Raw genomic sequence first — 71,136 nt, 5'->3', positions numbered from 1 at the left:
CCATAAACCAGGACAAAATTTGGTGCCCAACGCATGGGGCTTGAGAGAGAGTGGAAAAACCCCTGGTCTGACTGCATTTTGGTTGCCATTACTCTGTGTTGGTATAAAGCAGTTAATGGCCATGTTTTCTGAATTCATAATGTCTCTTGGGGTGGAGGCTTGCATGCATTTCTGGTCCCCAGGTGCGGAGGATCATTAACAGGACATCACACAATGATCAATATGATCAAGTGAAGCCAATTTATTACAAAAAGCAAGCCATTTTTATACTGTTCTCTATTGTTCACACCTCAAGCTAATACGTGATTGGTTAAATCCTTTTTACACATGCATTTTGACATTTCAGTTAATTTTAGTTAGTCTTTCTTCTTCGTGCATCTTGCTGCAGGTTTTCTTGTGTGCCTTTGCATCTTGAACCGTCTGCTGCTGAGCATGTTCTTCTCCTTTTGTGTCCTTCAAGGGCATGGTGACCTTACTCAGTTTCTATGAAGGCTGGATTGTGCACATGTTGCATATGTCCATTGTCCTGCAAAAAACCCTCAGCACTCCTCCCAATGCTTTCTGGTCATTCAAGTGCCCTTCAGCTGACTGGTTTCATGCTTCAAGCTTCAGGGAATTGCCTAATATTTCTGAAGCTCAAATAAATATCATCTTAGTCAACATCTTAATTGTGTTTATATCTCACAGAATTACCTTTTCTTTTGTCTTTGTGTGAAACTGTTGCTGTACGGAAATCTCTGGGGGATGGTGGACATATGGTTTTGGGACATCCCAGAGCACTTGGACCTTGGCTCTGCACAGGAGAGCTCTTCATCCCCTTTCTCTCTTTTCCTCCCTCTGGGCATGGAGGGAGCTCCTGACTTCAGCATGTGACTCGTGTGTGCAAAGAGCAAATCTGGGCAGAATTGGGGCAGGGAGGGTTTGGGGAGACCTTGGGATCTGTGCTGGGCACAGAAGGTGTTTTCCATTGCTCTGAGGCTGTCTGCAGTGGAAAGTGGATTTAATATCCAGCAGAGGAATGACTTTTGCATTTGATGGAGCTGTGCCTTCCCTTGGCTTTGTTGGCTGACAAGAAATGAACATCCCTCTTTTTCTTGGGCAGCTCCTTCTCCAAGGAAAGCAGGTGGGAGTTGGAGCCAAGGAGCTGAAAGCTGCAGGTGCAGCCTGGGCTGGAGGGAGCTCAGATTTGCACAAGGCTGCTCTGAGTGCCAGGGCTTGGATGGGGGAAATGGTGGGGTGGGGGTAGGGACAGAGTCTGATTGGTTGTCAGCCATGAAGGGTCTTGATTTTCATATCTATTCAAACTGCATGAGGATGTACTTGGATTCAGTGTCAATTGAAGATTGCACATATCAATTTATTAACAGGGAATAAAACCTAAACGGGACCTAAGAAATCTTTTCTCACTGTTTTTTAAAATAGAATATATTCAGTTTGAATACACTTCTGAAATCTGCCTAATTAACCACAGAAGATTTGAAAACTGAAATCAAATTATCCCCAGAGGCTTGGCTTGTTTAAGTGTTCTGAATGTTATTGAGCCCTGGGACACTGAATTCCTGCTCTGAAGAGCTGAAGGCTTAACAAGCCTCTGGAGCAGGAAAATTCAGCAGCAGCCTCGAAGGTGCTGAGGATGTCAGCAGCCCCCACTGAGGCCATCCCTGCCCAGAGACCATGGGGGAATGGGCAGACAAGGAGAGCATCCCTGGGGCTGGGGCAGCACAACTCAGAGGCACCAGCGGCTCCAGGTGGAAAATGGAGTGTGGAATGTGGCTGGGAGCTCAAAAGAACAAAACAGCCTTTACTGGGAACTTTAGAAAAATCAGAGAAACTTTGGCAAAAGGTTTAGTATGACATTCAATCAAAAAAAACCAATTCTCAAAGCACTGACTTAGCCCATTCACCTTCACAAACTCTTAGCTTGATCAATTTTAAGTTACTCAAATTTTACAAGAAGTGTGAATTAAAAAGAGAGAAAGACAAAAAAGATACAGAGAAGCACACACATAGCTACCAACTCCTGGATTCCAGCAGTGTTCAGATAGAAATTCCAAGAGGAGGTAGGGTCAAGATGTGTGCTTGCCTTGTGGTCAGCCTTAAATAGCCCTTGGTCTGCCTGGGCCCTTCCCACAGATGGGACTTGGGCTCATTTGGTCCCTCAGGAGCTGGGCTGGGGCTGCAGAGGTGGCCGTGGAGCATTGCCTGTGCTGCGCCAGGGACTGGCAGCCACTGCTGGGCTGGGATAGAGGCTCTGGGGGGATTGGGGTTCCAGGGCAGGGCAGGGCTGGGCTTACAGGGCAGGACAAGGCTGGACCTGCCCCTTCCTCCCCCTCACACTAAATGTTTCAAGCCAACAATCTCCTCCAGTCTGTCACTACAGGGAATGCTGGAAGTGAAATCCCATTTGTGGCCATGGGCACCTGGTTCAGAAGGACAGTTCTTTTCCATAGGAAGGAAAGCACAGAGCTCCAAGGTTTGGAAGGCAGGTGAGAACCTCGGTAGGCCAAGGCCAGCCAGACGTGTCAGGAATGGCAGGTTTTTTTTTTGGGAGCAGTCTTTGAATTTAGGGAATTTTGGGGGTGGAAACCAAATCTTGGCCATGGGCACCTGGAGAGGCAGGACAGTTCTTTCCCATGGGAAGGAGAGCATGGACCCTCCCTCAGTGTTTTGGGGACAGATGAGAAGTGACTATTGTGAAACCACTGCCAGCCAGACTTGTCCTGGCAATATTCTTATGGAAACAATCTCGGGATATAAGGAAATTTGGAGGTGAAATCCCAATTCTGGCAATGGGTGCCTGGAGCAGGACAGTTCTTTTGCATTGGGAAGGAAAGCACAGAGCCCCAGTGTTTCAGCAGCAGATGAGAAGTAACCCTCAACATACACAGTTCAGCTGGACCAGTCAGGCAGTCCATGGGAGGCCAAACCAGCCAGAGCTGTTCTGTGTTCCCTTGGTTTTATGGGGCTCCATAATGTCACAATGGTGCCTTGGATCCATGGGGCCCCACAGTGTCATCATGGTGACTTGATTCCATGGTTTCCAGCAGTGTCACAATGGCCCCCTGATTACAAGAAGACCTGCAGTGCCACAATGGCCCCTAGGTTCCGTGGGGTCCCACAATGTCACAGTGGCCCTAGGTTCCATAAGGCCCCACAGTGTCACAATGGTCCCAAGGATTCCATGAGCCCTTGCAGTGTCACAATGGTCCCAAGGATTCCATGAGCCCTTGCAGTGTCACAATGGTCTCCATGGTTCCACAGGCCCCAAATGTCATGAGACTCCTCTGTTCCATGAGGTCTGCAATGTCACAATGGACCTTTGTACCCTGAGGCTTTGCTGTGTCATAATGGTCTCCTCTGGTATTACCGTGCCTGAGTGGGTCGCAGCTGGTGAGAGAGAGAGATGGTGAATCTTGTTTCTTGAATCAGAAGGCTTGATTTATTAATATAAGATATTATATATAATACATTATTACTATACTAATAGAATAAGGAGAGAGGTTTGCAGAGCAGCTAGGCTAGGCTAAGAATAGAAAGAAAGAATCTAAAACAAAGTTGTGTCCAAGGACTCAGTCCCTAGCTTGTTCCTTGTGATTGGCCCTTAATTATAAACATGGGAAAATGAACCAATCACCAATCAAAATAGGTGCCCCTGTTGCATTCCCCAGCAGCTGATAATAATTGTTTACCTTGTCTTCTTGTTGCCCGATTGATAAATGACACAAAACTCGGATAAGTTTTGTGGGTGCTTTATTAAGGGCCCGGGGAACTGGGGGACTCACGTCCCAAAGTCCGAGCCCCCAAATTCGCGTATGGGTGCTTCCCTCTTATACATGCGATTCACAACAAAGTTTCCAAGAAACAGTTCCCTGTTCCCCTTGCCTAGTCTCTGAAAAAACAGTCCTCCGTTCCCCTTGCCTGGTCACAGACCCCTTGTGATACATTCCTTGGTTCACAAACAAGGTCATCAATCCTCTGCTTATCTTATTCTAAGAGCATTGTATGCTGCCTCTAGACAGGTTAGCATTCTTACCTTCTTGCACTAGTTTAATTATTTATTAAATCTCTAAGACTACCTGCTAGGTAGTAACACACAAAACCCAACACACTTTCAACGGCTACAAAACTACTTTTTAACAAACCAGTTCACACACAACTCACTATAATTAAATATTTTGCTAAATTTCATTTCTTTTCCAACATTTCCTCCCTTTTGAGCATCCTTCAGTCCCGCTGCAAGGATGCTCAATCAACAGTAACATCTTCATAACGAGGTGGGGAGTGTTCTTCATTCTGCCGCCCACGGGTCATCGCCTTCAGCAACCGGAGAGATCGCCTCTTTTCCTTTTCGATCGCACCTAAGAGGCATCTATATACAATCCATATAGTCACTAAAAATACTAAAAACATTAGTACATACTGTATAGCAGACGTAATCCAGCCAGACAGGTGAAGCCCCAAAGAATCAAATACTGCTCCTATCCAATTATGCTGTGCTTCTCTTTCAATTTCCTTGGTTTTTGTTTCCACTTCTGCCAGTTGAGAAATATCTTTCTCAACTTCAAGTGCAACATTTGGAATGTGTACACAGCAATGATCTATTCTCCTACTCAGGTAACCACAAACTCCATGTTCCTTTAACAGTAGCAAATCCAATGCCATTCTGTTTTGTAGGGTCATTCTTGATGTAGCTTGCAATTGCAAATTTAGATCTTTAAATCCCTTCTTAGTAGCTGCTGCCAACCTTTCTGTCTGTCCTAACAAATTGTTGAGCATTTCCCTGTTTCGATATGTCGCTACCGGAGGGAATAATGACTCCAATATCCATCCAAATTGCACTCCTGAGCCAGGTTCATGCCACTGCTCCTCTAGGGATTCTTCCCTCTTTCTGAGTCCTTTCCTTTGGATCAATCTATTCTGTTTCCAGTATGGACACAATATGGGAACCCCTAGGGTGATTTGTGTTACTGATCCATCTAGAGGTAAATGTGTGGTCCACTGTCCGTGTCCCAACACCCAGACTAGATTTCCAGGGCTATGCACAGTAGTATATCTGCAATCTATAGGCCCATCCATGGACTCTCTGCTAACCGTGTGATCATACCCCCTACACTCGCATCCCCACTTTAATGCCATTTTCACCGGTACCAATCCGATTCGGTCTTCTGGTGTATCACATGTAAAAACCTCAGTACAATTCCAATCCTCTTTCTGCGGTCTGAACTCTCGGGAAGATATAGACGTGATAAGGGCCCTATAATGTGACTGATTCTTTACTCCTGACCATTGGATGCACCATTGTACTTCCCCAAGGTAATCATAGTGTTCCAAAACACTAGGTCCCCATAATGTCTTCCAACTATTCCAGGTGTCAAAATTCTGTGTGACATTCTGACAACTCATCTCGTTTTGTTGGGATTTCGTTCTTATTCGTACTGTATTGCATGGCTCATCTATTGGGGTTGCAATTAAACACCTCCTGGTATTTTGAATCCAACCATAATGATTGGATTTCTTTTCACATTCCTCTTTAGTCATAGCCCGAGTGGTCATACACAAATCCCTCCATACATCTACTGGTTTGGGAACTGACTGGCAGGACCATGAAACATTCTTGAATGTTTCAGGCATTTTGGTTACTGGTATTATTCCCCAGGGAATTGGTTCACCTGCAGCCTGTGGTAACGGCAGGCAAGCTGTTATTTTAGTCACATTCTGCATGATCCCAAAATCTCTGATTAATCCTACCACTAAATTTTCCTGCTCAGTATTTCGTTCTATTGTATCATTAACCTCCCGTCTACTCCTACCGTGTCTCTGTAAGGATAACATCATTCTGTCATGCCTCCACCATGCATTTCCTATTCTAGGATTAGTGACACTCGACCACCCACAACCTTTGCCTTCCTTCCCCCACCAATTGGTCCCGTCCTCTATTCTGTCCCAGGTCAGTTCCCTATTTTGCTTCCACCATTTGACCCAAAGGTTCCTTTGATATCTTGATCTTACTAGGAAGGAACAATTTATTCTGAGAGGTGGCCCATCCCACATGTCCACTGCCATTGATACTGGATTAACCTTTATGTTTTCAGCACGATCCCCTGTCCATGGCAAAACCCTCATACTCACTCTTTTGTAATCAAAACTATCCCATATTTTGACCAAGCATATATATTCTTCCGTATCGTTTGTGGTTACCTTGGTAAGATTCAGTACCGTGTTTCCTTGTTGTTTATCCTGATCCCAACCGACTCCTATCTTGCCTCGGCTTCTTTCAGCCCCCCGTTGCCATATTGCAATAACTTCACCGGCCTCAACTTTCTGGCTGTCAAAGATAACACAAGTTAATTGAACATCCATCCCTTCCATGACTGTAACCTTTGTTTCTTCAACCTGTACTAGAGTAGACCCTTGAACGGGTAATAGTCTCATGATTACTAGCAGTAATATAATTAAGAAGGCGGCTTTGTGCGGAAGATCATCCAGGTTGGAGACACTATCTGGGTTTCCCACTGGAACGGTGCCTTCTTTACCCTGGTGTAATGGATCCAAGCATCCATCCCCTGGACCTTCACCGCCGTGTAGGTCGTCATCATCACCTGGTGAGGTCCGCTCCATGATTCCCGTAGCGGATCCGTGATCCACTTCTTGACGTACACCTGGTCCCCAGGCTGGATGTCGTGGACAGAATTCTCCAGCGTGAGCGGTCTATTCCACTGTAACGTATTTCTTAAAGAATTCAAGATCTTATTAAGTGACATAACATACTCTGCAATCGCCTGGTCCCCACTCACATGTACCTCCCCTTTTAATACAGTTGCATGATATGGTTTGCCATATAATATCTCATATGGACTTACGCCTACCTTTTCCCTTGGTTTAATTCGAATCCTGAGTAGGGCCAAAGGCAAAGCTTGAGGCCAGTGCAGTTTAGCTTCCTGGCAAATCTTTTTGATTTGTCCTTTCAGGGTTTGATTCATCCTTTCCACCTGCCCACTAGACTGAGGTCTCCAGGGGGTATGCAAATTCCAGGTTATATCTAACATTCGTGCTAATTCCTGCACTACCCCGGCTATAAAATGCGGACCCCTATCTGATGACAATCCTAAAGGTACTCCAAATCTTGGTATTATTTCTTTTAACAAGGTTTTTACCACCTCCTTAGCCTGATTAGTTCTACATAGAAAAGCTTCCGGCCACCCTGAGAATGTACATACGTACACTAACAAGTATCTGTATCCCTGTGCCCTAGGCAATTCGGAAAAATCAACTTGCCAGTAATCTCCTGGTTGTGGCCCGACTTGCAACTTTCCCATTTGTATTTGTCTCCTAACTACTGGATTATTTTTCAAACATACTGGGCACATTGCATTAACTCTTTTTGCCATTGTTAACATCCGACTAGAGATTATCTCATTCTTCAAAAATTTTACCAATACTTCTGCCCCCCAATGACATTTATTATGTTCTGATTCCAAAATAAATGTCATTCTGCGGGTAGGTACCACTATTTGTCCCATTGGTGTAACGTACCACCCAAGTTGATTCTTCTGTGCCCCTAGCAAGTTTATTCGTTTTCCATCTTCTATTGAATATTTGGGCTCCTGATTCAGGTATGGGGTAGCCGGATTTGTTCTTACCGGTACCAATGCCATTTGAGTCCATACTTCCCGTGCCACTTGCCGAGCTGTAACATCAGCAAATCGATTTCCTCTGTAAACATCTCCTTCCGCAGTCTGATGTCCTCTAACATGCATTACTGCAACTGCTTTGGGACTGTGTACCGCATCCAGTAGCTGTAGCACTTCTTCCCGGTGCTTGATGTTGGTTCCCTGTAAATTCAAAAGCCCCCTTTCCTTCCATAACGCCCCATGTACATGAACCACACCAAAGGCATATTTAGAATCTGTCCAGATATTAACCCTTTTGTCCTTGCTCAAATACAGGGCTCTGGTGAGTCCAATCACTTCTGCCTTCTGGGCCAAAGTTCCAGGTAACAAAGCCTTTGCCTCTATTACCTGATCCAATGTTACCACTGCATACCCGGCATAGCGAGTCCCATTCTCGACAAAACTGGATCCATCAGTGTATAGTTCCCATTCAGGTTCTTCCAATGGTTCATCCTTTAGGTTGGGTCTGCTGGCATATACTTGTTCAATTACCTCTACGCAATCGTGCACCAGTCCCCCAGCCTCCTGGTCACTGCGTAAAAACTCTGCTGGATTAACATGATTAGTAGTCCTTATTTCAATATCATCCTGTTCTCTCAGGATGGCCTGGTATTGCAACATTCGACTGGATGATAGCCAGTGACCCCCCTTTTGCTCCAAAACGGCCATGATCATATGGGGAACAAACACTTTCATTTTTGCCCCCAAAGTCAATTTCCAGGCCTCTTGAATAAGAATTATTGTTGCCGCCACGCTCGTAAACACGAGGGCCACCCGGAACTTACCGAATCCAGTTGTTTAGAGAAGTATCCCACTGGCCTCTTCCAGGATCCCACCTTCTGGGTGAGGACCCCCAATGCCAGTTTTTGCCTCTCATTCACGTACAACTGGAATTCCTTGGTCACGTCAGGGAGTCCTAGGGCTGGGGCCTCCTTTAGTGCCTGCTTCAATTCCTGGAAGGCCTTCTTTTGCTGTGTCGTCCACTCCAACCGATGCTGCTTCAAGGCCTCATATAGTGGCTTGGCTAGGAGACCGAAATTCATGATCCACAGTCGACACCATCCCACCATTCCTAGAAAAGATCTCAATTCCTGATGGTTACGAGGCAAAGGAATAGCACATATTGCCTCTATTCGGTTTACTCCCAAACGTCTCTGCCCTTGTGTGATCTCACAACCGAGGTAAATAACGCTATTTTTGACCAATTGAGCTTTTTCCTTAGAAACCCGATACCCTGCTTGGCCAAGCATGTTGAGTAATTTAATTGTTAATTCCACGCACATTTCCCTTTCCTTAGTAGCCAGAAAAATGTCGTCCACGTACTGCAGGACTACATACAAGGATGGGGATATTGTTACCTGGGTTATCTTCCATTCCTCCAGCTCCTTGGCCAGTTGGTTTCCAAAAATAGTAGGGGAGCATTTAAATCCCTGTGGGAGTCTCGTCCACATAAGCTGCTTCTTTCTCCCAAAATCAGGACTCTCCCACTCGAAAGCAAAATATTTCCTACTCTCTATTGCCAGTGGGATGCAGAAGAAGGCATCTTTAAGGTCAATCACTGAGAACCATTTAAACTCCTCTGATACAGATGTTAACAAAGTATAAGGATTAGCAACAACTGGATGTATGTCTTTCACTATTTCATTAATAGCCCTTAAGTCCTGTACCAAACGGTACTTACCATTAGGTTTCTTTACTGGAAAAATTGGAGTATTATACTCCGATTCACATTCCTGTAATATTCCTTGAGCCAAAAATTGTTTAATTAACGGGGCTACTCCCCTCCTTGCCTCAAGCTTCAAGGGGTATTGCTTTACCCTCACTGGTCGGGCCCCTTCCTTTAGTTCCACCTTTACTGGCTGTGCAGCTTTAGATTTTCCAGGGACCCCTGACTCCCATACCCAGGGTACTACAGCCTGCTCAATTTCTTCTGGAATAGGAGAGGCATCCACTTCCTTGATCACAAAAATGCCTGCTATTTGTTCCTCAGGTATTTCCAATTTCACCCTTCCCCCTTCAAATATTATTTTCACATTAAGTCGGGACAACAGGTCTCTGCCAAGAAGGGGTGTGGGGCAGTTTGGCATATACAAAAATTGGTGATCTAATTCCTTCCCCCCAAACCTAAGATTTAAAGGTTGTAAAAATGGTTGTTCCTCTAGCTTCCCTGTTGCCCCCACCACCTGTACCGTTGTGTCACTCAAAGGTCCCAATTGTCTATTGAGTACAGAATAAGTAGCTCCAGTGTCTACCATAAATTCTTGATCCTTTCCATCTATTTCTAAAACTACCCTTAAATCCTTTTCTAGTCAGCTTTGATTCTGATAGTTTCCCAAAACTAGTGCTTGAGCGACTTCTGCTGGTCCTCCCGTGAATCCTCCCACAGGGGCATTTCCCATTGGGGCTGTCCTTAATCCCATGTTTCCCATGCCCATACCTCCTCTAACCGGGCATTCATTTTTCCAGTGTCCCAATTGTCGGCAAAAGGCACACTGGTTTGGATCCAACCTCCCCATGTTAGGTGCAAACCCAAATCCTCCCCGACCTCTTGGCAACCCCCTCTGTCCGTGATTAGCTCCTCCCCGACCTCGACCCCTAATGGGTCTTCCTCCTGCCCCTGCCTGTTGCATTACAGCCAGAATACTAGCTTGTTGTCTTTTTGCAGTTTCTTTTTCCCTGTTGTTGTATACCTTCCACGCTACCTCCAGCATTTTATCCAAACTTCTAGTATCCTCTCCTTCCAGCTTTTGTAACTTTTTCCTAATATCCTCTTGTGATTGCCCCATAAACAACAATGCCAATTGAAGTTTTCCTGATTGATCCTCTACATCTAAATTAGTAAACTTCCGAGCCATGTCTTTTAATCGTTCCAAAAAGGCAGACGGAGACTCATTCTTGTCCTGCTTGACCGAATACAACTTAGACCAGTTCATAGTCTTAGGTATTCCTGTCCTAATTCCTTCCACCAACAATTCCTGATATCGTTTTACAGCCCTTATTCCTCCCGTAGAGTTTGGGTCCCACTTAGGTTCCTCACTTGGTACCAATTCATCAACTGTCTCATTTAGTTGTCTCAACCGAATTTCCTCACGAGCCTTTTCTCTAGTGGCTCTAATAACCATTTCCTTTTCCGTGGAATCCATTATAGTATCTAATAATACCTGTAAATCATTCCAGTCCGGATTCTGAGTCTTTATTACCATTTTAACCACCCTTGCCACCCTTTCAGGATCCTCCCGATAACTCCCTGCTGATTGCTTCCATATTACCAAATCCCCGGGGGAGAAAGGCACCTTTATAAGTATCCTTTCTCCCTGTGGTCCCACAGCTTCCCTCAACGGCGCAATTAACTGTGGCCCCTTTTGCCCCTTCCTTCCCTTGCGAGTCCGCCCTGCTAACGGAGTTCTTTTAACACTCTCATTCTTTTCACCATCACCACCATCACTATCACTCTCACTAGATCCCGTTTTTATAGCTATATCCGCAGGGGGAGCAGGCGGCACATTAGGAGCAACCGGAACCCTTGGAGGTGCTATACAATAAGACAAATCTTCCTCGATTGAAGGATACAAATTACGCTCCTTTCTTTCTTTACATCCCACACACTCCCTTTCATCATTCACTTCTAAAACCAAAATACCACATTCCTTTTGCCATTCCTCTTTCCGATATAAAACGAAAAACAAATCCAAATATGGTATTTCATTCCATTTCTCATTTCTCCTTAAAAATTGCATTAAAGATTCCATTATCCCCAATTCCAGTGTACCATTCACCGGCCATCCCGCTTCCCCAATCTCATATTCAGGCCACCAATGATTACAATAATCTATCATTTTGCTTTTATCCAATTCTTGATAATACCCCTCACTTTTCCACCGTTTCAATATACAACCTAATGGTGTATTTCCAGGTATTTTACCACTGGCTTGCACTAAGGTTTTAAAAGTTTAAAAGACATCATATTACAACCTTTAATTCCACTATTAATCCCAATAAACCAATATACCTTAAACCAATATACCTTCTCGCCGTCCTTCCCTAAAACAAACAGGAGGCGAGTTCCGGTCCTGTGTTCTTAGACGTCTTATGGCCGGAGCCTAGCCTTTTTTACCAACCACCAAATCCAAATCCAATTATCACCTTTTTCCAATATAAAGCACCTTCGGGCTTACCTTGGCAGTTGTCCAACAGGCGCGGGGTGTCGGTCACGACCAATTACTCCCCGAGAAGTGCTCGGTGCCGGCTTGGAGTGGATCGGGACGCGAACCGCCCCAGCAGCCCTTGGAGTCCTGCCGCGGTCACCAGAAAACTGTTGCCCGATTGATAAATGACACAAAACTCGGATAAGTTTTGTGGGTGCTTTATTAAGGGCCCGGGGAACTGGGGGACTCACGTCCCAAAGTCCGAGCCCCCAAATTCACGTATGGGTGCTTCCCTCTTATACATGCGATTCACAACAAAGTTTCCAAGAAACAGTTCCCTGTTCCCCTTGCCTAGTCTCTAAAAAAACAGTCCTCCGTTCCCCTTGCCTGGTCACAGACCCCTTGTGATACATTCCTTGGTTCACAAACAAGGTCATCAATCCTCTGCTTATCTTATTCTAAGAGCATTGTATGCTGCCTCTAGACAGGTTAGCATTCTTACCTTCTTGCACTAGTTTAATTATTTATTAAATCTCTAAGACTACCTGCTAGGTAGTAACACACAAAACCCAACACACTTTCAACGGCTACAAAACTACTTTTTAACAAACCAGTTCACACACAACTCACTATAATTAAATATTTTGCTAAATTTCATTTCTTTTCCAACATTCTGAGGCCTCCAGAAGATGCAGAAATCCGAAAGAAAGGATTTCTGTGGAGAAATGTCTGCGACACTCTGGCTTCACAGTGTCACAATGGACCACTGATGACATGAGGCCATTCTGTGTTGCCCTGGAGCTTTAGTTCCATGCAGCCCTGCAGTGTCACAAAGGCCTCTTGATTTCATGAGGCACCACAGTATCACAATGGTCCTCCCAGGGCCACCATGAGAAGGTCCATAGTATCACAATGGACTTCCTCATGGTCTCACTGGTTCTATGAGGCCTCATTGTGTCCCAATGGTTTGCTAATTCCACGGGGCATCATAGTGTCACAATGGTCTCCATGTTTACATGAGGCCCAGCAATGTCACAGTGCTCTCCATGATTCCATGGTGCCCCACAGTGTCACAATGGTCCCTTGATGTCACAGGGCTCCACAGTGTTACACTGGCTCTTTGGTCTGACAGGGCCCCACAGTGTCGCAATGGTCCCTTGGTCTCACAGGGCCCCACAGTGTCACAGTGGCCCCTTGGTCTCACAGGGCACCACAGTGTCACAATGGTCCCTTGGTCTCACAGGGCCCCACAGTGTCACAATGGTCCCTTGGTTCCATGGCCCTGTGCTGCTGCATTCCCCCCTCCCCTTCTCAGGCCGCCCTGCCAGCTGAGAAATGCTTCTTGGGCCTGGGCCTTGGCCAACAGCTCCTGGGCTCAGCTCCTCTGCAGCTCATCACAAACACTGTCTGCTCCAGTCACTTCTGCTGCCCAAACAGTTCCTTTCTCTAGGAGCAGCCCTGGGAACTGTTTTTGTTCCCTCAGTGGCACAACATCCCTGTTCTCACACTGCCAAAGAAAGCTGTTGGTGCCAAGTGCGGCCAGGATGAGCCATCGCTGGGACTGCAGCCCCTCTCTTGGGGCCCTGCAAACAGCGCTCCAAAAGGAGCCCTTGGACCTCTCCTGGGCCAGCGACTCCCTCTGAATGGGGCCTCTCCCAGCTGGGAACTCTCCCGTTTGCTGCACTCGGGGATCCTGAACAACGACGGAGCCTGGGCTGATCCCCCCACTCCTCCAGGCTCAACCCTTTGCCCTTTGCTGGGGAGATGGCAAAGGATCCACAGTGAGCATTTCCTGCCCTCAGGGGAATTTCTCCCATGTGCCTTGCCTTGACTCTTTGTGTCTGTGTGCGCACAGGAGTGCCTGTGCTGGGGAAATGTGGCAGAAATGCTGCTCTCTGAGGGGTTGGAGTGCTTTGGATAGCTGAGTCAGTCAGATATCCAGGTATCAGTAAGTAAGGTTTTGTCACAAGCTCTAAGCTAAGTTAAATGCTGCTAAGAGCTGTTCTTTTGCTAAGATATAAAGTTTATTTTAAGTTATTACCTAATTTTTTAAAGTGGTATTCCTGTTTTAAAATGTTAAGTCACAAGTTATAAGTTAGGTTAAATACTGTTAAGTAGCATTCTTCTGCCAAATTGTGAAGTTGAAGGTATCACTTAAGGTTAAGGTGTAAGTTAAATTCTGTTAGGTTTGAGCTCTATTAAGCTTTTAGGCTGTATCCCTTTTATCCTTGCCTTCACTGTGCTTGTGTCATAGACACACACAGGGACAGTTCTCAGCTCATTTCTGGTTTGATTGCCTGGACTTGGTTTGGTTTTGTTGTTACTTTGTTTCCTTGCTGTGCCTGAACTGTCCAGTCAGGAGCAGAGTGACTCTTGCCAAGGAAATCTGTGCTGCTGTCCCTTAATATTAAATCTGATTTTTGCTGATCCCTTGCTGGGGATTTTTTCCAGTGCTCTCAAGCCCTTGTTCGTAACAGGGTGAAGGAGCCCTGGCCCAGGCTCTGGCCCTGGGGGACACGGGGACGCTGCCGGAGGGTCCCTGTCCCCCTGTGCCACCCCCAGGGTCCCAGCCCCCGTCCCCATGTCAGGATCTGGGGTCGATCTCATGGAACATCCTATGGGGGAGGCTGCAGGGCCAGGGGCAGGGGGACCCGGGGGGACAGGGGACCCAAATGTGCACGAGCAGGGTTGGACTGATCTTGAGGGGAACTGTGAGGGGGGCCGGGGCAGAGTGACCTCCCCAGTGACCTCACACAGCCCCTGTGATGTCACACAGCATCCTGTGATGTCACACAGCCCCTGTGATGTCACACTGTCCCTTATGAGCCACAAAGCCATCTGTGATGTCACACGGCCCCTGTGATGTCACACAGCCCCTGTGACATCACACTGCCCCTTATGATGCCACACACCTCTTCTGCAATGTCACATAGACACCAATGATGTCACAGCCCACTCTGGGATGTCACACATCACGCTTGTGATGACACAGAGCCAAATCTGGGATGTCACCCTGGAATGCAATGCAGCTGCACTGTGATGTCACAGAAAACACTGTGATGTCAAAAAGGTACCCAGTGATGTCACTGTCTGTTCTGTGTTGTCACAGCCTGCTCTGTGATGTTACACAGCCACCCAGTGATGTCACAACCACCTCTCTGATGTCACAGAGTCACCCTCTATGATGGCAGGATCTGCTCTATGGCCTCACACCCTACTCTTTATTGTCACAGGCAGCTGTGTGATGTCAAAACAGTCTCAGTGATGTAAAAAAACCCTCTCTGCAATGTCATACTGCCACTCTGTAATGTCACAGCAAACACTCGGCCCTCACAGCCAGCTCTATGATGTCATACAGCCATGCCTTGATGTCACAGACTGCTCTGTGATGTCACACAGTCCCCTCTATGATGCTGTAGCTGCTCAGTGACCTCACACAACAAACTCTGTGATGTCGTAGCCCAATCTGTGACCTCACACAGCCCACTCTGTGCTGTCACACAGCCTCTTGCTGACATCACAGCTGCTCTGTGCCTCTATGACACAGCCCCAGAGGTGCTGCTGTGACACAGCCCCCTCTGGGACATGCCACAGCCCCTGCCAGTGCGGAGGCCCTGTGAGCTCTGTCTGTGCCCTGCTGGTGTCCCTGAGGGGCCCTGGCAGTGCCCCAGCCCTGCTGGGCTGTGCACAGGAGCTGCTCCTGGCCAGAGCTGTCTCTCTGCAGCGCTGCCCTTGCCAGGAGCTGCCTCTGGGCCAGGAGCCCGGCCCAGCTCAGCAGCACAGACACAGCACAGGGACTTTAATGAGCCTCTGGGGCTTTGGTGTTCTTTGCTTCAGACCCATCCCCCAGAATGTGCTCAAAGAACTTCGCAGGGACTCAAAAAGAGGGGGAAACACTGAAGTTTCTCATACTATAAATAGATCCTTCTGAGGGACAGGACTGAGAAAATGTGCCCAGGTTCCAGGTAGAGCAGAACACAGGTGGAAGTGATGACAGGTGGGGACGAGCGACGGAAAGGTGTCTCTGGTGCTGGACAAAGCTGCGTCTCTGTCCCTGCAGGCTGTCGGCATCCCCTGGCTGCCCCACCTGGCTGGACCCTTCCTTTGCTGACAGCTCTGCCTCCTGCCTGCCTCTGCCCGCCCACACAAAGCCTTTGGCTGCTCCAGGCTCCTGCTGGGGAAGTGCTGCACCACAGCCCTGCCCTGCCAGGGAAATTCCTTTCTCCTGGTGTCCAGTTTGGGCCTCCCCAGCTACCATTGGTGCTATTATGTCTTCTTCAGGCCCATTCCCACTATGAAGAAAAAGCTCCAGACTCTCTGAAACCACCCTTCCATCCCTCCCAGGCTATTCCCATTTAGTCATCAATCTCTACCCCACTGACACCAGAGCTATTAACCTCTCCCTGATGCTTATCTGATGAGGCCTCCAAACCCCATCTTGGGAGATTTTTGTGTCCTCTCCAAGACCTGTGAAAATGGAGAAGCAGTGGTTAAAGGATTTTTCTCCTAAATCTTGCAGTGACAGAACAAGGGTCAATATCTTTAAAATGAATGAGTGTGGATTTACATTTGATATAAGGAGGAAATCTTTTATAGTTATGAGAAAGGCACAAAGCTGCAAGAGTATTTCCAGAGAAGTGGATGCCCAATCCCAGGAATTGTCCAAGATCAGGATGTTTGTGCAGCCTGACCCAGTGAAACCCTCTCATCCTCAGGGACAGAATTCCTGTAGTGTGGGTTCTCTGATGTGCTGGGTGCCCTCACAGCGCTTCTTGCCAGAATGTCTGCTGAGGGCAGCCAGGCTGCTGCAGGGGCAGTGACCTCACAGCCATCGCCATGGCAGCCCTGTCCCCTGGGCCTGGCTCTGCCCTTTCCTCTGCCCCTGCCTTGGCTCTGCTGCCATGAAGAGTTTTGTCATTAATATCTTGTCCCCAAGGTGCTGGGGCCAGTGGCTTCCCAGTCAGGCTCCTGGGGCAGAAGTGGCTTTTCAGAGCCCAGCCAGGAATGAGCCCTGAGGCAGCAGCTCTGCAGTGGTGGCACCAGGCTGGGCTGCCAAGGGAGGCTTCTGGCCATGGCCTGCAAGCAGCTGCTGCTGCTGCCAAGGTGCCTTTGGTGCCTCAGGCTCTCCCTGGCACAGCTCCCAGCACGGCACTCTGCCCTTGTGCCTGAGCCCTTCCCTGTGCTGGGGCTGGCCTGGGGCTTTGCCTGCAGCAGGACCTGCCCTGCTCATGGCACAGGAAAGGCAGTTCCTGCTGCAGCAGGAGGCTCTGCCTGCAATGGGCTCCAACAACTCCAGCAAGGCCCATGTTGACTTCAAAACTGCTTCTGAGAGTACTTTATTATAATAATTGTTATAGCTCCTGAACTGTGGAGTAAATAATTCTGGTAAAGATCTTTCTGTCCAATCATGATCAGAATCAGCTAGAGCCATATTTATATAAATTTATCTGGGATTCCATGATTAATCCTGTGGGACAAATTGGGTTAAAGTTGAATTCCACCTGTCAAATATTTTACATATAAACCTTTGAAAAATTCTGGGGCTAGGATTGGATCCAGCCACTCCCAGTCTCCTCTCTTAGAAGGAATTGTAGAAGTCTGGGGGCCCTGCAGGATTTTGAGGATCCATGGCGGCTGTTGGGTGTATTTTCTCCATGTCATGACTCAGCAGGAGTTTCTCCAATAAAGAAATAAAGCTTTTGCCTAAAGCTCCCATTGTGCCCATGACCGGAACCCCTGTGAGTGTCTGAGACATCCCGGCTCTTTGGCAGCCTGGGGACTCCTGGGATGTCACTGGGGAGCCTCCGTGAGTGCCTGTGACAGATCGGTGCCTTTGCAGCACAAGGTGCCCTGGGATGTCACCATGGAATGGCTGTGACTGCCTCTGGCCACAGGGCTCTTTACCATCCCAGAAAGACCTGGGAGGTGTCCATGGAGCCCCTGTCTGTGCCTGTGACATTCCAGCCCTGGAACAGCCTGGGGACTCTTGGAAAGTCCCCATGGAATCCCTCTGAGGGTCTGTGACAAATCTGATCCTTAGCAGGCAACCATCACTGGGACCCTGTTGCTATGGTCAGTTTCCATGGCAACTATCACCAGACATTTATTGCTATGGTCAGAATCCATGGCAACCATCACCGTGACCCTGTTGCTATGGTCAGTTTCCATGGCAACCATCACCAGCCGCCTGTTTCTATGGTCATTCCCTTGCCAGCTCCATGAAGACCCCATGCCAGGGGTGGTTGCCATGGACACCAGCTCAGGCCTGCAGATGAGCCCATTGCCATGGCAACCATTGGCATCCCCATCCCCAAGCTCATGGGATCCCAGAACCACAGAATTGGCTGAGCTGGGAGAGACCCATCAGGATCCTCCAGAGGGAAGAGGTTCCCACAGCCCCAGCCAGGGACCCGCTCCCAAGGCTGTTGCCATGGCCACCAGGGCTGCGACCAGCTGGGATGCTCGCTTTCCACGGGCCGGGGCTCAGGAATGGGATTCCCCAATTTCCTGCTCCAGCTAAAATTGCACTGCCCTCGCTGCCCTCGCTGCCCTCCCATGGAAAGCGCAAAAGGCAAAGATCCCAGGCTGGGATAAGAACAATTTATTTGGAACAGAAACAAAATAAGAAACAAATAGATCAGAAACAATATTGGTAACAAAAGTGATAAATAAAATTGTTTACAAGGAAAACTTAAACACAACTCACTGGGTCTGCCTGGCCACAATTTCCCCTGTCTGGAAAGAACACCCTTCTCCTCAGGAAGAGAGAGAGAGAGAGAGACCGTTTCCTGCCTCTGGAAATGACCTGAGGTGGGAGTGAATGTAATGACAAGGCCGTGGCCAGACCCTCATGTTCTTCAATCATACATCACGTCATTGGCAGGTGCAGGAAAAGGGACAGGTGTCTTCCCAGACGGCATCACGAGGAACATGGACCACCAGGGCTCTTCCCAATGTGGGACCTCCAATGGGGGATGAAGCTGGAACTGGGCATAAGGCTCCCCCTGCAGTTGGAGCATTTGCAGGGCTTCCCTTACCAATGAATCTGTTGGTGTCTGGTCAAGTGAGAGCTCTGGGTGAAGCTCTTCCCACACTGGGGACACTCATAGGACACTCCCTGGTGTGGATGCGCCAGTGGGTGATGAGGGAGAAGTTTTGCTTTAAGGCCTTCCCGCAGTTTGGGCAGTGGAAGGGCCTCTCATCCATGTGAATCCACTCATGCAGGAGGAGATTGGAGCTGCTCTGAAACCTCTTCCCACAGGTTGGGCACTCGTAGGACCTTTCCCCAGTGTGGATGCGCCGGTGGGTGACAAGGTGGGAGTTGTTCTTGAAGCCCTTCCCACAGTCAGGGCAGAGGAAAGGCCTCTCCTTAGAGTGAATCCGCTGGTGCTGGAGGAGATGGGAGCCGGTCCGAAACCTCTTCCCACACTAGGGACACTTGTAGGGCCTCTCCCCAGTGTGGATGCGCAGGTGGGTGATGAGGGCAGAGCAGCAGCTTCACCCTTTCCCACATTCCCCACACTCGTAGGGCCATTCCCCAGTGTGGATCATCTGATGGCAGATCAGGGTGCTACTCTGCCTGAAGCTCTTCTCACACTCCAAGCAGTTGTGGCGCTTCTCCCCATCATGAAGCTGCTCATGGACCACCAACTTAGAGCTCTGGCTGAAGCTCTGTCCACCTTCCTGGTACAGAGTGGGTCTTTCCTACTCAGAGCACCCTGGGCTGTGTTTGAAGCCCCTCCTCCTTTGGAATCTCCATGGATTTTCCTCCCCACTGTAATTCTGCACTGTGGAGTCACTCAAAACTGCCTCTCCCATGAGGTTCTGCCAAGGAGATTTTTCCTCCCTGGTGTCCATCATCCGCCTCTTGTCTGGGGGAGGAAGGACAGGAGAAGATGGGATTTGCCTCCACACCAGAGGGAAGGGGAAGGAGATTCCCCCAGTGCATCCCCAGCAGGACAGTGTTGGCAGCAGGGTTGTCCTGCATGCAGGGGTCTGTGCTGGGCTGGGAGATGGAGCAGGAGAGAGGGGGAAAGGAGCACTGACTTCCTCCTCACCTGCCTGGGTGTCCCGGGGCTCCTTCCTCTTCCTTGCAGCCTCCTCCTCCATCCAATCAAGGTTTGGGAATGGGAAGTCCTGTTCTGGGAAGAAAACAAACGGTGCGCACATTGTCTTTTGTTCTGGTTTGAAGGCAAACTTGGGGGAGAGTCTAAGTCGAAGTTACAATTTAAGAAGAAAATTTAGATCAGGGCAGTGATACAGAAACACTGCCTTAAACTGACAGAGTCAGGATATAACCTGACACCCTGGTAGTCAGGGTGGTGGCAGCAGTCACATTAAATGGTGGCTTCAGTCCTGTTGGAGTGATGAACATGATTCTGTCAGAGCAGTGATCCTGTAAAAGGGTCTCGTCTGCTTCTGAAGGTCCAGTGGTGGTTATGGAGCTCTTGTCCTCTGGGAATCCAGTAGGCAAGCTGCTCCTGGTGTTGCAAGGCTCAGCTTATATCCAGGTAGGAATGCTTGGATCCTCCCCCTGGGCGGAGCATCCCACAATGGAATGATGGAATATTATCAGTCCTGCAGTGACACTCAATGGCCCATTAGCAGAAGATATCTCCCCTGGAGGGCGTTATCAGGGGTGAGTCATGCAAGAGATAAAGAACACTGCCCCACCTGTTTATAGCAGTTCATGAAGATGGGGATTGAAAACATGCATTTGGCTACATCTTGCATTGCAACCTGACACAGTGGGGTAATCCCTGCTCAGGGGGTGAACACCACCCCCCTTACCCGAACTGGCTCAGGTGAAAAACCCCCACCCTGGGAAGGGCACACATACAGGGGACAATGTCACACTTGGCTCCCTCCAGAGGAGGTCTCTATCCCTTGCTCTCTCCCCCTTTTCTCTTTCTTTCCATCTCTCTCTCTACCTCACATTTACTGTTCAATAAAATGCATTTTGGTTTTGGTCTCGTTAGCACCTTAATTGGGGCAGAGGAATCTCTGTAACAATTTTCTTAACCATATTGCAATATTATTTGGGCACAGTGAGATCAGGGCGCTGGTCTCTGACTACAAGTGCCTTTGATAACAGCATGGTTCCCTTCTCTGAGGAGGTTGTGATTCTTTCTGGAAGAACTCTTGGAAACTTGGAAGGACTTGGAAACAGTCCCTCCTTCCTCCTGGGGAACTTATAGGAGAAATGATGAAGAAAATGGTTGTTATGACTGACCAGTGAAAAAGAAAATATTTTGTTGTCCTTCCTTGAAAAGGGTGCTTGGGGCAGTCTCTGTCTCTCTCAGCCCAGGGAATGCTTGGGGCTCTCTGTCCTCTCACCCTGGGGGATGCTCGGGGGGTCTCCATCCCTCTGGCCTCAGGCAATGCCTGTGCAGGGCTGGGGACCAGGGGCTCTGTGTCCCTCTCACCGCTGAGGGTGCTCAGGGCTGGGGGGGGGCTCTCCGACCTTCTCACACCTGGGGAGGCCGGGGGGTCTCTGTCCCTCTCAGCCCTGCTGTGACCCCACCCAAACATCATCGGGGTCAGAGGGACAGAGACACCCCCAAACCCCCACAAGGACTGAACCTGGGATTTGGTTTGGGGCTGAGGATTAAGGAAGGGGCTTGAATTGGGGCTGGGTTGGAGTTGGGGCTGAGATTTGGATTAGAGCTGGGATTGGGGTTAAGGCTAGACATGGGATTGGCTTTATGGCTGGGGTTGGGATTGGGTCTGGGGCTAGACAAGTCTGGCACTGGGATGACATTAAATACAGAACTGTGAGTGTGTCTCAACAGGGAGTGAGACTGAGACCAGGGTCAGGGTCAGGTTTGGGACTGAGCTGACCCAGAACAGGAGAGAGGGATGTCACTGCAGGATGTCCCTGGCATCGTCCCAGCCCTCCTCAGGCACCTCCAAACATGAGGGGCAGCTGGGTGCTCCAAGATCCAGGTGCTCCCACCCTGTCCCTCAATACCAGGCGAGCATTCCCTGAGGGCAGCCCTGACTGTGACCCCTGGGGCTCTCGGATCAGCCCTCACATCCCTGTGGGAGCAGCTGCAGACAGGATGGGAGATTCCCCTGAGCACTGGACAAAATAAACTTGGTAGAAATCAAACCTGACTCTGCATAAATCGCTTTGATGAATACTTGTTTTTCCCATAAGTCATATGTGATGAAAACACAAATAAATTGCAAAGATGAATAAACCAAAAATAGAAGCCATTTTGTGGCAATTCCAAGTTTGATCAGTTCCTGAACAGCTCCAGCTCAGCTGCTGGTAGGTTCCAATAAGAGCAAAGTAGAAATTCGGCCCAATACAGATTATGAAAAGGAAGGGAAAGCTCTGTGTAGCTGTCACAAAGCTGACAGGGATGAAGAGAAAAATTATTCTCCCATTTGGCAAAGCCCCCAAGCCTGTGAATTCAGAAGTTATTCTGGAATTTAGCTACTTGAGCTAGGGTTCTTGTGGGACTTTCCGCAGCCTTGTGTTCCTCATCGTGGGGTGAATGAACCTTGTCAGCCTGGCTGGTAGCATTTGCTCCCTTTCCTCCAGCGATTTTAACAAACTTTTCAAGGAAGGACAACAAAATATTTTCTTTACACAGGCCACCCACAACACCTATTTTCTTCATCAATTCTCCCATAAGTCGTTCAGGGAAGCTGCATCCAAGTTTCCAAGAGTTCTTCCAGAAAGAACCATAACCATCCTAAGTGGAGGGAACCATGCTGTTGTCAAATGCACTTGGAGTCAGAGAACAGTGCCTAAACTCACTGTGCCAAAACAATGTCACAATCTGGTTAAGAAAATTATTAGAGAGATGCCTCTGCAGCCAGGAAGGTGCTAATGAGACCAAATCCAAAATGCATTTTATTGAACAGTAAATGTGAGGTAGAGAGAGAGATGGAAAGAAAGAGAAAAGGGGGAGAGAGCAAGGGAGTGACAGGGATAGAGACCTCCCCTGGAGCAGGGCAAGTGTGACATTGTCCCCTGTCTGTGGCCTTCCCAGGGTCGGGGTTATTCACCCCCTGAGCAGGGATTACCCCACTGTGTCAGGTTGCAATGCAAGATGTAGCCAAATGCATGTTTTCAATCCCCATCTTCATGAACTGCTATAAACAGGTGGGGCAGTGTTCTTTATCTCTTGCATGACTCACCCCTGATAACGCCCTCCAGGGGAGATATCTTCTGCTAATGGGCCATTGAGTGTCACTGCAGGACTGATAATATTCCATCATTCCATTGTGGGATGCTCCGCCCAGGGGGAGGATCCAAGCATTCCTACCTGGATATAAGCTGAGCCTTGCAACACCAGGAGCAGCTTGCCTACTGGATTCCCAGAGGACAAGAGCTCCATAACCACCACTGGACCTTCAGAAGCAGACGAGACCCTTTTACAGGATCACTGCTCTGACAGAATCATGTTCATCACTCCAACAGGACTGAAGCCACCATTTAATGTGACTGCTGCCACCACCCTGACTACCAGGGTGTCAGGTTATATCCTGACTCTGTCAGTTTAAGGCAGTGTTTCTGTATCATTGCCCTGATCTAAATTTTCTTCTTAAATTGTAACTTCGACTTAGACTCTCCCCCAAGTTTGCCTTCAAACCAGAACAAAAGACAATGTGCGCACCGTTTGTTTTCTTCCCAGAACAGGACTTCCCATTCCCAAACCTTGATTGGATGGAGGAGGAGGCTGCGAGGAAGAGGAAGGAGCCCCGGGACACCCAGGCAGGTGAGGAGGAAATCAGTGCCCCTTTCCCCCTCTCTCCTGCTCCATCTCCTAGCCCAGAACAGCCCCCGGCTGCAGGACAACCTTGCTGCCAACACCGTCCTGCCGGGGATGCACTGGGGGAATCTCCTTCCCCTTCCTTCTGGAATGGAGGCAAATCCCATCTTCTCCTTGCCCTTCCTCCCCCAGACAAGTGGCTGATGATGGACACCAGGGAGGAAAAATCTCCTTGGCAGAACCTCATGGAAGAGGCAGTTTTGAGTGCGTCCACAGTGCAGAATTCTAACGGGGAGGAAAATCCCCAGGGATCCTGCAGGAAGAGGGGCTCCAAACCCAGCCCAGGGTGCTCTGAGGAGGAAAGACCCTCCCTGAGCCAGGACGGTGGACAGACCTTCAGCCAGAGCTCTAAGTTGGTGGTCCATGAGCAGCTTCATGATGGGGAGAAGCGCCAAACTGCTTGGAGTGTGGGAAGAGCTTCAGGAAGATCAGCACCCTGCTCTGCCACCAGATTATCCACACTGGGGAATGGCCCTATGAGTGTGGGGAATGTGGGAAGGGCTTCAGCTGCAGCTCTGCCCTCATCACCCACCTGCGCATCCACACTGGGGAGAGGCCCCACGAGTGTCCCCATTGTCAGAAGAGCTTTTGGACAAGCTCCGATCTCCTCAGGCACCAGCTCATTCACACTGGGGAGAGGCCTTTCTGCTGCCCTGACTGTGGGAAGGGCTTCAAGCGCAGCTCTGACCTCATTATCCACCAGCGCATCCACACTGGGGAGAGGCCCTACGAGTGCCCCATGTTTGGGAAGAGGTTTCAGACCAGCTCAAATCTCCGTCTGCATGAGCGGATTCACACAGAGGAGAGGCCCTTCCACTGCCCTGACTGTGGGAAGGGCTTCAAGCAAAAGTCCACCCTCATCACCCACCGGCGCATCCATACTGGGGAGAGGCCCTTCGAGTGTCCCCAGTGTGGGAAGAGCTTCACCCAGAGCTCTGCCTTGACCAGACACCAACACAGGCACCAGAAAAGGAAGCCCTGCAAATGCCAGAAACACAGGAACAGCTTCATGCACCACTGCGGCTTCATCCCCCATTGGATGGCCCACATTGGGAAGAGCCCTGGTGATCCATTTTCCCTGTGATCCATCTGAGAAGACACCTGTCCCTTTTCCTGCCCTTGCAAACGACATGATGTGGGATTGAAGAACATGAGGGTCTGGCCATGGCCGTGTCATTACATTTACTCCCACCGCAGGTCATTGCCAGGGGCAGGAAAGGGACTCTCTCTCTCTCTCCCTCTGAGAAGATGGGTGTTCTTTCCAGGCAGGGGAAATGCATGGCCAGGAAGAGCCTGTTGTTGATGTATTAGTTTTCCCTGTAAACAGTTTTTCTTATCCCTTCTCCTACCAGTATTATTACTGTTTCTGTTTGTTCCTTATATCATTGCTGTTCCCAATAAATTGTTCTTATCCCAGCCTGGGATCTTTGCCTTTCGTGCTTTCCATGGGAAGCAGGAGGACAGCGAGGGCAGTGCAATTTTAGCGGGAGCAGGAAATGGGGGAATCCCATTCCTGAAGCCCAGCCCATGGAAACCGAGCATCCCAGCTGGTGCCAGCCCTGGTGGTGATGGCAACAGCCTGGGGATCACGTCCCTGGCTGGGGCTGTGGGACCCTCTTCCTTCTGGTGCCCAGAGACAGGAGTGGAGGGAACGGCTGCAGCTGAGTCGGGGCAGGCTCAGGTTGGATGTCAGGAAAAGGTTTTTGCCCAGAGGCAGCTGGGGCCCTGCCCAGGCTCCCCAGGGAAGGGTCCCAGCTCCAGGGCTCTCTGAGCTGCAGCAGCATTTGGACAGCGCTGCCAGGCCCAGGCTGGCATTGTTGGGGTGTCCTGTGCAGGGCCAGCAGTTGGACTGGAGGATCCTGATGGGTCTCTCCCAGCTCAGCCAATTCTGTGGTTCTGGGATCCCATGAGCTTGGGGATGGGGATGCCAATGGTTGCCATGGCAATGGGCTCATCTGCAGGCCTGAGCTGGTGTCCATGGCAACCACCCCTGGCATGGGGTCTTCATGGAGCTGGCAAGGGAATGACCATAGAAACAGGCGGCTGGTGATGGTTGCCATGGAAACTGACCATAGCAACAGGGTCACGGTGATGGTTGCCATGGATTCTGACCATAGCAATAAATGTCTGGTGATAGTTGCCATGGAAACTGACCATAGCAACAGGGTCCCAGTGATGGTTGCCTGCTAAGGATCAGATTTGTCACAGACCCTCAGAGGGATTCCATGGGGACTTTCCAAGAGTCCCCAGGCTGTTCCAGGGCTGGAATGTCACAGGCACAGACAGGGGCTCCATGGACACCTCCCAGGTCTTTCTGGGATGGTAAAGAGCCCTGTGGCCAGAGGCAGTCACAGCCATTCCATGGTGACATCCCAGGGCACCTTGTGCTGCAAAGGCACCGATCTGTCACAGGCACTCACGGAGGCTCCCCAGTGACATCCCAGGAGTCCCCAGGCTGCCAAAGAGCCAGGATGTCTCAGACACTCACAGGGGTTCCGGTCATGGGCACAATGGGAGCTTTAGGCAAAAGCTTTATTTCTTTATTGGAGAAACTCCTGCTGAGTCATGACATGGAGAAAATACACCCAACAGCCGCCATGGATCCTCAAAATCCTGCAGGGCCCCCAGACTTCTACAATTCCTTCTAAGAGAGGAGACTGGGAGTGGCTGGATCCAATCCTAGCCCCAGAATTTTTCAAAGGTTTATATGTAAAATATTTGACAGGTGGAATTCAACTTTAACCCAATTTGTCCCACAGGATTAATCATGGAATCCCAGATAAATTTATATAAATATGGCTCTAGCTGATTCTGATCATGATTGGACAGAAAGATCTTTACCAGAATTATTTACTCCACAGTTCAGGAGCTATAACAATTATTATAATAAAGTACTCTCAGAAGCAGTTTTGAAGTCAACAGGGCCTTGCTGGAGTTGTTGGAGCCCATTGCAGGCAGAGCCTCCTGCTGCAGCAGGAACTGCCTTTCCTGTGCCATGAGCAGGGCAGGTCCTGCTGCAGGCAAAGCCCCAGGCCAGCCCCAGCACAGGGAAGGGCTCAGGCACAAGGGCAGAGTGCCGTGCTGGGAGCTGTGCCAGGGAGAGCCTGAGGCACCAAAGGCACCTTGGCAGCAGCAGCAGCTGCTTGCAGGCCACGGCCAGAAGCCTCCCTTGGCAGCCCGGCCTGGTGGCCACCACTGCAGAGCTGCTGCCTCAGGGCTCATTCCTGGCTGGGCTCTGAAAAGCCACTTCTGCCCCAGGAGCCTGACTGGGAAGCCACTGGCCCCAGCACCTTGGGGACAAGATATTAATGACAAAACTCTTCATGGCAGCAGAGCCAAGGCAGGGGCAGAGGAAAGGGCAGAGCCAGGCCCAGGGGACAGGGCTGCCATGGCGATGGCTGTGAGGTCACTGCCCCTGCAGCAGCCTGGCTGCCCTCAGCAGACATTCTGGCAAGAAGCGCTGTGAGGGCACCCAGCACATCAGAGAACCCACACTACAGGAATTCTGTCCCTGAGGATGAGAGGGTTTCACTGGGTCAGGCTGCACAAACATCCTGATCTTGGACAATTCCTGGGATTGGGCATCCACTTCTCTGGAAATACTCTTGCAGCTTTGTGCCTTTCTCATAACTATAAAAGATTTCCTCCTTATATCAAATGTAAATCCACACTCATTCATTTTAAAGATATTGACCCTTGTTCTGTCACTGCAAGATTTAGGAGAAAAATCCTTTAACCACTGCTTCTCCATTTTCACAGGTCTTGGAGAGGACACAAAAATCTCCCAAGATGGGGTTTGGAGGCCTCATCAGATAAGCATCAGGGAGAGGCTGAGGGCTCTGGGTTCAGTGGTATGGAGACTGAGGACAAAACAGAGTAGCATGGGAGGGATGGAAGGGTGGTTCCACAGATTCTGGAGCTTTTCTTCATGGAGGATATAAGCATGACAAGGAAACAGTGGCACCAAGGGAACATAGGGAGGCCCAAACTGGACACCAGGAGAAAGGAATTTCCCTGCCAGGGGAGGGCTGTGGTGCCCCACATCCCCAGCAGGAATCTGAAGCAGCTCAAGTCTCTGCGTGGGCAGGCAGAGGCAGGCAGGAAGCAGAGCTGTCAGCAAAGGAAGGGCCCAGCCAGGTGGGGCAGCCAGGGGATGCCGACAGCCTGCAGGGACAGAGGCGCAGGGCAGGGACACCGTGGGACAGCCTGGGCTGCACAGGGCACAGGGATGGGCAGCAGCTACAAGACAGCCCTGCCAGAGCCAACTTGGGCAGCACTTTGGCCATGGCTGCTGGGCCTGGGCCTGAGGCAGGAGCAGGAGACAAGTGACCCTTGCAGGGCTGGGGCCTCATTGCCTCCTTTTCCCTGCTCAGCAGCCTCGCAGGGGCCGCCCATGCTCCTGCCCTTGCCATTGCACAGCCCCACATGCCAGTGCCCATCCCGGGAATGGCCCTGAGCAAGGAGGGAGGGTCAAGATGTGCCTGGCCAGGGGCTGGGGCTCAGGCCTTGGCCCTTTGCATTCCTGAAACAGCCAAGTTTTGATCAGCATCAGAGACCCCTTTGTCTTGCTTGTCCCCAGGTGCCGTCACTGCCTCCAGTGTTCTGCTCTAACTGGAATCTGGGGACACTTTCTCAGTTGTGTCCCTGACAGCGATCTCTTCAAAGTACAAGAAACTTCCGTGTTTCAATGTCACTGACTTCTTGAGTGTTCTATGAGATCACAGAACTGGCTGTGATGTCACAGAGTAGGGTGTAATGCCATGGAGCAGACTCTGCCATCATAGAGTGTGGCTCTGTGGCATCAGAGAGTGGGCTGTAACATCACCAGGTGGCTGTGTAATATCATAGAGGAGGCTGTGACATCGTAGATCAGACTGTGACATCACAGTGTAACTTTGTGACATAGAAGTCTTCTGTGACATTGCAGCACTGCTGTATGACATCACAGGGTGACATCATAGAGTTGGCTCTGTGACATCACATTGGCATTGTGTCATCTCTGGAGGCTTTGTGACATGAAAGGGGCAGTATGACATAACAGAGATGTCCATGTGACATCAAAGTGGCCGTTGTGATGTCACAGGGGTAGTATGATATCACAGAGATAGCTATGTGACATCCCAGGAGGCTGTGCGACATGACAGGTGGTTCTATGACATAACAGGGGCTGTGTGACATCACAGAGGCAGTGTGACATCACAGGGGCTGTGTGACGTCACTGGGGAGGTCACTCTGCCCCGGCCCTCCTCACAGTTCCCCCCAGAGCAGTCCAACCCTGTTCGTGCACAGCGGGGTCCCCTGTCCCCCCGGGTCCCCCCACCCCCGGCCCTGCAGCCTCCCCCAGAGGATGTTCCACGAGATCGACCCCAGAGCCTCACATGGGGACGGGGGGCCGGGGCCCTGGGGGTGGCACAGGGGGACAGGAACCCCCCAGCAGCGTCCCCATGTCCCCCAGCGCCAGAGCCAGGGGCAAGACTCCTTCACCCTGTTACGAACGAGGGCTTGAGAGCGATGAAAAAATCCCCAGCAAGGGATCAGCAATAACCAGATTTAATATTAAGGGACACAGCACAAAGTTCCTTGGCAAGAGTCACTCTGCTCCTGACTGGACACTTCAGGCACAGCACGGAAAAAAAGCAACAACAAAACCAAACCAAATCCAGGCAATCAAACCAGAAATGAACTGAGAACTGTCCCTGTCTGTGTGTGACACAGGGACAGTAAGGGCAAGGATAAAAGGAATATGGCTTAAAAGCTTAAAAAGCACTTAACAGTATTTAACCTAACTGAAAACCTATGTTAGAAATTTAACAGAGGAATAACACTTCACAATATTCAACTTAGCTTATAAGTTATATTAAACATAACAACTTAGCACAAGAACAACTCTTAGCAGCATTTCACTTAGCTGAGACTTCATGACTTTACCTTACCTACAGGCCAGACTCACAGCTATTCAAGGCACTCCAACCCCTCAGAGAGGAGCATTTCTGCCACATTTCCCCAGCACAGGCACTCCTGTGTACACACAGACACCAAGAGTCAGTGCAAGGCACCTGTGAGAAATTCCCCTGAGGGCAGAGAATGCTCACTGTGGATCCTTTGCCATCTCCCCAGTGAGTGAAGGGTTGAGCCTGGAGGAGTGGGGGGATCGGCCCAGGCTTCGTCGTTGTTCAGGATCCCCGAGTGCAGCAAACGGGAGAGTTCCCGGCTGGGAGAGGCCCCATTCAGAGGGAGTCGCTGGCCCAGGAGAGCTCCAAGGGCTCCTTTTGGAGCGCTGTTTGCAGGGCCCCAAGAGAGGGGCTGCAGTCCCAGCAATGGCTCATCCTGGCCGCACTTGGCACCAACAGCTTTCTTTGGCAGTGTGAGAACAGGGATGTTGTGCCACTGAGGGAACAAAAACAGTTCCCAGGGCTGCTCCTAGAGAAAGGAGCTGTTTGGGCAGCAGAAGTGACTGGAGCAGACAGTGTTTGTGATGAGCTGCAGAGGGGCTGAGCCCAGGGGCTGTTGGCCAAGGCCGAGGCCCAAGGAGCATTTCTGAGCTGGCAGGGCGGCCTGAGAAGGGGAGGGGGGAATGCAGCAGCACAGGGCCATGGAACCAAGGGACCATTGTGACACTGTGGGGTTCTGTGAGACCAAGGGACCATTGTGACACTTTGGGGCCCTGTGAGACCAAGGGGCCATTGTGACACTGTGGGGCCCTGTGACACCAAGGGACCATTGTGACACTGCGGGGTCCTGTGACACCAAGGGACCAATCTGACAATGTGGGATCTCATGGAATCATGGAGACCACTGTGACATTTCTGGGCTTCACGGAACTGAGGGGGCTGTACTGACACTGTGTGGCTCCATGGAGTGTAGGAATCATTGTGACACTGAGAGGCCCCATCAAACCAGGGGTCCATTGTGACACCACGGGGACTCATGGAGACATGGAGACCATTGTGACACTTTGGGGTGTCATGGAACCAAGGGGCCATTGTGACACTGCAAGACTCAATGGAGTCAAAGGTTCATTGTGATGTTTCAAAGCCTCATGGAACCATGGAGAGACCATTAAGGCACTTCACAGCCTCATGGAACCAAGGGGCCATTGTGGCCCTGGGGGTCCCCACAGAACCAAGAGGACCATGGTGATACTGTGGGGCCTTGTGAAACCAAGAGGCTTTTGTGACACTGCAGGGCTGCATGGAACCAAAGCTCCAGGGTGACACAGAAGGGCCTCCTTTCATCAATGGTCCATTGAGACATTGTGGAGCCAAAGGAGACCATTGTGACACTGCAAACACCCAGGGTCCAAAGGTCCATTGTGACATTGCAGGGCTCATAGAACAGAGGAGTCACATGACATTGTGGGCCTGGGGAACCACGGAGACCATTGTGACACTGCAAGGCCTCATGTAATTGATGGGACCCCTAGGGTCGCTGAGCGGCTGTATGGAATCAAGTGGCCATTGTGAAAACACGGGGCACCATAAAACCAAGGGAACGCAGAACAGATCTGGCTGGTTTGACCTCCCATGGACTGCCTGACTGGTCCAGCTGACCTTGGCAAGTTGAGGGTCTCTTCTCATCTGCTGCTGTAACACTGGGGCTCCATTCTTTCCTTCCTATGGAAAAGATCTATCGTTCTCCTCCAGGCACCCATGTTCAGAACTGGGATTTCACCTACGAATATCCTTATTTCCATCGATTGTTCCCATAGAAATATTGCCAGGACAAGTCTTTCTGGAAGTGGTTTCTCAAGGATCACCTCCCATCTGCTCCCGAAACACTGGGGAAGGCTCCATGCTTTCCTTTCTATGGGAAAGCATTGTGCTGCTTCTCCAGGTGCCAATGGCTGAGATTGAGATTCTACTTCCAAAATTCCTTAAATCCTAAGACTGCTCCCAGACAAAATTTGCCATTCCTGATAAGTCTGGCTGGCCTTGGACTAGTGAGGCTCTCACCTGCCTTCCAAACACTGGGGCTCTGTGCTATGGAAAAGAACTGTCCTTCTCTTCCAGGTGCCCATGGCCAAATTTGGGTTCCACCTCCAACATTCCCTGTTGTGACAGACTGGAGGAGATTGTTGGCTCTAAACATTTCTGGGTCAGGCAGTAAGGGGCAGGTCCAGCCTTGCCCTGCCCTGGAACGTCAGCCCTGCCCTACCCTGGAACACCAATCCCCCCAGAGCCTCTATCCCAGCCCAGCAATGGCTGCCAGTCCCTGGCACAGCACAGGCAATGCTCCACAGCCACCTCTGCAGCCCCCAGCCCAACTCTTGAGGGACAAAATGAGCCCAAGTTCCACCTGGGGGAAGGGCCCAGGGAGACCAAGGGGTATTTCAGGCTGACCCCAAGGCAAGCACACATCTTGGCCCTACCTTCTCTTGGAATTTCCATCTGAACCGTGCTGGAATCCAGGAGTTGGTAGCTCTGTCTGTGCTTCTCTAAATCTTATTTTTATTTTCCTCTTTCTAATTCCCTCTTCTCGCAAATTTTAATTAACTTAAAATGGAACAGGCTTGGAGTTTGTAAAGTTGAATGGGCCAAGGTAATGTTATGAGAAGTGTTTCTTGTTGATTTAATGTTATATTAAATCTTTTGCCAAAATTTCTCTGATTTTTAAAGTTCCCAGTAAAGGCTGTTTTCCTCTTTTGAGCTCTTGAGAATCTCTTGTTGGTATTTCTCCAGTGAGTCCAAATCAGAAGACACAGACAATTGTAATTTCTTTTAAATGTCTCCTTGAGTGAGTTGTTTTGGGACATGGCAGTCAGGGCTTGTCTGTCCTGCTTGGCACAGCCCAGGCAGGGCTTTCCCAGCCACATTCCACACTCCATTTCCCAGCTGGAGCTGCTGGTGCCTCTGAGTTGTGCTGCCCCAGCCCCAGGGACGCTCTCCTTGTCTGCCCATTCCCCCACGGTCTCTGGGCAGGGATGGCCTCAGTGGGGGCTGCTGACATCCTCAGCACCTTGGAGGCTGCTGCTGAGTTTTCCTGCTCCAGAGGCTTGTTCAGCCTTCAGCTCTCCAGTGCAGGAATTCAGTGTCCCAGGGCTCATTAACATTCAGAACACCTTAACAAGCCAAGCCTCTGGGAGTCATTTGATTTAAGTGTTCTAATCTTTTGTGGTTGATTAGTCAGATTTCAGAAGCCTATTCAATGTGAATACCCTGAGATTAAAAAGACAGCAAGAAAATTTTTTTTAGGTCCTGTAATTTTTTTTTTCACTAGTAATTCATTGACATGTGCAATCTTCAGAGTGAATCCAAGTACCTCCTCATGCAGTTTGAATGGATATGAAAATCAAGACCCTTCATGGCTGACAATCAATCAGACTCTGTCCCTACCCCAACCCCACCATTTCCCCCATCCAAGCCCTGGCACTCAGAGCAGCCTTGTGCAAATCTGAGCTCCCTCCAGCCCACACTGGACCTAGCCAAAAGATCACAGTTGAACAGGATACAATTTAATAACAATCACACAATTAAAATAACAATCACACAATTACAAACTCTTCCCTGAGCCATGTGCAGTGTCCCAGCAGGGTCTGATGAGTCCACCATTCACAAGTGATTTCCATACTAAAATTTATTTCACACAAACATGGTTCTCTTATGTATATAAACACAATGAAGTTCTTGTATCAGGATTCTTGTCCCGGAGTGAGGACAGAACAGCTCGAACAATTCCTGATTTGCAAAGCTTTCAGTGCTGGATGGAGAAGGGAGGTCAGGCTGCTCTTGGTGTTGAGGAAGTGCTGAAACCAGCCTGAGGGAGAACTGGCCTTCTCATCCAGGTGCTCATGGGCTGAAATTGGGATTATTCCCCCAAAATCCCGTAAATCTGAGATACAGAATATTTATATCTGAGATACAAGATATTTATTCTGTTGCTCCCAGATGAAAGCTGCCAGGACAGACAGATCTGGCTGGCCTTGGCCTCTAGTGGCTGCTATTTATCAGCTCCTGGAAGACTGGGCTCCATGCTTTCCTTCCTGCTTTCCTTCCTGTGGAACCATGACGACATTTCAGGGCCTCGTGGATCCAAGGGACCATTGTGACACTGTGTGGCCTTGTGGAACCAAGGACATCTTTGTGGCTGTGTTGGGTCACATGGTCCCCAGGGGCCCATGTGAAGCAGCAGGGTTTTGTGGAGCCAAGAGGCCACTGCTGCATTTCAGGGCCTTGTGGAGCCAAAGGGCCGTTGTGATCCTGCAGGGCACTGTGGATCCATGGAGAGCATTGTGGCATTGCAAGGCCCCATGGAATCATGGAGACCATTGTGACACTGTGGGGCCCCACAAAACCAAAGGGCCACTGTGACCCTGCAGGGCCTCTTGGAAGCATGGGGCCATGGTGGCACTTCAGAAGCAAGGAGAACATTGTGAAACTGCAGAGCACCATGAAACCAAGGGAACATGGAACAGATCTGGCTGGCTTGGCTACCCAGGGCCCACTTGACAGGCCCAGCTGATCTTGGAATTGAGGGCTGCTTTTCATCAGCCCCTGGAGAACTGGAGCCCAGTGCTTTCCTTCCTAAGGAAAGAATCAGTTGTCCTTCCAGGTGACCACAGCCAAAATTGAAACTCCCCTCGAAAATTCCCTGTATTCAAGGGTTGTCCCAGACAAAAGCTGCCAGGACAGAGAGCTCTGGCTGGTCTTGGCCTCTGGTGGTCACCTCTCATCTCAAGGAAGCCCTGAGGAAAGTATGTGAACAGCTTTGACTGCTGGGACATCAATGAGTATCACGCTCTTAAAACTCAGATGCTCTTCTGATTATGTGTCTTTTCTTTCTTATTGTGTATTATGTGTGAAGTATTATTTTCAGCTAAAAATATTATTCTTATCAATTTCCCAGAGTTATCTGAAACAAAACAGCTCATCTACATATGACTCCAGGTCACCTGTATAAGCAAACACAAGAAACAATCCAACAGGAATTATTTGTCCCTGCTCCCATCTATCACATCTCTGGAGATGGAGGTGCAGCCCCAGCACTTGGCAGGGCTCAGAGTCTCACAAGCTCAGGTCCCACACAGAGAACTGGCAGACCCTGGGGTCCTCTTCTTCGTCTCTGCACGCTCAGCCATGCTGAGATGGACACTGATGGTTTCTGGGCCAGGCTCTCTGAGCCCAGCCCAGCTCCCTGCAAGCTCTGCCAGCCGCCCTGAGCTCTGGGCAGCACCAAGGGCCTCTCCCCAGCCCAGCCCAGCCAGCTCTGGCCCCACAGCTCTGCTCAGGCCAGGCTGCTCTGGGCACTGCCCCACGGCCTCAGCCCCTGGCAAGGGCACAGCAGCAGCTGCAGCTGCCACAGGACTCAGCCCCAGCCATGGGGGAAGGTGCTGGGCCAAGGCCAAAGGAGGCTCCCTGGCTGCCCTGCTCCCCTCGGGCTGAGGTGCTGAGAGCTCTGCAGCCCCTGCTGCCATCCCATCTGCCCAGGGCAGCACAAGAGCCCCGGCCTTGGGGCCCTCAAGAGCTGCTCCTGCTCAAGGCCCAGGGCCCATCCCAGGGCTGGGGCAGCCACAAAGCTGTGCCCATTTTTGTTCATTGCTGCTCTGATGGGGATGGATCCTCATCCCCTTGGAGGATGCTGATGGATTTTATTACTCCAAAGGCCTCTTCTCTCTTGAGCTGTTCAGGAATTCAATAGGAAAAGTTCTTAAACGTTTGTTCAAATCACCCAAAAAAAGAAAATCCCTTGAAAATAATGCAAGATTTTAATTCTACTGTTATATAGACGGATTACAAAAGTGTATTCAAAGTGAATATACTATATTGAAAACAATGCAGAGATAACTGTTTTGTCCTGTTTTCCTGTTTATAGGTTGGTATCAGCAATCCCCAGTTGATATTGGCCCCCAGTTCCTTCTAATGCAGTCTGACTAGATATGAAGATCAAGACCCTCCATGGCTGACAATCAATCACACTTTGTCCCTATCCCCTCCCCACCATTTCCCTGATCCAACCCCTGGAACTCCTGTAGATCAGGAATGGTGTGTCCAGCAGGACCAGGGCAGTGATTCTTCCCCTGTGCTCAGCACTGGTTGGGCAGCACCTTGAGTGCTGTGTCCAGTTCCGTGCTCCCCAATTTAGGAAGGCCATGGAGGGGCTGGAGCGTGTCCAGAGAAGGGCAGCAAGGCTGGTGAGGGATCTGGAAAACGAATACTGTGAGGAGCAGCTGAGGCAGCTGCTGGGGCTCTTTATCATGGAGAAGAGGAGGCTCAGGGGAGACCTCATCACTCTCTACAACTTCCTGACAGGAGGGTGCAGCCAGGTGGGAGTTGGGCTCTTTTCCTTGGGAACAGTGACAGGACAAGAAGAGACAGCCTTCAGCTGAACCCGGGGATGTTTAGGCTGGACATTAAGAAATAATTCTTCACAGAAAGGGTGGTTGGGCATTGGAATGGGCTGCCCAGGGAGGTGGGTGAATTAGCGTCCCTGGAGGTGTTTAAGGAAAGACTGAATGTGGCACTCAGTACTGTGGTCTGGGTGACAAGGTGGTGTTGGGTCCCAGGTTGGACTTGATGCTCTCCAAGGTCTTTTGCAGCCTGGTTGATTCTCCAATGATTGTGACCCTGCAGGGCCCTGGGGAAGCAAGGGTCCATTGTGACACTGCAGGGCCTGGTGGCACTAAGAGGACCATGGTGACAGTGTGTACGACATGGCAGCAAAGAGCCAAGAGGCCATTGTGACACTGTGGGGCTGAAGGAAAGGAAGGAGTCCATTGTGACAGTCTGAGTCCTGATGGAAGCACGGAGGCCTCTGTGACGCTGTGGGGCCTTGTGGAACCATGCAGAGCATTGTGACAGAGCAGAACCTGGTGTCATGATGGGGCCATTGCGACACTGCAGGGCCCCATGGAACCAAGGGCCCAGGGTTGCTCCACAGGGACAGATGGAATGAAGGAAATATGTTTGACACCGTGGTGGCCCTTGGGACCAAGAGGCCACTGTGTCACTGTGGAACCAAGGAGAGCATGGCTGCACTGTGAGACCTCAGGGAACCAAGGATCAATTGTGACACTGTGGGGCCTCGGGGGACCACGGTGCCATTGTGACACTGCAGGGCACAAGGATCCAAGGGACTTTGTGACACCAAGGGGTCCAGTGGAACCAGAGGGACATTGTGAAACTGGGAGGCCTCATGGAATCAAGGAGACTATTGGGACATTCCAGGGACTCATGGATGCATGGTGTCACCAAGCTGTGTGTGAATGTGGATCTGCTGTAGGGTAGGAGGGCTCTGCACAGGGCCCTGGAAAGGCTGGATCCAGGAACCAAATCCAACAAGGTGAGGTGCAACAAGTCCAAGTGCCGGGTCCTGCACTTTGGCCACAAGAACCCCTGCAGTGCTACAGGCTGGAGACAGAGTGGCTGGAGAGCAGTCAAGTGGAAAGGGACCAGCAGGGACTAATGAAAAGCAGGCTGGACATGAGCCAGCAGTGTGCCCAGGTGGGCAAGAAGGCCAATGGCTCCTGGCCTGAATTAGGAATGGTGTGGCCAGCAGGAGCAGGGCAGGGATTCTTCCCCTGTGCACAGCACTGGTTGGGCAGCACCTCGAGTGCTGTGTCCAGTTCTGGGGCCCCAATTTAGGAAGGATATGGAGGGGCTGGAGCATGTCCAGATAAGGGCAACAAGGCTGGGGAGGGGTCTGGAACACAAGACCTGTGAGGAGCGGCTGAGGGAGCTGAAGTTGTTTATCCTGGAGAAGAGGAGGATCAGAGGACACAAGGCAGTGTCAGGGCACAGGTTGGACTTGATGATCTCCAAGGTCTTTCCCAACCTTGCTGATTCTGGGATTCTCTAAAACCACCCTTGGAGTAGTTGCAGGATAAGCCCTGGGCCTCCTCTTCAGAAGCTCCAGCAGCCCAGGTCCCTCAGCTTCTCCTGCCAGCCCCAAAGCCCATCCTGTCAGTCCTGCAGAGCCTCTGCAGCTCCTCCTCACTGCCCAGAACAGGGAGCCCCAGAGCCAGACACAGCAGCCCAGATGTGCCCCCCTGGCCTGGGGTGCCGCTGGCAAGGGAGCAGCACCAGGCACTGCAGGAGCCTGCAGACAATTCCTGCAGGACTTGTAGGATGATCCTGCTGCCCAAGGGACGTTCCCATGGTGCCAAGTCAGGAACTGCAATGGGGAGTGGGGCCAGAGAGGAAAGGGCAAACAGGGATGGGCTGTTTGCAGAGGAGGGAACAGGGGTGGGCAATAGGAAGAAATTTGTATCAGGGAGAGTAAAGAAAGCAAAGATGAAGTCAAGGAAATGCTCAGGGTAGTTTGGGGGTGGCTGCCAGGCAGCCCTGGCTCTGAGCAACAGCGTCTGCAGTGGGACAGGAAACTCCCAGCTGATGGGAACAAACTTTCTGGCTGACTGCAGAGGCCAGGACAAAGCTGAGTGGTTTCCCTGGTGTCCCCCAGCCCTTGGTGGCCCCAGGGGCCGATGGCATTTGTGCTCCCTCAGGTTCATGTCCCAACACCAACAGCATGGGGGTGCTCCTGCCTGCTGTGTGCAATGCAAACAGGGGCTGCTGAGCCAGTGCTGCCGTGTCTGTGCCTGCAAGGATGGGGCACCTGTGTGAGCTGGGGGAGAGGCCAGGGCTGCAGAGGGGGGATGTTGTTGGCAGCTCCATGAGGATGCTCTGGGACGCTGCCCTGGGCTGTGCAGCGCACTGGGGATGGATCAGCCCCTGCTCTGCTGCTCCTTCCCGTCTGCCCCAGGGCCCTTGCAGAGCCCCAGCCATGCTGTTTGCCCCCAGCCTGCCCACGGCCAGCCTGGGGCTGCTCACGGGGCTTTTCTGTGCTGAGCATTGGCCTGGGTGGGTTCCTGTGAGAGCCTGGACAAGGAGCCTGGAGCCCCCAGGCCCCGGGCTGAGGCGTCAGCGCTGCCCCAGCAGTGCCCATGGCCTGTCCCTGCTGCAGCTCCAGCACTGCCACCCCCAGGGCTGTGCCAGGCCCCGAGAGCACTCAGGCCCTGCAGCAACACCAGGGCCACCAGGGCAGCGGGGCAGGGCCAGGGCAGCAGCACTGGCAACATCAAGTGCTGCTGCTTCTGGTCACAACTGCTGGGCCAGCACTGCTCTGCCCTCAGCTCTGCACACAAACATTGCTGCTGCAGCTCCAGAGAAGGCAACTAAACGGCATCTCCACAGAAAACTCTGCTGGGACATCCTTTAGTTAATTTAAAGGCACATAGAGCTCATTGACACAGTCTGTGGCCACAGGGAAGGTGAAGAGAAACAAAATGAAAAATGGCAAAAACAATTATATTTATTAGTGGACAAGATTAAAAAAGTAAAATAAAAAGAGAAAGAAGCCCCAAAATGAAAACAACAAGAAGGATCAAAGATGACTTTTTTTTCAAGTGGTTTGCAGAAATTGGCCAGGAGTTTAATGTTTCTGAAAGCATGCAGTCATCAGTTTCCACACTGCAGCCTTGAGCTCCTGGTTCCTCAGGCTGTAGAAGAGGGGGTTCAGGGCTGGAGGCACCACTGAGTAGAGAACTGACAGGGTCACATCCAGGGGTGGGGAGGAGATCGAAGGGGGTTTCAAGTGAGAAAACACTGCAGTGGTGATGAACAGAGAGACCACCGCCAGGTGAGGGAGGCAGGTGGAAAAGGCTTTGTGCCGTCCCTGCTCAGAGAGGATCCTCAGCACAGCCCTGAAGATCTACACATAGGAGAAAACAATGAATACAAAAAATCCTGAAAATAAACAGGCACTAACAGCAAGAAGCCGAAGTTCCCTAAGATATGATGTGGCACAGGATCTGAGGGATTTCACAGAAGAAATGTCCCAGGGCATTCCCCTTGCAAAGGGGGAGGGAAAATGCATTGGCCGTGTGCATGAGAGCATTGAGAAAGGCACTGGCCCAGGCAGTTGCTGCCATGTGGGCACAAGCTCTGCTGCCCAGGACGGTCCCGTAGTGCAGGGGTTTGCAGATGGACACGTAGCGGTCGTAGCACATGATGGTCAGGAGGAAATACTCTGCTGACATGAAGAACACAAAGAAAAAGAGCTGTGCAGCACTTCCTGTGTGGGAGATGTCCCTGGTGTCCCAGAGGGAATTGTGCATGGCTTTGGGGACAGTGGTGCAGATGGAGCCCAGGTCGCTGAGGGCCAGGTTGAGCAGGAAGAAGAACATGGGCGTGTGCAGGTGGTGGCCGCAGGCTATGGCGATGATGATAAGGCCGTTGCCCAGGAGGGCAGCCAGGGAGATGCCCAGCAAGAGGCAGAAGTACAGGAGCTGCAGCTGCCGCTTGTCTGCCAATGCCAGCAGGAGGGAGTAGCTGATGGAGCTTCTGTTAGACATTTGTTCTGTCTTGGCATCAGGATCTGTAAAAAAGTAATCATGGAATAGTTGTGCTTGAAGAGGACTTTAAATATCCCAGCACAGCCTGGAGGTACTTTCTCCCCACTGCCTTCCCAGGGCTCTGGTGCTGGGAACTGTCCGTGCGAGCAGCTGCTTCCCTGTGCCCCGGGCTGGGCACTGCCAGTGCTGCCAGAGCCCAGCCCAGCCCTTGGGGCTCAGCTCTGCCCTGCAGACCCCTCCCAGCTCTGGCACTGCCCAGGGGCAGCTCTGGCTCTGCAGGGTCTGATACGAACGTCAGATCAACCCTGAGGAGGCTGGAAAAGCGACACTGATTCTGCCTGTGAGAGGCCTTGTGCTGATTTCTCTCACTTATTGGTTTATTCACATCTGAGAGAAATTTTTTCATTATCTTCACCCAAACTAACAGATTAATATCTTTGGGCAATTACCATCAAAGCAGCCCAGGTCATTAGATTAAAAAAGCAGGATTTTCCCCTTTTATGCAGCCCCTTTCTTCCTTTCTTGCTGTGCACCCTGTATAACCTATTTGAAAATGTTCTGCAGGTAAATGCCTTGCACGGAGCAGTCCTGAACAATGCTGCATCCTCCCCACACAAGGAGAACACTTCCAAGCCTTACCAGCTGTCTCCTCCCACCCAGATCTTGTCCCCCATCACTGGGAGCAGCTGCCAGGGCTGGCTGAGAGCTGTCCCTGGCAGGCAGCAGAGTCCCTGCCCCAGCACAGCGCCCTGGGCTGCAGGACCCTGCTCTGCAGGACAGCCCTGGGCACCCCTGGCTGCTCTGCACAAGAGACAATCAGAGAATGTACTCACAGAGTCTGTAGGCATTGGGATGTTCCAGCTTGAGGAGATGGCTCCAGGAGCTGCAGCTGCATTGTCCTGCAGCCAGAGGTTCCTGTGCCAAGGGCTGGCAGTGATTCTGCCCCAGGCACTTCTTAGCACCTTCCCAGCCCTGACTGATTGAAGCTCTCTGGGCCTCTGTGCTGGGGCCAGGGTGGCTGCAGGCAGTGCCCCAGCCCTGCTGGGCTGGCAGAAGAGCTGCTCATCAAGAGAAATGTGCTTTTGAAGCTCTTCTTGGTTACCAGGAGCTGCCTCTGTGCCAGGAGCCCAGCCCATCTCATCAGCACAGACACAGCACAAGGACTTTAATGAGCCTCTGGGGCTTTGTGCTCAGGCCCTGAACATCAGTCTCTGAGAGGGAGCTGAAGAAACCTCTCCAGAACTCCAAGGCAGAATCCAACTCCAATGTTTCTTGGACTTTTAATGGGTCCCACGGAGGGACACGACTGAGAAAGTGTCCCCAGGCCCCAGGCAGAGCAGAGAACCGGAGGCACGGATGATAGGTGGGCACAAAGAAAAGCCAAGTCTTGGTGCCCTGGGGAACTGCAGGGTCTGTGCCACCAAGGGCTGGGAGGAGACACCTTGTCCTGAGGCACTGGCACAGCCCCAGCCAGGCTGGGCACTGTCAGCCCCTTGTCCTGCCCTCAGCATCCCCCCCTAGCCCACATCCCAGTGGCCTCAAGGATCTGCTGGAAGGAGTCCCTTGGGAGCCTTGCTCAGGAATGGCCCTGGGGGCTCCTGAATGCTCCCTGCAGGGACTGCGGGTTTTTCAAAGGACTTTGGGTTTGGCTTTTGCCTTGGAGTCTCTGAGAGGTTTGTGCAATCATGGCCTCCAATTATCTGCTGTAATTAGTCCCTGGAGAGGCTTTGTCAATAACAACACTCAGTGGGGCTCCTTAATACTTCAGGGTACTTCAGTTATTTAAGCTGCTTGGTGTTTCCCTTTTGATACAGACTCTGTGAAAAAGATTGTGCAGTCCCTGCCTCCAATATCTCCTTTAATTAGTCCCTGGAGGGTCTTTATCAGTAATGACACCCAGTGGGCCATTTATGCTTCAAGGTACTTCAGCTATTTTAAGGTATTTGGTGTTTCCTTTTGGATACAGACTGCGAGAGATTTGTGCAATCATGGCCCCAGTTATCTGCTTTAATCAGTCCCATGAGAGCTCTGTACTGACACTCAGTTGGGCTCATTAATGCTTTCAGATACTCAAGGTTTTTAAGGTACTTTGGATTTTCCTTTGCACTCTGAATCTCTGAGAGGTGTTTATTCCAATTCTGGCCTTCAATTCTCTCCTCCAAGGAGTCCATGAGGAGCCTGTGTTGGCAATGGACCTCAGTGAAATTCATGCTTTGAGACACTTTCGTGTTTTCTTCTGACTGACTCTTGGAAAGGTTTGTGCAATCTCCTCTCAGGCCCTGAGGTTCAAGTGCTCAGCTCCAAATGCACCACAGGGCTCATTAGGATCAAGCAAGTCCTGACAAACCATGGCTCTGCCTTGATTTCCCTCTGCTCTTATGCAGTTCATCAGGCAGTTTTCCTTTTACAGTTGTGGAGAAATATTTCAAAGACCTTTTAAGTAATATGTAATCCTATTTTAAAGAGTGTATTTTATTACTGTTCTCTTTGGAGAAGGGCTGATTGGAGCATTAAGTGATTTATATTGATGTAGGGGTGCTCCTAAGGAGGTCTGGCCAGGTCAGTGAAGTTGTACCTTGGAGCTGACCCAGTGTGGACAACCTTGCCTCACATTTCCCAACCTCATGTGAGAAACCATTTTCATTTTCAAAAATTTTAATTATTAAGATCTTTTCAAAATACAACAGAAGATTTAATAAAGAAAATAACACAGTGCCGGGAGCAAAGGATTCCGTCACCGTGTGCTTATCTACAAAATGGATGTTCTGTCTTTTATACCTCTTGCCCCTCCCAAAGTCTTGTCAATCAACTCCTTCTTCACTGTCCGGGGGTGGAGATCACTGTCTTACACCTTGATTGGAGGTCAGGTGCTGCCATAGTAACAAGCCAACCCTCCCAAATGCCCCGACTACAGAGGCCATCCTGTGATAACAATGCAAGGGGGAGGAGAAAGATAACTATACGTCTAGAAAACTTCTCTTAACATATATTTAATATTAACTCCTTCACTGTGACAGTCAACCATAGAATTACTCATCTATAACAAACCCCCCTTTTCTTTTTCTAGAAGTAATTTTTCTCGAACAATTAAGTAAAAAACTTTCTCTGTCTCTTGAATGAGTCATACCAGCATCTGTTGATGTGGGCAAGGACAGTGGGAACAGCAGAAAAAATCGCAGATTTTCCTTAGACACACTTATTTGGAATGGACAAAAGGGCATCACAGAGGTCCAGTATGGCTTTGACTCCCACCTACTGTGCCTATGTGGCTGCTACCCATAATCAGTGTGTGTTAGGGATGAGCATAGAGGCCAATTCAGTCCTGCCCTCCAGTCCCTGTTGAATTAAAAGACAACTGAGCAATGATAGAGGTCTGGTATGGCCTTTTGTCCCCACCTTACCATGCCAACAGGGTTTCTACCCACAGCAGGGCTATGGAGCCTTCTTGGTAGTGAACAAAGGGGCCAACCCGATCTTGCCCTCTATTCCTTGTCTTACTTCTTAAGGATGCTGCCCCATTACCTTTTTCAGTCCCTTGTGTACTTCTCCTCAACAGGTGCTGGTAATTCTCACCCACTAAAACAGGAAGACAGTTCTCTAGCTGGTTGGTGGAAGCTTGACTCTACTTTTTGGTTGTCTTGGTGTTTTCCTGCTTGTCTTTCAGTCTCTGCTTGAGAGTCAGTCTTGTTTCACCCAGCCGGGATGTTACAGTCCACTCTTTGGGTTCTTGTACTGGGCCTTTGACTCTGTTGCCATGAGTCCATCCCCGCTCTGCAGTTCACACGGCCGATTCAGTGGTGAGCAGTACCTGAAAGGGACCTTCCCACTGAGAAGTTAGAGGCTGATCTCACCATGACATATTCATCACCCAATTCCCAGGATTAATATTATGCATTCTGAAATCCAGGGTGGTAGTTTGAGGAATTGCCCCGTTATGCCTTAGCCCTTCTAAGGTTTGTGCTATGGACATCAGTTATTTCTTAGCATTGGCTTCCCCTTCCTCATAGGTGGGGTGAGGTCAGGAAGGGTAACCCAAACATCATTTCATAGGGTGACACCCCCAGATCTGACTGGGATTGGGTTCTAATTCTTAATAAGGCCATAGGGAGACGTTTTATCCATGACATTTGGGTTTCAAACATTAGCTTAACTCTTTTAAGAATTTGATTCATCCTCTCTACCAACCAGAACTCTGTGGATGCCATGGAGTGTGTAATTCCCATTTTATTCCCAGGGCCTGAACAACTTTCTGCAATATCTTGAATGTGAAATGAGTTTCCCGGTCTGAATCAATCCTGTTTGCCCTCCCATATTGGGGAATGATTGATTCTAGAAGTGTTTTACTCACAACACTGGCATCGGCTTTCACAGTGGCTACCACCTCTGCCCAATGAGTCACGTGATCTACTATCACTGGCAAAAACTTCCACCATTGTACCTGGGGAAGCTCGATAAAGTCAGCTTGGATGTTTTGGAAGGGCCTTAAGGCTAGTTCTCACCCTCCCCTGGGTGTTTTCCTCACGATTTTCTTATTCACTTTTTGATATATCACATACCGTTCAGTTACTTGCTTAGCTATTCTGAAAATTCCTATGCAGCCCAAATCCCTTAGAAATTGATCACCTAGCACTTGTGTACCCCAATGTGTTGTTCCACGTATGCCTTCTAACATTTTCCTGGCAAGGGGTTTATTCAATATTTGTCTCCCACCTGCTCATCTCCACTTCCCTTTGTTTTCTTTCTTGACTCCTATTTCAATGAGTTCTTCCTCTTCTGTCCCACTGAATATGGGGACTTTTTTCATTTCTTTTATGGGTGTTAATACCATTATTAGTTTATCTGTCTCTGATTCAGTTGCATTTTTAGCTTCAAAATCAGCTAAATTGTTCCCTCGTGCCTCCTGAGTTGCCTCTTTTTGATGCCCTTGAACATAGACCACTGCTACTTCTTCTGGCAATTGTAAGGTTTCTAACTCTTCTAAGACAAAATTTTCATGAATCAGTCCCTTTCCTTTTGAATTTAATAGCCCCCTCTCTTCCCAAATTTTTCCAAACTTATGCACTATTCCAAAAGTGTATTTTGAGTCCTGTATATATTGTTCCCCTTTTCCATGATAATGTTTCCAGAATTCATTTTAGGGCACACAACTCACACACTTGTGCTGACCAGTTGGAAGGTAACTTTCTCTTTTCTATGGCCTCTAACCCTTCATGCACAATAGCGTACCCCAATACTATGTGCCCCTTTATTACCCATGAAGATCCATCGAGGTACAACCATTTTCCACCTTGTAGTGTTTGATCTGTTATGTCGTTTCTTACTCTAGTTTGATAGTTTATGGCCTCTAGGCAATTATGTACTAGTTTCTCATCTGTTTCTCCATGCAAAAACTGGGCAGGGTTGAGTTGGTTACTCATGATTAGCTCTAAACCATTATCTATTAAGATGTCTGCATACTTTAGCCTTCGGGAATCAGTGAGCCATTTCACAGCCTTTTGGCTCAGGATACTCCTTACTGATTTTGCGATATATATCTTCAATTTTCCCCCAAAAGGTTAATTTTTTTCTTTCTGCTACGAGTATGGCAGTAACTGCCACAGCCTGAATGCAGGTTGGCCATCTCCGGCTGACAGGGTCTATAATTTTGATAAACAGGCCTCTGGTTTCCTGGACTGTGGGATCTCAGCACCTCAGGATGGAGGTGCAGAGAGGCCGAGACCACCCTTGGGGGGCTCGGGAATCCTGGGATGTTGCCAGAAGTGTCTGGTGGCAGGATTTTGATCCTACACAGGAGATGAGACCTGTATGAGGACTGGGAGGATTCCACTGGGTGAATGGTGAAGGGATAAGTTAGTTAAAGTGTAAAACACAGGGTTTAGGATTTTGGTACAGGGGGGTCTAGAGAAGTAAGATGGAGGAATTGGGGCGTGTCCTGTCCTTCTTCTTCTTCTTCTTGGCCTCCATCTTCTGTGGTGGTGGTGGCACTTTGGGATTGGTCATTACTAAAAGTGCACCGGTTAATAAGGGTAGAAGGTATTGGAGTAAAATGATAAATATTGTACACGTAACTTAGGGTATAAAGATAAGTGACCGCCCGGGGGCTTGGGAGTGTGCCCATGGCTGACTTGCTGTGCAGACCTCTGTCGGGCTGAAAGAAAATCTTTTAGATAAACAATTAATAAACACCAAGACCGAGACAAGATCAGAAGTCTCTCCTCGTCCTTTGAAGCGTCGGCTCTCCAAGGCCATCCCTGGGCCTTTCCAGGCCACCAGAACAGCAACACAGAAAAATTTACAAGTGGCGTCCCTGGACATAAATCAGCCAGGAGAACGCCAGAAAAATTTACACTGGACCCTCCCCAGTCCTGGGCTAATACTCCATGTGCTACCCCTTTTTCCATATCCACAAACAGATAGAAGGCAGGAAGACTCAGTGCTGGTGAACTGACAATGTTTTGCTTTAAAGCTTCAAACTTTTGTTCGTCATCTTTTCCCCACCTAATCTCTTCTTCCACTAACTTTTCATACAAGAACTGGATGGCCTGCGTGCATCTTCTCAATCCATAGCCTACAATATCCCAACTAGCCTAGAAACCTTCTGACTTCTCTCTTTGTTTTTGCTGGTGGGAGTGAGACTAACCCCGTAATTCTCTCAGGGTTCAGCCACCAGCTCCCTTGACAAATCACATGTCCTAGGGAATTTTACTTCCCTCTCTACAAATTTGAGTTTCCCTTTTGATACCAAAAGTCCTTGGTCCTTCAGAAAATTTAACAACACTATGGTGAATTCCCAAACTTCTTTTTCTTCCTGTCCTGTGAAAAGGAAATAATTTACATATTGTATGAGCTTTATCTCAGGTTTGATGGAGAAGAATTGTGTTACTTCTCCTAGGGCTTGACCAAAGAGGTTTGGAGATTTGGAAAACCCTTGGGGTAACCTAGTCCACCAAAACTGTTTCTTACTCCCAGAATCAGGGTCCTCCCATTCAAAAGCAAATATAGCCCTGCTTTTCTTTGCCAGTAGACCTGCGCAAAAAGCATCTTTTAGGTCTATGACACTAAACCACTGGTGTGCTGGGGGGATATTACTCAGTAGTGCAGAGGGGTTAGGCACTACTGGGTACCGATTCACTGTTTTGTTGTTCACTTCTCTCAAATCTTGAACAAGCCTGTAAGTCCCATCTGACTTCTTTACTGGTAATATGGGTGTATTATGGGGGGACATACATGGTTCTAAGGTCTCATCCTCAAGTAGATCCTGGATCAGTGGCTGCAGTCTTCATCTCCCTTCCAGGGAGAGTGGGTATTGTCATACACAGACTGGATAGCTGTCATCAATTAATTTTATTACTGTAGGTTTCACGTTCAATTTTTTGGTTTTGCCCACACCATCTCATGAATTTTGCCCTCATCCTCTTCCCTTATTTGAGAAGTTTAACTACCATTTTTCCTTCCTCTGGGAGTATTAAAATGCTTAGCTGCACTTGTAAATCTCACCCTAATAGATTGCATCCTGCTTCTGGAACTAATAGAACATCCCCAATTCCTATTTATTTGTTTCTTCAAACTTTATTTGCTTTTCTAACTGAGGCTTTGAACCTTCCTTTAGCACCTACTACTTGCACAGTATCTTGACCCTTTTTGCACCCCTTTGGGATTCTACAAAGACAAGATCTTTCAGCCCCCATGTCTACTAAGAATTCAAATTCTTCCTCCTGGGGATCTATTTTTAAAGTTCTCAAGGGCTCCTGATGGTATTCTGTCCCCAGGAGGTACAGCCCCTGACACCCCAAGTCTTCTGTTTCTCGATTTTGCTCAGTCTCATAGACCCTCAGCTCCTTTTCCCTCTGGGGGCAATTCTTTCTGATATGCCCCCTCTCTTCACATTAAAATCAAACTGGTTGTAGTTTCCCCTGTTTCCCAAACTCTCCTTTTTGTGCCCAGTCCCAGGGAGCTGAATCTCCCCTCCATCTATCTTCCTGCACTTGGAATCCCCCTCCCTTACCTGGGTAGTTCTTTATGTGCTGGTTTCCTTCCCTAATGGCAGTTACCATTACCTTGGCTTTTGCCTTGGCTTTCTCTTCATCCCTCTTTACATACTCCTTCTGTGCTTCTCTTAAAAGATCCTCTACCCTCCTTTCTTGCCAACCATCGAGCTTTTTTAACTTTCTCCGTATATCTGGCCAGGCATGAGTGACAAAATTTACCTTTAGCGACCGTGTCAGGGTCAACCCCTGAATATTGCCTCGTATTTTTCCTCAACCTTTCTAACCACTCTGTTGGGGTTTCTTCCCTTTTTTTCTGCTCATCGAAAGCCTTACGGGCATTTTGATTACATGAAGCTGCCTCTTTGACACCACTTGTAATCAGTGTTCTGTATTTCTCCATTCTTTCTTCCCCCCAGTGCTATTGTGGTCCCAGGTGGGGTGCACTGTGGGCATTTTCAGATCCCCTGGAGGTCCTTACATATGCTCCCTTTCCCATATCCATATCTCAGTTGCCCAGATCATCTGTCTATCTTCTGGTGTGAATAGCATGGTCATTATTGGTTGTATCTCTTCCCATGTATAAATATTGGGCCCCAGAAACTGGTCTAACTGTTCCACTAATCCAGTGAGGTCCTCTAGTAATCCCTTCAATTATTTCTTGAACATTCTCACATCAGAAGAACTGAGAGGCACGGTTACAAATCTAATTCCTTCCACCAACCCACACAGGGGTATTTCCCTCAGGGGATATAATCCTGCTGCTTGGTTCCCATCCCCTGATCTGCTTTCCTCTCATTGTGCCACCCTGTTTGTGGTGTTTTGACTAGGCCCATCAGGGGGTAGGGGAAGTGCATCTGGGGCTATTGGAGGTGGAGGGGGTAAGTGTTCGAATGGGTCCCATTCTTTATTTTCTGATACCTTAAACATGCTCACCTTTGAGGGTAAACTCTCCCTCCCACAGCATGCAGCATAGTCATTCTCTTCCTGATTGAATTGTTTCTTAGCTCTTACATGGATGTTTAATGCCTGACACATCCACCCTTCGTCTGACCCATATCCCAGTATACATGATTGCTCCTAATTTCCCTTCTGATCAATTTTACCATGCAATTCTGAATCACTTTGAGCTCATCCTTATCTCTGGTATTTGGGTCATATTTCTACCAGGCTAGTTTCCTTCCCAGTGGGCCATCTGGGAGTATACCTATTGGTACCTCTTCAATTTCTACTCCTCCCCTTGGGGATTCCCTATTTGCCCACAGTCCCATCCTGACTGGCCGATCACAGGCCCTGCTCCAACAGAGCCCACCTTTCCAACCACAGGCCCTCTGGACAGCACCTGCCTCTCTCAGAAGGGAAAAGGAAAGGGGGGCAGGAAAAGAAGAAACAAGGAAAAGAGGAAAGAGAAGAAAAGGGAAGAGAGAGAAAAAACAAAAAACTGTACTTCTCTTTAGACAAGTAAAAACAAAAAAAATCTTACAGTCCAGGGGCTTCCATATCACCGGATTGGTCCCTGCCCTTCCTCTCCTCCTCGGTTCAATGCTCTGGTCCCACGGTCGCACTCTGCTCCCTGTCCCGCCTGGCTCAGCTGAGCTGTGGCCTGCCCCTGGCCCAATTCCCCTCAGCAGCTGCAGTCCCACCCCTGGGTCAACCTGGCTCAGCTTTGGTGGCTTTGCCCGCCCTGATTCGAGTCAGAGGCTTCCATCCCACATCTGACCCAACTTGGTTTGGCTTCAGTGGCTCCCCCACCCCAATTTCGAGGCTCAGCCTGCCCCAGTTCAGGAGTCCCTGCTCCTGGCCTTACTCGGCTCAGCCTCAGCAGCTCTACCTATGCCGATTTGGTTCGGCTCAGCAGCCGGCCCAGCCTGACCTCCTCGGTTTGGTGGCTCTGCCCTGACGTGACTTGGCTTGGCCGGACTGCCCCGACCCCCTTAGCTCGGCAGCACACAAACTGTTGCACCAGCTCCTGGGTGACTCCTTGCAGCAAACCCCTTGGCGATCACCCCGCTTCCAGCCTGGCTTCGGCTGGCCCTGGAAATTACAGTGCTGGCTGTGCCCCAGAGGCTGCCCCCGCTCTGAGCACCGCACGAGCCGCCGCGCCATTTGGAGCTCATCGGCTCCCTTGGTGTGTGCTGGATGGGAATCCTGCCACGGGTCCCCAAGTCCCAGTTCCCAAGTCCCCACAAACCCTTCAATCCTACATGTCCCACCAGCCATGGGGTCCTTGTCTATGGGATCTCCACTTTCCTCCCCACCATGTGTCCCGCTGTTCCTTTTTCCTTTCTACCGTCCAATATCCTGATGTGTCAAGGGACCAGGATGGATCCAGTATATTACTAATGTGAAGCTCACGTTCATACACTGGAATTATGGAGTCACAATCTGGCCAAAAATAGTTATTTGGATGTGCTCACCGCCCTTCCCCTCTTTTCTTTATCCCAAAGTCTCCTGGTTTCTTTGGGCTTCCAACCTGCAACCATTGGTGGAACTGGGAGAGTCCAATAGCCTCTGCCCAATCTGTGGTGGGGCGCGCCCCTTTTGAAAACTCCTAAGACTACCAGGTGTACTTCCCAGACGAGTCCCAATTTGTGAGAAATTATATTTACTTCCAAAAATTTTAAAGGATTATTAAAACCTTATAAAAAATACAACAGAAGACTGAATGGAGAAAATATTATGGCACCGAGAGCACAGGATTTTTTCCCACCTTGTGCTTGTCCACACAATGGATGTTTTGCCTTTTAACCCTTTAGCCCATCTCAAAATCTTGTTAATCAACTCTTTCTTCGCTGTCCAGTGGTGGCTTTACATCTTGATTGGAGGTCAGGTGTTGCCATAGTAACAAGCCAACCCTCCCAAATACCCCAACTACCAGGTAACCCTGTGATAACAACACAAGGGGGGTAAAACAAACCTGTAAATCTATAAAACTTGTCTTAACATATCCATAACATCTGCCTTTTGTGAGAGGCATCAACCATCACATTACTGATCTATCACACAATTATTTCAAAACTGCTTCCTGTTTCAGCCTGACTGTCCCTGCAGAGGAACAGGGCATTCTTCATGCATTTCCACAAGGTCAGGCTTCTCATTTCATGGTGAGTCTGGGATGAAAATGTCCTTATTAAGAAGGATAAAAGCAGAGGAAATGGATTAGAAACTCTTAGAAAAAATTAGCCTTCTTACAGATAAAGTTCACCAATTTATTCCTTGCATTTCTCCTTTTCAGATTCTTTCAGTCTTCTACTCTGGGAGATGCAACTTGTTCTGCTGCTTATCATGAACTGATTGTGTTCTTAATTTATATCAGCACGAGAGATGTGAAATCATCTAAACTGAAAACAGAAAGAAACTGCCTCTGACAACCAATTTTCATGTTCTAGATGCCTTTCCAGTTGTCTATGGAAATGTGTGAATGATTATCACACAACTCTCCATTTCTGGCTGCAGCTTCTGGAGATTCTTTCTCTGAATTCAGTGAGGGTTGCCTTCCCCAACGAGTCCTGGTACCACCTCCTGTTTTCCAAGGTTGGAACAGTCACAATGAAAACCTCACCAATGGTACAGCTCCCCAGTCCACCAGGAAAAGAAAGGACAAGTTGTCCAGTTCTCCAAACATTTGTCCTGCTTTGCTGCAAGAGTCCTGCTGCAGGCACAGTGCTGAAAGCGAAGAGAAGCTGCAGTAGGTAGCACATCTTGTGACAGGAGCTCGACCTCATTCTCCAGGAAAGGTTCTTTAAAAGAGCAGACAAACCTATGGAGAAGATTCCTGGAAAACAGAGACAGCTTTCCAGAAGTGAAATGAAAATGGAAAGAAACCATCTGAAATGTTTTCCTCTATTTATTTCTATGCTCCCCTTTTCCATCTTGCACTACTTCTCCATGCCATGAATTCCAAATGCATCTCACCTCTAAGATCAGTGACTTAGTGAGTTTTAGACACTCTAATGCCATGAGCTTCACACAGTTTGCCTTCCCCTGTTTTGGTTGGAAAGCAATGCTGGAGCCATCAGTGCAGTGCTTGGGTTGGGCACGAATAATGCAGGCAGGGAATGTGCCCCGGCAGTGTGTGACCCTCAGCAGGGACAATGCTCAGCAATCCTGCAGGCAGGGAATGTGCCCCAGCAGTGTGTTACCCTCAGCAGGGACAATGCTCAGCAATCCTGCAGGCAGGGAATGTGCCCCGGCAGCGTGTGACCCTCAGCAGGGACAATGCTCAGCAATCCTGCAGGCAGGCAATGTGCCCCGGCTGTGTGTGACCCTCAGCAGGGACAATGCTCAGCAGCGTTGCTGTGCTCGGTCCCCATGGAACCATGCCAGGAGCAGCTGCTGAGCTCAGAAGCCATCGCAGCCCCCGCCCTGCTCCAGAGCCCCTTGGCAGGGTGGGCTCCTGCCCTGGCTCTGTGTGCCAGGAGCCGGCAGCGCTGGGTGCAGGGAGCCCAGGGAGGGCACAGAAACGCTGGGTGAGAAATGCTGGGGCACAGCGAGATGGGCGAGTGCAGCCGGCCAGGGCAGAGGAGCAGCACGCACAGGGGGCACAGCCTGCAGGACAGATGGCCAGGGGGAGAAAACAACAAACTGCTCAGGAGGGTGGAGAACAAACTTTTAGTTGCAAACTTAAGAGAATGAGGTACTTAGGAAATCTGAAGTAACATGTAATTTCAGTAAATCACTTCATAAAGCACTGACTTAGCAAACTCTAACCTGTCTAATTGCAAGTTAACCAGATTTTGAGAAGAGGAAGTCAGGAGAAGAGAGAGAGGGAGAGAGAGATCCACGGTTAGTCTTGGATCTCAGCTGCTGTGAGCTCTGGAGCTGTGGGACATTTCAGTGTCCCACCCGTGTCACAGCCTGACCTGCTCTGGTCCCTCGCTCAGGTGGGGTTTTCGGGGTGCCAGGGGCTTGGCAGCCACTTTGGGGCTCCACCAGAGGCTGCAGTGGCTGGGGTGGGACAGTGACCACCCCACCTATGCAGAACTCTCCCTGCCCCCAAATACACACTGGAGATGTCTGGGGCCGTTCATCATTTCTCTGCTCTCCAGCACCAAGGCAACAGACTCTGGCTACAGCTCTGAGCTCATGCCCAAGGAAACCACCCCTATTACCGCGCCTGAGTGGGCGCAGCTGGTGAGAGAGAGAGGGTGAATCTTGTTTCTTGAATCAGAAGGCTTGATTTATTAATATATGATATAATACATTATAGTTATACTAAAAAGAATAAGGAGAGAGGTTTTGCAGAGCAGCTAGGCTAGCTAGGAAGAGATAGAAAAGAATCTACAACAAAGTTGTGTTCAAGGACTCAGTCCCCTAGCTTGCACTGGTGATTGGCCCTTAATTATAAACATAGGAAATGAGCCAATCAAGGTGTTCCTGTTGCATTCCACAGCATCTGATAATAATTGTTTACCTTGTCTTCTGAGGCCTCTGGCCTCCCGAAGACACAGAAATCCGAAAGAAAGAATTTCTGTGGAGAAATGTCTGTGACACACCCCTGGCAATGGGGCTCCATGGAGCTGCTCTCAGGAAACCCCCAAGAGGTGGGGAGTGCCCAAAAACTGCCTCAGAAACATAAGATACCCCAGAATCTCTTCAGGAATGTGGATTATTAAAAAACTCACTCAGTAATGGGCTCCCCCTCCCCTTCATCATCCCCAAACTTTGGCTGTCTCATTCCAGACCCCAGCCCACCTCCCTAGTCCCAACCCCAACCCATCCCACCCCTTCTGGACATCATGACCCCCCCGCCCCCAAGCTGTACTTCCCCAGTTTCCCACCTCCCAAACACTATCCCACCCATTCTGCCCCACCCAATGCCCATCTCACCCCTCCTGATTTGCAACCCACTTCGCCCAATCCCTTTCCAACCCCATTCCACACCAAGGGGCTGTGGAATCAAGGAATTTTGGGTTGGGAGTGAGTAGTTTCAGTGCTATTGAGGTGACAGATAAAACCCTATTGTCTCTTTGAGTGCCAAGAAAAGGAGACAACTAAACCAAACACCCCCAAAAGCCCCAAACTCCCCCAATAATTTTCCTGAATCCCAGATTCCTCTGAAGCACATGTAAAAAGTGAGGCTATAGATGCCTTTGATGAATTTATTTATTTTTACCCCAATTTTCTCTGTTTTAAAGGGATGAAGATGAATCCAAAGAAAATTAGGGTCAAAACAAAAGAATACCCAGCCATCTTCCCAATGCAGATCACCGGGAATGTGGGTCACCAGGGCTCTGACCAATGTGGGTCCTCCCATGGGGGATGAAGCTGGAGCAGTGCATGAAGCTCCTCCTGCAGTTGGGGCACTCACAGGGCTGCCCTTACCGGTGTCTCCGTTGGTGTCGGGTAAAGATCGAGCGCTGGGAGAAGCTCTTCCCACACTGGGGACACTCGCAGGGCCTCTCCCCGGTGTGGATGCGCCGGTGGGTGACGAGGGTGGAGTTGTGCCTGAAGCCCATCCCACAGTTGGGGCAGCAGAAGGGCCTCTCCTCTGTGTGAATCCGCTCATGTACGAGGAGGTGGGTGCTGGTGTGAAACCTCTTCTGACACTTGGGACACTCGTAGGGCCTCTCCCCAGTGTGGAACCTCTGGTGGACAACCAAGTCAGATCTGTGGCTGAAGCTCATCCCACATTCCGAGCACGCGTAGGGCCGTTCCCCAGTGTGGATCCTCTGGTGGCAAATCAGGCTGAATCTCTTCCTGAAGCTCTTCCCACACTCCAAGCACTCATAGGGCCTCTTGCTGTCATAAAGCTGCTCATGCGCCACCAGCTCTGAGTTCTGGCTGAAGCTCTGTCCACCTTCCTGGCACAGGGTGGGTCTTTCCTCCTCAGAGCACCCTGGGCTGGGTTTGCAGCCCCTCTTCCTGTGGAATCTCTGGGGATTTTCCTCCCTGTTGGATTCCTGCACTGTGAAGCCACCCAAAATGGCCTCTTCCACGAGGTTCTGCTGTGGGGATTTGTCCTCCCTGGTCTCCATCCTCAGCTCCTTCCCTGGCGTAGAAAGGACAAGGAGAGGATGGGATTTGCCTCCGTGCCAGAGGGAAGGGGAAGGAGATCCCCCCAGTGCATCTCCGGCAGGACAGTGTTGGCAGAAGGGCTGTCCTGCAGCTGGGGGCCGTGCTGAGCTGGAAGCTGGAGCAGGAGAGAGGGGGAAAGGGGCACTGACTTCCTCCTCACCTGCCTGGCTGTCCCGGGGCATCTTCCTCTTCCTCCAAGCCTTCTCCTCTTCCATCCAGCCAAGGTTTGGGAATGGGAAATCCTGGCATTGGGAAAAACAAGGTGTGAATGCCTTGGGTTGGGGATTCCTCCCGCCCAAGTCTATCTCTAGAAGTCATCTGGTGTCCATAAAAACCTCCAAAAATCAAGAGTGAATCAAAAAAAGCCATCAGGAGTGTCCCATTTCCAGTCTTATCCCTCTGGAGTTCTGGTGGTCCCCTGTCTCAGGGCTGCTGAGGATCCCCCCTCTCCAGGGTCCTGCTTAGGGATGCTGGGGGGTTTTGGGGTTCCCCTCTCCAGCCTCCCTCTGGTCCAGCTACTTGGGGCTCCCCTCTCTTCCCACCACTCTCTCCTGGTTTAGGGCAAATTTGGGAGAAAATCTCCAAAAGATTTTCCTCTAGAAAGCAAATTCAAGTGGCCCCTCTCCCAACCAGATTAAGAAAATATTTTCTCAGAGAAAAGGAGAAAAAACCTGTTTATTTAACAGGCAAAGTATTCACCAGCACAAAAAAATTAACAATATTAAAAAAAAAAAACCTCTTGCCGCTCCAAAATAGATGACAAACTCAAAAAGTCCCTCTGTGGGCTGTAGCTTGGCTCCCTCAGTCTGTTATCAGTCTCTTATCAGTCTGTTATCAGCCCCTCCAACACTGGAAATGCTGCGGCCCAGGCCCAGCCAGCTGGGCCACAGTGGAAGCTGCCGGTGGTGTTCTGCATGTTCAATCCAGAGCGGGTTTAAACAGCTCCAAAGAAAAAGAAAAATCACAGTCCAGGGAACTTCTCTGCCTCAGAGAGCTAAAAACGAACTAAAAGCAAAGGAGAGCTCTGTCCTGCTCTCTGTCCATCCACAGACAACTGATACCTTAGGTTTTAAGTTTTTCTGTTCTGTTTTGATGTGCAGCTTTTAGCTTTATATTAAGTGTTACTGGGATCTTTTCACAAGGTGGTGAAGACAAAACAATCCTGTTCTAGCTGGAGACTCAAAGACAATCTCTTCAAACTTCAGGCCCAAAGCATAAACAACGTGAAAAGAGGAGGGCAGGCATTCAAGCAAGGAAGATGTAACCTCATAATTTGAAACTATTAATTGAGCAGTTAACTTCTATATACAAATGGACTAAAACTTGTTTAAATGTGAGATCTCATGACCAAGCCCTCTTCTGCTCCCATCTTGGAGCCATCCAGGCAGAGCCACAGCTGTGGCTCCAGTGCTTCCAGGGTGTGGCCTTTGAAGGCATTTCAATAAAAATCAACTTTATTCCTCTTAACTCCATGTGGCCTCTGTTCCAGCTCCTTAAGGCACCGCAAGAGTCCAGGAGCCGGAATGTGGAGGAGTGAGTGCAGTGTATGAAAACAAACTGCAGCTTCTTCCTCCTCCCCTCCTTTCTAAAAACCGGCCTTAAAGGTGCAGAACTCATATCTGGGCTAAACAGACTGAAGGGGGTACGAGCATCATGAAGTCACCCCAGGACACGCCCCTGTCACAGTCAGGGGGTCCCGTCCCCGCCTCATCTCCGGGCTGCCGGGGGTCCCCCAGCTCCGGTATCGCCCCTTCCCCTCTCCCTGCCCCGGGGGTCCCCCGTTCCACAGCCCCGGCTCTCACGGGGATCCCCAAAACCAATGTCCCGCCCCGTCGGTACCGGGCCATCCCCACGTGGACCCCCGGGACCCTTCCGAGGGGCGATCGCGGCTCCTCTCCCCCCGGAAAAGCTCCTCTTAGGGAGCCCGGGGATACCCGGGGCTCGAGTCCGGGATCTGCCGGCTCCGAACACTCTCCAAAAAACCCTCCCGGAGGCCCCTGGCTGGAGCCGGGGCGAGCTCGGCCTCCGCCCTCCCCTGCGGCTCGGGGCTGGGGGCGATGCTCCCGGGGCAGGGGGTGCTGCAGGCTCGGCGTGCGGGCGCTGCGAGCGCCGCGATTCTCCCGCTCCTGCTCCTGCTCCTCCTCTCCCTCCTCTTCCTCCCGCATTTCCTCCGCTCCCAGCCCGGACCCCCCTTTCCCACCGCTCTGCCCCGCGGCCCCGCAGCACCGGCTGCTGGGTGGGGGAGCCCCCGATCGGCCCCAGGGCTGGGCAGGGGCTCGGGGACCCCCCCCGGGGCGGATCCGTCCCCCGGCCCGAGCCCCAAATTCCGCTCCGGGGCCGCCGGGCTCTGCGGGCCCGCCTGGCAACCGGTGAGTCATCGGCGAGAATAGCTCTGGTTGGCTGGAATTGTGAAAGGAGCTGCGCCCTGCGGGTGTCCCCGGGAGCTGCAGAGTCCATCTGGAGCCTTTTCCTATTTCTTTCTCTCTGAGAACATTTCTGATTTCTTTCTCTCCCTCACTCCTTTCCATTTCTGGTGCAGTACAATCCAAGTTCGAGCAGATCGACAGGTTGCGTTCCCATGGTCTCATTTGCACCTTCACTCAGGTGTGAGAAGGTTGGAGAGGCCCCCAGCCCCGAGCACCCTCAGTGGTGAGAGGGACACAGAGCCCCTGGCCCCCAGCCCAGCACAGGCATTGCCTGCGGCCAGAGGGATGGAGACCCCCCGAGCATCCCCCAGGGTGAGGGGACAGAGACCCCCGAGCATCCCCTGGGCTGAGAGGGACAGAGACTGCCCCGAGCACCCCCTGGCACAGGGGTGAGAGGGAGGGAGAACCCCCAGGCATTCCCTGGGGTGAGAATGATGGACACCCCCTGGGGAATGGCCTGGGGTGACAGGGACAGGGACAACCCCTCCAGCCCCTCCCAAGCATTCCCAGGGAATGAGGTACAAAGACCCCTCAAGCATCCACTGAGCACTGTGTTATAAATGAGAAGCTTGACTGGGCCAATATTCAAGCAGCAATATATTTATTAATTAAAATGGTAAAGTATGAGCAATACAGCACTGGGTACAGTGAGGGAAGTTTTCCCTCCAACTGCACACCGATAGTTGAGGCTTACAGGTATTTATAGGGGTACTCATCACCTTTCTCAGCAGTTTCTATTCCAAATTTTTACTCAACAGCAGTTTCTATTCCCAATTTTTACATTATAATTCTATACACTACTTGATTTAGTTTTTCTCAGGATCTATCCCAGAAAGGAGTATCCCCAGATGGTGGTGGTTTGGTTTCCGAAAGAAGGAAGAAGTCTCCCATCTCGTGAGGTCCAGCTCTCCATATGTGTGTCCACCTTTTGATTGCAAGGACTATAAACCTGCAAACAGTGATGTCCAGCTTTGCTTGGTCGAAACTATGAATCCTTGAGTTGATATTCATCTTCCTTTCTCAAGCTGCTTTTCACTGTTTTGTTAAGGTCTGAGATAAGCATGTTTCCTTTATATATATTCTAAAGCTATAGTTTCAAAGATCCTTACTACAAGCAATATTCTAAAATTATACTTCAAAAGGTTATTATTGCAAAATTCTTTAAGGCTTAGCTACAAGCAGAAAGTTCCTGTCAGAAAGCAACATCCTTAAAGCTTTAATTCAAATGCTCCTAAATCAACTTAAGACTTATAAAGGTTAATTACGAACAAAAGATAGGTTCAAAGGCCTTCTTCCATGCTTTACTTTCCTCAATAATTATTAGAATTCGTCTTTATAACTGCCCCATGGTGGGTTTCCACACATATTACAATCAAAAATACACATGTTGCCTGTATGTACCTGACACGAAACACAGCTTTGTATTTCACAGGGGGGCACAGGGATGGCTCCTGTGAGAAGCTGCTGGAAGCTTCCACCGTGTCTGGCACAGCCAATTCCTGGTGGCTTCAAAGATGGACCTGCTGCTGGCAAAGGCTGGGCCAGTTACAAATGGCGGCAATGCCTCTGTGATAACAGATTGAAAAGGAAATCAAAATAGAGATTGTGGGGCAGTTTTAACTGCAGCCAGAGGAGAGCAGAGGGAGAACATGTGAGAAGAACAACTCTGCACACATCAAGGTCGGTGCAGAAGGAGGGGCAGGAGGTGCTCCAGGCCCTGGAGACCCAGGCACCCTGCAGGAGAGCCATGGAGAGAGGGGCCCTGCTCCCAGGCTGCAGCAGCCTGTCCCTGGAGGAATGCACCCCCTGGAAGAGTGACCCATGCTGCAGCAGTTTGGGAAGGACTGTTGTCCCTGGCATGGACTCACACTGCAGCAGTTTGCAGAAGGCTGCTGCCCCTGAAATGGACTCACATGGGAGAAGCTCCTGCAGAACTGTCTCCCTTGGGAGGGACCCACGGTGCAGCAGGGGAACCACTCCTCTCCCTGAGCAGGGGCAGAAGCCATGGCTGATGAACTGACCGTAAACCCCATTCCCTGTCTCCCTGCACTGCTGGGGTGGGAGGCAGAGCTGGGAAGGAGGGAGGTGAGGGGCTTATTTTATTTCCCCTTTTCCTTTCTGACTTTGTTATTAATAAATGAATTTCACATCTCTAAGCTAGGCCTGTTTTTCCCAGGACAGTATTTGATGAGTGATCTCGCCCAGTCCTTTTCTCAACCCATGAACCTTTTATTAAATTTTCTTTGTCCAGCTGCAGAGGGGAGTGAGTGAGCAGCCCACATGGATGGCTGGCATTTGGCCTGGGTCAACCCACGGCACCTTGGTACCACAGGGTCACAATGGACCCTTGGCTCTATGGGGTCTCTCTGGCTCCATCAGGCCCTGCAGGGCCACTTCATTCAACAAGGCCCAAAGTTCCACAGTGGTCTCCAGGATTCCATGGGGCCCTGCAATGGCAAAAAGGACCTTTGGAACCATGGGGGCCCACAGTGTCACAATGGGCTCTTTTGGTTCTACAGCTTCACAATGGCCCCTCGGTTCCGTGTGTCCTGCACTGTTCCATGGATCCTTAGTTCCCTGGGGTCCTGTAGGGTCACAATGGTCTCCTTGGTTTCATGGTGCCACAGTTGCCATAATTTCCATGATATCACATCTGCCCTTGGAATCCCAAGAGGCCGCAGAGTGTGACAATGGCCCCTTGCTTCCATGACGCCCTGTAGTGTCACAATGGTGCCCATGATTCCATCAGGCCCTGCAGTGTCACCATGGGCAGTTGGTTCAGTGACACACCACAATGTCACCACGGCCCCATGGTTCCACAGAGCCCCACTGTGTCACTGTGGTCCCTTTGGTTCCAAGGCTCAGAAGTGCCAGAAGGACCCTTTGGTTCCATCAGGCCTTGAAGTTTCAAAATGGTCTCCATGGTTTCATGAGTACCCCCTGTGTCACAAGAGACTCTTGGTTCCCTGAAGTTCCTCAGTGTCACAATGGGCCCTCGGTTCCATGTGGTTTGGTAGAGTCACAATTGACTCCCTGGTTCCATGAATCCCTGCTGTGTCACAATGCCCATGGTTCCATGAGTGTCCATGGTGTCACCACGCTCTCCTTGGATCCCCAGTATCACCACGGTCTCCTTGGCACCATCCAGGCTTTGTAACAAGAGACAGTGAGCCATTTTGGGCCTTAGATGAAAGGCTGCAGAACTCATGGTGGTGAGGCTGTGTCACTGATAAGAAACAAAAACAACCTGAATCTGAACGCCAAATATCATCTCAAATACCTTCAATCCCAGCCTCGACAGAGGTAGAAAAGACAAACAGAGATTCCCCAGTAAATCAAAAACAGGGACCTTATTTGGAATGCAGGCAAAATGCATTGAAGTGCATTCGAACGCACTCGCTATGACGGGGAGGTGATGATCCCCTATTCCAAGAGTGAACTTAAGAAGGACTAACTATTGAAGGAACTGCAGACAATCACAATATAAGAAAAGCAGGTGGCACAGGTAGTTCTGGGATAGGGAGACCAGAAAGCAAGAGCAGATGAAGCAGTGCAGTTGCCTCCCAGCTGAAGAAGATGACGTTCACATGCTGTGGGCAGCCACCCCCTCAGGCCGTGCCACCATCCCCTGGTACAAGGGGGGGTCACGATGGTTCGTTTCACTGATCTCAGGGTGCAAAGACACACAGCAGGGGACTTTCAGTATTAACCAAAACAAATGCATCTCTTATTGAGTGCCCACAGCAGATGCAACACAAGGATTAGAAAGGAGATAAAGGACAGAGAGACAGAGTAAAGGAGGGGGGAATGGCTGCCAACAGAGAGATGAAATCCTCATGGTCCAACCAATGGATCCGTCTGGTCATGTCAGGGAGAGTCTCAAAGTCTTTGGTTAACTCAGGGCTCTTTTATAATCTACCGCCGGGACGGAGCAGGACGGCACAGGGAGGGAACAGTGGAGAATAAATCCATTGGGAACAGGCACAGACAGTCCAGTTCTGAACAGCACAAACTGGTGCCAGCAGTGAGTGGGGCCCGTTGTTTCAGGACTGGTTCCTACGGGAAACATCCCACTTCCCATGGCAGACATCCCGCTCCAGTCAGGCCAGCACCCCTGGGTTAGAATTTGAAGGGTCTCATTCTCAGTCCTTGGGGAGAGCTTCAATCTCCGTCCTTGATGGCGGCTGTGAGGCAGAGGAGGGATGTTTGGACCGTCTCTTACAGACTGACATTGTAAAACATAAAATAAACATGCATTTCCCCTTAAAAATAAAATTTACGTAATTAGGAAAATTATAATTTCTTAATTATAGGATTATTCTATATTTGTATTACAAAATTTTAATATTCGTTTTTTAAAAGTCCACAGCTTTTTAGCAAGCAAAAAATTTATTGGTCATTAGTTCTAAGTAACACAATCCCCAACATTAATTCATTGAGAATTGTGGCTATTGACTTTTCCTTCTTTATGGTAATCAGTTGTATTTTAAATCCTTTTGTTATCTTTTTTTATCATTTTCACAGACAGGATAAAAGGGGTCACTTAGGGGTCCATGGAGACATTTCTGGGGCACATTTGGGGCAGTTTTGGGTCTGGGGAGTGAATTCAGAGAGAACTTGAGGGTCTGGAGCACACTTGGGGGAGCCGGGTGGGCACTTGGAGGGGCACTCAGGGATTCCGAGGGACAGTTCGGGGTCCGGGGCAGAACCTGGGGGTCCAGGGCGGCGCTTGGATGTCAGGGAGGGGAATTTGGGGCCCTTCGGGGTCCGGGCGGGTCCTTGGGGGGGCTCTGACGGGGCTCGCTGGGGCGCGGGGGCTGATGGGAGTTGTAGGCGCGGGTCTCATACGATTAGAGGGGAGTTCGAGGCGCATCTGCACTGGCTCTCGGTGGAGGCGCGGTGTATGACGGGAGATGAAGTCCTGCCTAGAAGAGCACTGGGCATGCGCCACAGAGCATGATGGGAGCCGTAGTCCCGGAAGTGGCTCCAACGCTTTGTTGGGGGGTCCAGGAAGGCTCCTGGCGGACACTTCTGCGTCCGAGCCGCGACTTGAGATCCTCGGGGGAACGTAAACGGTTCGAGAGAACATGCGGGGAGCTCGGGGATATATAACCGGGCTCAGTAGGGCGCGGGGCATAACAGGAGTTTTAGGTGTGGGACCATGTTCTGAGGGGTCCTCGGGCCGCGGGGGATGAGAGGAGATGAATTCCCAGAAGTGGCTGTACCGGGCATCTGTGGGGTTGGGGGCATTCAGGGGGTCCGGGGACGCTTTTGGGCGTCCCGAATGTGCGCTGAGGGGGCACTGAGGGATCCTGGAGGGTCTGGGGGACACTTAAGGCACAAAGGGGTGGCGGATCCCGGAGTTCTTTCAAGTGCGGGGCATGACGGGCGTTGTAGTCCCGGCTCCAAAGGGGCTCATTCGGGCCGCGGGGCATGACGGGAGTTGTGGCTACCGTAGGCACCGTCCCCGAGTCTCCGATCTCTGGCGCTGATTGGCTGCTCGCGATGCTGGGCGGGAGTCTCAGCAAATGGGATGCGGTGGAGGCGGGAACAGCCCATTCAACTTATCCAGTGCCTCCCAGTACAGCCCAGTTCATCCCCAGTACAGACCCGTACAACCCCAGTACAGCCCAGTTCATCCCGAGTAGAACCCAGTACAACCCCAGTGCCCCTCCAACCCCTCCAGTACAGCCCAGTCCCTCCCAATACACCTGAGTTTATTCCCAGTCCCTCCCAATGTCATCCACAGGATGCCCCAGTGTCCCCAATCTTCCCCACAATGGCCCCAGTGTTCCCCATTGTCACCCCCAGTATGTCCCAGTGTCTCCCACAGCGTTCCCAGTATGTCCCAGTATCCCCGAGGGTCACTCCAGTATGTCCCAGTCTCTCCCACAGCGTTCCCACTGTCCCCAGTATGTCCCAGTCCTCCCCAGTGTTTCCAAGGACAGTTTCATTTCTCACGGTGGCCGTGGCAGCCAAACCCAGCAGTGGGGTCAGTGCAGTGCCCATGGCCACAGCCCCTTGCAGGGGCCCAGTGCAGCTTGGGCTGATGATCCACCCTCACAGCTGGCCCAGGGCAGCTCTGCAGGGGCTTTGGTGGCACCTGGGGCTGGCACACACCTGAGCAGTGTGTCTGTTTGCACTGGGGAAACTCAGCAGTTTCAGATTGCTTCAAAAAAAACCCAAAAAGTGAAAACCCCTCTGAGGCTGAGTGCAGCCAGCTCTGCAAGCACAGCAGGGCCCAGGGCAGTGAGGACAGACAGGATGGGGCTGGGCAATGTGGAGCAAGGTTGGCCACACTGGGTCAGAGCTCCAGGCACAGCTTCTGTGAGCAGGCCAGAGCTGCTGAGGAGACCCTGGGTCAATATCAATCACAGAATGCTGCAATCACCTCTGCTCTACTGAGAAATTTAATGAAAGACACCCTTTAAAACAGGAATGTATATTTTATTACTGCTCTTTGAAATCTTTCTCCATAACTGGACTAGGAAAACTTTAATGACCCTCTCAGGGCTTTGGTGTTGTTTACATCAGACTCAGTCCGTGAGAGTGTCTTGAAAAAACTTCTCAAGAACTCAAAGTTAAATTTAGACTCCAAATTTTCTTGAAGTTTTAATGTGTCCCACAGAGGGACACCACTGGGAAAGTGTCCCCAGGTTCCAGTTAGAGCAGAACACTGGAGGCAGTGATGGCAGCTGGGGACAAACAAGGCAAAGGTGTCTCTGGTGCTGAGCAAACCTGGATGTGTTTGAGGAATGCAAAGGGCCAAGGCCTGAGCCCCAGCCCCTGGCCAGGCAGATCCTGTCCCTCCCTCCTTGCTCAGGGCTCTTGCCGGGATGGGCACTGGCATGTGGGCATGTGCAATTCCAAGGGCAGGAGCATGGGGCGGCCCCTGCCAGGCTGCTGAGCAGGGACGAGGAGGCAATGAGGCCCCAGCCCTGCAAGGGTCACTTGTCCCCTCGTGGCCTCAGGCCCAGGCCCAGCAGCCATGGCCAAAGTGCTGCCCAAGTTGGCTCTGGCAGGGCTGTCTTGCAGCTGCTGCCCATCCCTGTGCCCTGTGCAGCCCAGGCTGTCCCACGGTGTCCCTGCCCTGCGCCTCTGTCCCTGCAGGCTGTCGGCATCCCCCGGCTGCCCCACCTGGCTGGGCCCTTCCTTTGCTGACAGCTCTGCCTCCTGCCTGCCTCTGCCTGCCCACACAAAGCCTGGGGCTGATACCAAAAGGGTTAATTCAGTTTTTACTGTGCCTGTGAACTTTCAGCACAGGAACAAGGCATGCAGGGGCTGCTTTCCCAGCAGGAATGGTTAGGAGAGAAGATGAAGACATCTGGCTGAACGGTGCAGGGATAGAGAAAACAAGGACTGAATCTGGGAATTTGGGGTTTGTTTTATGGAAATGAGTAAATTGTAATTCACATTTAGGGACTGTACATAAGCAACACACTTGTAGAATTACATGTCCATGTGAGGTTGGGAGTTATCCCTCACCAGAGCTCTGGCCTGAATAAATGAAACCCTCTGAAACAGCAAATTCATGTACAGGCACAAAGCAGCTCTGTGCTCAGTGGAGTGGAGGCTGAGGACAGCAGAGGAGACCTGGGAGGGATTGAAGGGAGGTTTCAGAGATGGTGGATCCTTTTGCCACAATAGAGAACAGCCAGAGAAAGAAAGAATTAATGCAAAAGGCAGATAGGGAAAACAGACAGGACCCAAACAGAAAGGAATTTCCTTGCCAGGGCAGGGCTGTAGTGCAGCATGGCCCCCAGCAGGAGCCTTTGTGTGGGCAGGCAGAGGCAGGCAGTCGTGGCCATCAGTGGGACCCATTAAAACTCCAAGAAAATTTGGAGTCTAAATTTAACTTTGAGTTCTTGAGAAGTTTCTTGAAGACACTCTCAAGGACTGAGTCTGATGTAAACAACACCAAAGCCCTGAGAGGGTCATTAAAGTTCTCCTAGTCCAATCATGGAGAAAGATTTCAAAGAGCAGTAAGAAAATATACATTCTATTTTAAAGGGTGTCTTTGATTAAATTTCTCAGTAGAGCAGAGGTGATTGCAGCATTCTGTGATTGATATTGACCCAGGGTCTCTCCTCAGCAGCTCTGGCCTGCACACAGAAGCTGTGCCTGGAGCTCTGACCCAGTGTGGACAACCTTGCTCCACATTGCCCAGCCCCATCCTGTCTGTCCTCACTGCCCTGGGCCCTGCTGTGCTTGCTGAGCTGGCTGCACTCAGCCTCAGAGGGGTTTTCACTTTTTGGGGTTTTTTTGAAGCAATCTGAAACTGCTGAGTTTCCCCAGTGCAAACAGACACACTGCTCAGGTGTGTGCCAGCCCCAGGTGCCACCAAAGCCCCTGCAGAGCTGCCCTGGGCCAGCTGTGAGGGTGGATCATCAGCCCAAGCTGCACTGGGCCCCTGCAAGGGGCTGTGGCCATGGGCACTGCACTGACCCCACTGCTGGGTTTGGCTGCCACGGCCACCGTGAGAAATGAAACTGTCCTTGGAAACACTGGGGAGGACTGGGACATACTGGGAACACTGGGAATGCTGTGGGAGAGACTGGGACATACTTGGAGTGACACTGGGGAGGACTGGGACCTACTGGGGACACTGGGAACGCTGTGGGAGACACTGGGACATACTGGGAGTGACACTGGGGAGGACTGGGACATACTGGGGACACTGGGAACGCTGTGGGAGACACTGGGACATACTGGGAGTGACACTGGGGAGGACTGGGACATACTGGGGAACACTGGGAACGCTGTGGGAGACACTGGGACATACTGGGAGTGACACTGGGGAGGACTGGGACATACTGGGGACACTGCGGCCATTGCGGAGAAGACTGGAGACACTGGGGCAGCCTGTGGACTACACTGGAGGGAACTGGGAGGGACTGGATATAAACTCAGGTTTATTGGGAGGTACTGGGAGGGATTGGAGGGGCACTGGGGTTGATCTGGGTTCTACTTGGGATGACCTGGGCTGTACTGGGGTTGTACTGGGCTGTACTGGGAGGCACTGGATAAGTTGAATGGGCTGTTCCGCCTCCACCGCATCCCATTTGCCGAGACTCCCGCCCATCACCGCCCGAAGCCAATCAGCGCCAGAAATCGGAGACTCGGGGACGGTGCCTAAGGAAGGCACAATTCCCGTCATGCCCCGCGGCCCGAATGAGCCCCTTTGGAGCCGGGACTACAACGCCCGTCATGCCCCGCGCTCGACAGAACTTCGGGATCCGCCACCCTTTTGTCCCTTAAGTGTCCCCGAGACCCTGCAGGATCCCTCAGTGCTCGCTCAGCGCCCCCTCGGGAGCCCCCGAAAGCGCCCCGGCCCCCCTGAGTGCTCCTGACCCCACGGATGCCCGGTACAGCCACTTCTGGGAATTCATCTCCTCTCATCCCCCGCGGCCCCAGAGCCCCTCAGAACACGGTCCCGCGCCTAAAACTCCTGCCGTGCCCCGCGCCCTAAAGAGCATGGTTAGAGGTCCTCGAACCCCCCGCAAGTTCTCTCGAACCGCTTACGTTCCCCCGATGATCTCAAATCGCGGCTCGGACGCAGAAGTGTCCCCCAAGAGCCTTCCCAGACTCCCAAACAAAGCGTTGGAGCCGCTGCCGGGACTACAGCTCCCATCATGCTCCGCGGCGCATGCCCAGTGCTCTTCTAGGCAGGACTTCATCTCCCGTCATACACCGCGCCTCCACCGAGAGCCAGTGCAGATGCGCCTCGAACTCCCCTCTAACCGTATGAGACCCGCGCCTACAACTCCCATCAGCCCCCGCGCCCCAGCGAGCCCCGTCAGAGCCCCCCAAGGACCCGCCCGGACCCCGAAGGGCCCCAAATTCCCCTCCCTGACATCCAAGCGCCGCCCTGGACCCCCAGGTTCTGCCCCGGACCCCGAACTGTCCCTCGGAATCCCTGAGTGCCCCTCCAAGTGCCCACCCGGCTCCCCCAAGTGTGCTCCAGACCCTCAAGTTCTCTCTGAATTCCCTCTCCAGACCCAAAACTGCCCCAAATGTGCCCCAGAAATGTCTCCATGGACCCCTAAGTGGCCTTTTTTACTCTGTCTGTGAAAATGCTACAAAAGATAACATAAGGATTTAACATAGGACTGATTAGCATAAAGAAGAAAAAATCAATAGCCACACTGGTCAATGAATTAATGTTGGGAATTGTGTTACTTAGAACTAATGACCAATAAATTTTTTGCTTGCTAAAAAGCTGTGAACTTTTAAAAGACGAATATTAAAATTTTGTAATACAAATATAGAATAATCCTATAATTAAAAAATCATATTTTTCCTAATTCCGTAAATTTTATTTTTAAGGGGAAATGCATGTTTATTTTTATGTTTTCCAATGTCAGTCTGTAAGAGACGGTCCAAACATCCCTCCTCAGCCTCACAGCCGCCATCAAGGACGGAGATTGAAGCCCTCCCCCAAGGACTGAGAATGAGACCCTTCAAATTCTAACCCAGGGGTGCTGGCCTGACTGGAGCGGGATGTCTGCCATGGGAAGTGGGATGTTTCCCGTAGGAACCAGTCCTGAAACAACGGGCCCCACTCACTGCTGGCACCAGTTTGTGCTGTTCAGAACTGGACTGTCTGTGCCTGTTCCCAATGGATTTATTCTCCACTGTTCCCTCCCTGTGCCGTCCTGCTCCCTCGCAGCGGTAGATTATAAAAGAGCCCTGAGTTAACCAAAGGCTTTGAGACTCTCCCTGACATGACCAGACAGATCCATTGGTTGGACCATGAGGATTTCATCTCTCTGTTGGCAGCCATTCCCCCCTCCTTTACTCTGTCTCTCTGTCCTTTATCTCCTTTCTAATCCTTGTGTTGCATCGGCTGTGGACACTCAATAAAAGGTGCATTTGTTTTGGTTAATACTGAAAGTCCCCTGCTGTGTGTCTTTGCACCCTGAGATCAGTGAAACGAACCATCGTGACCCCCCCTTGTACCAAGGGATGGTGACACGGCCTGAGGGGGTGGCTGCCCACAGCATGTGAACGTCATCTTCTTCAGCTGGGAGGCAACTGCACTGCTTCATCTGCTCTTGCTTTCTGGTCTCCCTATCCCAGAACTACCTGTGCCACCTGCTTTTCTTATATTGTGATTGTCTGCAGTTCCTTCAATAGTTAGTCCTTCTTAAGTTCACTCTTGGAATAGGGGATCATCACCTCCCCGTCATAGCGAGTGCGTTCGAATGCACTTCAATGCATTTTGCCTGCATTCCAAATAAGGTCCCTGTTTTTGATTTACTGGGGAATCTCTGTTTGTCTTTTCTACCTCTGTCGAGGCTGGGATTGAAGGTATTTGAGATGATATTTGGCATTCAGATTCAGGTTGTTTTTGTTTCTTATCAGTGACACAGCCTCACCACCATGAGTTCTGCAGCCTTTCATCTAAGGCCCAAAATGGCTCACTGTCTCTTGTTACAAAGCCTGGATGGTGCCAAGGAGACCGTGGTGATACTGGGGATCGAAGGAGAGCGTGGTGACACCATGGACACTCATGGAACCATGGGCATTGTGACACAGCAGGGATTCATGGAACCAGGGAGTCAATTGTGACTCTACCAAACCACATGGAACCGAGGGCCCATTGTGACACTGAGGAACTTCAGGGAACCAAGAGTCTCTTGTGACACAGGGGGTACTCATGAAACCATGGAGACCATTTTGAAACTTCAAGGCCTGATGGAACCAAAGGGTCCTTCTGGCACTTCTGAGCCTTGGAACCAAAGGGACCACAGTGACACAGTGGGGCTCTGTGGAACCATGGGGCCGTGGTGACATTGTGGTGTGTCACTGAACCAACTGCCCATGGTGACACTGCAGGGCCTGATGGAATCATGGGCACCATTGTGACACTACAGGGCGTCATGGAAGCAAGGGGCCATTGTCACACTCTGCGGCCTCTTGGGATTCCAAGGGCAGATGTGATATCATGGAAATTATGGCAACTGTGGCACCATGAAACCAAGGAGACCATTGTGACCCTACAGGACCCCAGGGAACTAAGGATCCATGGAACAGTGCAGGACACACGGAACCGAGGGGCCATTGTGAAGCTGTAGAACCAAAAGAGCCCATTGTGACACTGTGGGCCCCCATGGTTCCAAAGGTCCTTATTGCCATTGCAGGGCCCCATGGAATCCTGGAGACCACTGTGGAACTTTGGGCCTTGTTGAATGAAGTGGCCCTGCAGGGCCTGATGGAGCCAGAGAGACCCCATAGAACCAAGGGTCCAGTGTGACCCTGTGGTACCAAGGTGCCGTGGGTTGACCCAGGCCAAATGCCAGGCATCCATGTGGGCTGCTCACTCACTCCCCTCTGCAGCTGGACAAAGAAAATTTAATAAAGGGTTTGTGGGTTGAGATAAGGACTGGGCGAGATCACTCATCAAATACTGTCCTGGGAAAAACAGGCCTAGCTTAGAGATGTGAAATTCATTTATTAATAACAAAGTCAGAAAGGAAAAGGGGAAATAAAATAAGCCCCTCACCTCCCTCCTTCCCAGCTCTGCCTCCCACCCCAGCAGTGCAGGGAGACAGGGAATGGGGTTTATGGTCAGTTCATCAGCCATGGCTTCTGCCCCTGCTCAGGGAGAGGAGTGGTTCCCCTGCTGCACCGTGGGTCCCTCCCAAGGGAGACAGTTCTACAGTAGCTTCTCCCATGTGAGTCCATTTCAGGGGCAGCAGCCTTCTGCAAACTGCTGCAGTGTGAGTCCATGCCAGGGACAACAGTCCTTCCCAAACTGCTGCAGCATGGGTCACTCTTCCAGGGGGTGCATTCCTCCAGGGACAGGCTGCTGCAGCCTGGGAGCAGGGCCCCTCTCTCCATGGCTCTCCTGCAGGGTGCCTGGGTCTCCAGGGCCTGGAGCACCTCCTGCCCCTCCTTCTGCACTGACCTTGATGCCTGCAGAGTTGTTCTTCTCACATGTTCTCCCTCTGCTCTCCTCTGGCTGGAGTTAAAACTGCCCCACAATCTCTATTTTGATTTCTCTTTCAATCTGTTATCACAGAGGCATTGCCACCATTTGTAACTGGCCCAGCCTTTGCCAGCAGCAGGTCCATCTTTGAAGCCACCAGGAATTGGCTGTGCCAGACACGGTGGAAGTTTCCAGCAGCTTCTCACAGGAGCCATCCCTGTGCCCCCCTGTGAAATACAAAGCTGTGTTTCGTGTCAGGTACATACAGGCAACATGGTATTTGTGATTGTAATATGTGTGGAAACCGACCATGGGACAGTTATAAAGATGAATTCTAATAATTACTGAGGAAAGTAAAGCATGGAAGAACGCCTATGAACCTACTCTTTGTTTGTAATTAACCTTTATAAGTCTTAAGTTGATTTAGGAGCATTTGAATTAAAGTGTTAAGGAGGTTGCTTTCTGACAGGAACTTTCTGCTTGTAGCTAAGCCTTAGAGAGCTTTGCAATAATAACCTTTTGAAGTATAATTTTAGAATATTGCTTGTAGTAAGGATCTTTGAAACTATAGCTTTAGAATATATATAAAGGAAACATGCTTATCTCACACTAAGTAAACAGAGAAAAGCAGCTTGAGAAAGGAAGATGAACATCAACTCAAGGACTTATAGTTTCGACCAAGGGAATCTGGACATCACTGTTATGAGGTTTATAGTCTCTGCAATTAAAAGGTGGACCCACATCGGGGGAACTGGACCTCACCATCTGCGAGATTTCTTCCTTCTTTCAGAAACCGACCACCACAATCTGGGGATTCTGCTTTTGCGATAGATCCTGAGAAAACCTAAATCACAGTAGTGTACAGAATTGTGACATCAAAATTGGGAGTAG

General features: G+C 50.5%; 1 protein-coding gene and 1 pseudogene across 1 annotated transcript; both read right to left on the bottom strand.

Moving 5' to 3' along the window:
- Positions 1–38,964: 38,964 nt before the first annotated feature.
- On the bottom strand, positions 38,965–39,718 carry LOC132082067 (olfactory receptor 14J1-like; annotated as a pseudogene).
- Positions 39,719–53,958: 14,240 nt separating this feature from the next.
- On the bottom strand, positions 53,959–55,946 carry LOC132081921 (zinc finger protein 586-like). The gene is made up of 3 exons (XM_059485884.1): positions 55,625–55,946; positions 55,049–55,130; positions 53,959–54,862 (listed from the first exon to the last, which is right to left on the bottom strand). The coding sequence occupies exons 2-3, from the start codon at positions 55,101–55,103 to the stop codon at positions 54,192–54,194; spliced, it is 726 nt and encodes a 241-aa protein (XP_059341867.1). The 5' UTR covers positions 55,104–55,130; positions 55,625–55,946; the 3' UTR covers positions 53,959–54,191.
- Between the last annotated feature and the right edge of the window lie 15,190 nt (positions 55,947–71,136).

This window comes from Ammospiza nelsoni, chromosome 19 (assembly GCF_027579445.1).
Source record: "Ammospiza nelsoni isolate bAmmNel1 chromosome 19, bAmmNel1.pri, whole genome shotgun sequence".
In the NCBI taxonomy this organism is placed as follows: Eukaryota; Metazoa; Chordata; class Aves; order Passeriformes; family Passerellidae; genus Ammospiza; species Ammospiza nelsoni.
This window is presented reverse-complemented; position numbering and strand designations above follow the sequence as displayed.

Excerpts from the sequence above, each read along its gene's own strand:
- LOC132081921 (XM_059485884.1), bottom strand. The coding sequence starts at position 55,103 with ATGGAAGAGGAGAAGGCTTGGAGGAAGAGGAAGATGCCCCGGGACAGC. Across the intron at positions 54,863-55,048 it reads GCCCCGGGACAGCCAGGCAG|GGAAGGAGCTGAGGATGGAG; the intron begins GTGAGGAGGAAG and ends TTTCTACGCCAG.